This window comes from Rosa rugosa, chromosome 3 (genome assembly GCF_958449725.1).
Source record: "Rosa rugosa chromosome 3, drRosRugo1.1, whole genome shotgun sequence".
Taxonomy (NCBI): Eukaryota; Viridiplantae; Streptophyta; class Magnoliopsida; order Rosales; family Rosaceae; genus Rosa; species Rosa rugosa.
In genome coordinates this window covers 3,899,440-3,968,313 of record NC_084822.1, presented here as the reverse complement: position 1 = coordinate 3,968,313, position 68,874 = coordinate 3,899,440, and the positions used below count along the sequence as shown (strand labels likewise).

The 68,874-nt window shown below is 38.6% G+C and overlaps 7 protein-coding genes and 2 pseudogenes across 19 annotated transcripts; 3 read left to right on the top strand and 6 right to left on the bottom strand.

Moving 5' to 3' along the window:
* Positions 1-1,640: 1,640 nt before the first annotated feature.
* LOC133737230 (ABC transporter I family member 1-like) lies at positions 1,641-2,872 on the bottom strand (annotated as a pseudogene).
* Positions 2,873-3,244: 372 nt separating this feature from the next.
* On the top strand, positions 3,245-7,243 carry LOC133737229 (LL-diaminopimelate aminotransferase, chloroplastic-like). The gene is made up of 10 exons (XM_062164835.1): positions 3,245-3,370; positions 3,447-3,520; positions 3,619-3,686; positions 3,866-3,982; positions 4,773-4,835; positions 5,288-5,392; positions 5,513-5,563; positions 5,784-6,104; positions 6,336-6,542; positions 6,646-7,243. The coding sequence occupies exons 1-10, from the start codon at positions 3,294-3,296 to the stop codon at positions 6,937-6,939; spliced, it is 1,377 nt and encodes a 458-aa protein (XP_062020819.1). The 5' UTR covers positions 3,245-3,293; the 3' UTR covers positions 6,940-7,243.
* A 548-nt stretch (positions 7,244-7,791) lies between these two features.
* On the bottom strand, positions 7,792-10,289 carry LOC133737228 (uncharacterized). The gene is made up of 2 exons (XM_062164834.1): positions 10,133-10,289; positions 7,792-9,831 (listed from the first exon to the last, which is right to left on the bottom strand). The coding sequence occupies exon 2, from the start codon at positions 9,731-9,733 to the stop codon at positions 7,994-7,996; it is 1,740 nt and encodes a 579-aa protein (XP_062020818.1). The 5' UTR covers positions 9,734-9,831; positions 10,133-10,289; the 3' UTR covers positions 7,792-7,993.
* A 5,492-nt stretch (positions 10,290-15,781) lies between these two features.
* LOC133738499 (adenylosuccinate synthetase, chloroplastic-like) lies at positions 15,782-20,712 on the top strand (annotated as a pseudogene).
* A 12,249-nt stretch (positions 20,713-32,961) lies between these two features.
* Positions 32,962-41,562, bottom strand: LOC133740148 (uncharacterized). Its single transcript, XM_062168066.1, has 23 exons — positions 41,165-41,562; positions 40,862-41,072; positions 40,688-40,769; positions 40,251-40,539; positions 39,857-39,959; positions 39,632-39,768; positions 39,233-39,391; positions 38,354-38,553; positions 38,093-38,236; positions 37,914-38,002; positions 37,500-37,647; positions 37,108-37,139; positions 36,562-36,617; positions 36,302-36,465; positions 35,621-35,811; positions 35,068-35,125; positions 34,911-34,983; positions 34,582-34,683; positions 34,338-34,434; positions 34,131-34,235; positions 33,816-34,057; positions 33,565-33,705; positions 32,962-33,416 (listed from the first exon to the last, which is right to left on the bottom strand). Exons 1-23 carry the CDS (start codon positions 41,462-41,464, stop codon positions 33,237-33,239), a joined length of 3,303 nt encoding a protein of 1,100 aa, XP_062024050.1. The 5' UTR covers positions 41,465-41,562; the 3' UTR covers positions 32,962-33,236.
* Positions 41,563-45,775: 4,213 nt separating this feature from the next.
* LOC133740959 (uncharacterized) lies at positions 45,776-48,011 on the top strand. 4 transcript variants are annotated; one of them, XM_062168897.1, is made up of 4 exons: positions 45,776-46,645; positions 46,874-47,541; positions 47,638-47,722; positions 47,803-48,009. In XM_062168897.1, the coding sequence occupies exons 2-3, from the start codon at positions 46,906-46,908 to the stop codon at positions 47,719-47,721; spliced, it is 720 nt and encodes a 239-aa protein (XP_062024881.1). In that variant the 5' UTR covers positions 45,776-46,645; positions 46,874-46,905; the 3' UTR covers position 47,722; positions 47,803-48,009. The 4 variants fall into 4 exon arrangements, with proteins under 4 accessions (XP_062024881.1, XP_062024882.1, XP_062024879.1 ...); XM_062168898.1 differs by having other exon boundaries at positions 45,777-46,577; positions 47,803-48,010; XM_062168895.1 differs by having other exon boundaries at positions 45,787-46,211; positions 47,870-48,011.
* A 1,172-nt stretch (positions 48,012-49,183) lies between these two features.
* Positions 49,184-57,961, bottom strand: LOC133736632 (uncharacterized). Of its 10 annotated transcripts, XM_062164185.1 has the most exons (18): positions 57,683-57,956; positions 57,544-57,610; positions 57,427-57,455; positions 57,134-57,342; positions 56,914-57,032; positions 56,653-56,748; positions 56,498-56,573; positions 56,215-56,368; positions 55,884-56,057; positions 55,693-55,751; positions 55,086-55,141; positions 54,880-54,989; positions 54,427-54,578; positions 54,199-54,345; positions 54,063-54,111; positions 53,650-53,714; positions 50,053-50,119; positions 49,184-49,372 (listed from the first exon to the last, which is right to left on the bottom strand). In XM_062164185.1, exons 1-9 carry the CDS (start codon positions 57,854-57,856, stop codon positions 55,884-55,886), a joined length of 1,098 nt encoding a protein of 365 aa, XP_062020169.1. In that variant the 5' UTR covers positions 57,857-57,956; the 3' UTR covers positions 49,184-49,372; positions 50,053-50,119; positions 53,650-53,714; positions 54,063-54,111; positions 54,199-54,345; positions 54,427-54,578; positions 54,880-54,989; positions 55,086-55,141; positions 55,693-55,751. The 10 variants fall into 10 exon arrangements, with proteins under 10 accessions (XP_062020169.1, XP_062020170.1, XP_062020171.1 ...); XM_062164186.1 differs by lacking the exons at positions 49,184-49,372; positions 50,053-50,119 and adding an exon at positions 50,178-51,343; XM_062164187.1 differs by lacking the exons at positions 49,184-49,372; positions 50,053-50,119 and adding an exon at positions 55,299-55,493 and having other exon boundaries at positions 53,437-53,714; positions 57,683-57,957.
* A 1,405-nt stretch (positions 57,962-59,366) lies between these two features.
* LOC133736631 (squalene monooxygenase SE1-like) lies at positions 59,367-63,143 on the bottom strand. The gene is made up of 8 exons (XM_062164182.1): positions 62,823-63,143; positions 62,365-62,476; positions 62,026-62,200; positions 61,584-61,755; positions 61,242-61,460; positions 60,881-61,156; positions 60,469-60,747; positions 59,367-60,372 (listed from the first exon to the last, which is right to left on the bottom strand). Exons 1-8 carry the CDS (start codon positions 63,057-63,059, stop codon positions 60,238-60,240), a joined length of 1,605 nt encoding a protein of 534 aa, XP_062020166.1. The 5' UTR covers positions 63,060-63,143; the 3' UTR covers positions 59,367-60,237.
* Positions 63,144-65,307: 2,164 nt separating this feature from the next.
* Positions 65,308-68,515, bottom strand: LOC133735924 (squalene monooxygenase SE1-like). The gene is made up of 8 exons (XM_062163371.1): positions 68,140-68,515; positions 67,490-67,601; positions 67,200-67,377; positions 66,915-67,083; positions 66,578-66,796; positions 66,198-66,473; positions 65,799-66,077; positions 65,308-65,692 (listed from the first exon to the last, which is right to left on the bottom strand). Exons 1-8 carry the CDS (start codon positions 68,386-68,388, stop codon positions 65,588-65,590), a joined length of 1,587 nt encoding a protein of 528 aa, XP_062019355.1. The 5' UTR covers positions 68,389-68,515; the 3' UTR covers positions 65,308-65,587.
* Between the last annotated feature and the right edge of the window lie 359 nt (positions 68,516-68,874).

Sequence of the window (68,874 nt, the reverse complement as noted above, 5' to 3'; positions counted from 1 at the left end):
CAGAGGAAACAAGAGCCAGTCAACACTCTTCACATTCCAACCATGGCCGGTCAATGTCTGCTCTTGTTGGCACCGTTCAAAATCCCCGATTTTAACAGTAGTATCATCCAAACATGAACAAAACTTCAAATTACTCCTATAGAAGCTTAAGTCCCGAACCAATTCCTGGTGAGCAGATTCCTTGACTAGCACATTATTCATGTTACTCTTCCAGTACTTGATTGAGCCTCCATCATCACCAAAGATCCAATTGGAGACGAGGCTTGAATCGAAATCGACTCCGGCCGGTTACCGAAACAAATCCAAAATCTCCGTGATAGGTCGCCGGAGCCCGAGGCTGAAATAACGGCTGCTGGTGGTTCTGTAAAACGGAGTTGAGGTCCTCGCCGGATCGGGTCCTCGGGTCGAGCGGTGGAAATCGATCTCATTGAAGCAGGTGATGACCTCCTCGACGAAGTCGCTAGTCGGACTGAAGCGACCTCTCAGCAGCAGCAACGACGACGAGGCTGGGAGCGACTTCGACAGATCCCTGTCGCCGTTCTGCAAATCGTCCTGTCCAAATCGGACGGCGTCGAACAGTGTAGAGCCATGGGTCTTCTGCTTCGCCTCCAAGGTTGAATAAGTCGCCGTCCGGGAAGAATAGTTTTCCATGCCATCGTGAAACTTTCTCCGGCGAAGGTGGCCAGTGATCTATACTGGATATGGAGAGAGAGAGAGAGAGAGAGAGAGAGAGAGAGAGAGAGAGAGAGAGAGAGAGAGAGAGAGAGAGAGAGAGAATCGTGCTGGAGAGAGAAATATGAGAGAATGGCATGAAATGTGGTTGTTTAATTAGACTGAGGATATATTAGTTATTGTACTCTGAATTGGGTTGGTGGGAATAAAAAACTGTTGCTGGGGTAAGTGAGAAAAGTTTGGCTCATTTTGGTGCTTTTGGTCAAGGACCCTAAATTAATATAGGCTCGGGACTTTTGTTAATAAAAATGCTGAAAAGGTAAGAGATAAATTAAAAGTTCGGAAATTATTTGATCTCTAGTTGTTGAAAAATCATTTGATTTTTAGTTGGAGTAGGAGAAATATGACAAAATAGGATCTGACTATGAATCATTTATAAAATCCTATGTTCACTTTTGACTTAAGAGGTAACTTCCTAAGCTAGTTCCTAAAATTTAAGGCTCTCACATTACAGTGGTTTGAACTTTATTTTATTAAAATTTTAAGATTACACTGTTACACTCAAGAATTCTAATATCACGCTAAGTGAACCTTGCATTGATTGATTTGGAATTACGATTTGTTAAGTAGGTAAATGAAAGAACTCTTATTGTAAGGTCCCATTCCACTCACAAATTTAAGATTTACAAGAACAACCGGGTCGCGCGCCCCGCCAAGAAAACCGGTTCCACCTCTTCCCACTGTCTTGAGTTATACAAACTGTGAAAAAATCATCACCGCCTCTGTGACATTCGGTTTTATGATGAAGATGAAGATGAAGAAGAAGAAGAAGATGATGATGATGATGAGAGAGAGAGAGAGAGAGAGTAAAGCCTCACTCTGAGCAAAGCCTCATTCTTAAACTAATGAGCGTCTTGAAACCCTAGAATTCCATCTCCAGGGCTCTTATATACTGCTCTGAAGGGGTATTTTGGTCAATGCGGATGCTCGGAAGGGCTAAGGACATTTTGGTCTTATAATAAAAATCAATCACAATGACTACAAATTTTGCTTCTTGCTCAGGTTTTGTGTGTAAACAAGAATAGGGAGAGAATCAAAAGTCTGAGCGATCAAGCATATCTACCAAGGTCATTCTCCTTGGGAACCTAGCTGGCAGCCTCAGGTATGTCGCGTCTTCGATCTCGATAGGTAGATGTGTTGCCACAATGACAATGCCGCCTTTCTTTCTATGCTCTGCAATGACGTACTCGAGCAGCTTCACTCCGTCGGTATCCAATGCAACAGAGGGCTCGTCGAGCAACCAAATAGGTCTGTCGATTGCCAGCAACCTAGCGAGCTGTAGTCTTTTCCGCTGCCCCATTGACAGCATTCTCGCCTTCTCTTTGGCCAATCTGCCGAGGCCCATCAACTCTAAAGCAGGCAGGGAATTCCCCATCTTCCCTTCAAGGACTTCAAACCACTGGACATTGTCGAGGACTGTGAACTTCTCTTTGACGGCGTCTTTGAGGGAGAGCCAGTTGAGTTGGAGCTTGTACTGGTGGAAAACTCCTGAATCTGTGATATCGTGACCATTCCAGAGGACCTGGAATGGCCAGCAGAAGGTTTAGAAAAGCCGGCTAACATGCGCAGGAAGGTAGTCTTGCCCGAGCCATTGGTACCCATCAGCACAAGTGCTCCACCGTCGTGAACTGAGGCATTTACATGTCGCAAGATCTGCTGGGCATTCCTCATGCAAGAGACATTGTTAAGGAGGAGACGAGGGAGTGGGGGCTTTCTTAGAGACATTGCAATCAATCGAACTCAAAAATTACATCCAACTCCGGGACTCAGAAGAGGACTGTTGAAATGTTTATGATCTACCATTGATGTTTAAGTCCAGCCAACAGAACTGTATCCCAACAAAGACTTTGTGCAGGAGGAAGTAACAGATAACTATGACAAGGAAATCCTGTTACAAATTTACGAATTGAGAGTTATACTTGAAATCAACTGATGCGAAGCAAAAACAACACGATAAATAGAACGCAAAATCATCATAGGATAAATGCAGTATGATCGATGTATCAAAATCTACCACGGTAGACTAGTCATATTTCGAAAAGTAATCTCTATGATCCAAACTTAGGACATAGACAAAAGAAATTACCTTTATATATATAATCCCAGTAGTTACTATACTATACTCGCTTCGCAAGCTTGCTTGCTTGCTTTCCTAGTCCTCAACCTGATTCGAAAAGTCTCCCATTAGTGCAACAGAGCAATATAACACTACCAATCAATTAAATTAAATTAAAAACTACAGAGCAGCATCTTAATCCAAAGCTTAATATATGCAAGCACATATGAATGAACTCATCAAAACACATCATGCCGAACCACGCCACCAATTCTCTCAGAAATGTTTCAAAAATTACAAAATTTCACACAGAACCAAACAACAACCAATCAGAATCTCATAAATCAAACAAAACCAAATTGTGTTCTGACCAAAATACCCCCACAGAAACCCCTAACGAAACGCAGCGTTTTGAGTACTACAGTCCTACTGTGACACGGAGTGAGAGGCGTGCTTCATATAGTGGGTGTTCAGTTGGGGATTGTTTTGTAGAACCAAAAACAAAATGGCTGTGAATCAAGCTTCAATCTCGTCTTCTTCCTCCGGCTTGTTCGGCTTCAATTTCAAGTCGCGGACGTCCAGGTTCGAATCTGCCCCACTGTCTCTTTCTCACTTTTTCTTTCTCTGTTTTCTAAACATTCACCACTCTGTTTTGCAGAGCGCAGAGCGTCGCCGTTCCCGCCAAAACCATCGGCGGCTTCTTTAAATGCGTCGCCACTCCTGAGAATTCAAGTCGGTGCTGCTTTTTTCAGTCTTTATATCAATTTCGGTCATTTTTATATTAGTTTTTTAGGAACAAAGTTTTGATTATGTGTGTTTGTAATGTGAAGAGTATAAGACTCAGGTGAGTCGCAATGCCAACATGGAGAAGCTTCAAGCTGGTTATCTTTTTCCAGAGGTCTGTAATTTTGTTTCACTATAGCTAAATATCACTCGTTTGATTTATTAGAGGATTAAGGGGCACTGATTTTTGAAGTTTTTATGTGTGTTAATCTGTAATCGGTTGCGGTACTGTTGATTGTGGTTGATTGATTGATGTGAGATTTTGTTTTTGTTGTGTTTTGGTGGGGGGTTTAGATTGCTAGGAGGAGGAATGCGCACTTGGAGAAGTACCCTGATGCGAAAATAATACCCCTTGGAATTGGTGACACTACCGAGCCCATTCCAGAATATATAACCTCTGTAATTGCAAAGGTATTTCTCGGCTCTCATGGTTAATGTGCTCTGTTACTGCCCAGCATGAGTGTTTGTTTGTTTCGATTTTGAATGTGTGTGGTATGGCAGCCTTGAATTAACGTAAGCAACTGCTTATATTCACAAGCAAAAACCGGTTGTTTTGTGTTAATTGCATGTACAAGAGTGAAAGCTTGTCTGAAATTTGTGACATTGTAAAATATGATTTGGCTGTTCAAGGAATGAAGCAACCAATATAACTCCAAATTAGAAAGTTTCTCTTTAGTGGTCAACGATGCTTCCCACACTTCTATTCCTATTTTAGTTTTTTTTTTCTGCAACACTTGCATGCTTATTGATGTGTTTCTAACATGAACCCCAAGTTGAACAGTAATGTGGAAATCACGAAATCAGAAAAAAAACATGGGTTGCCTATACAATAGTTGGCACTTGGCACCCTTTTTCTTGGCAGATTCTTCGCCTCTTAGTATTTCATTTTCCTTAATTTTGGTTCTGCTAGCCAACTTCAGTTTTTATATATGATTCTAGGAATGTCTTTTCTCTTTTGGTTGAGTTGGAATTATTGAGGCAGACAAGAAAAGTCGGCACCGTTTTTCCAAAGGAGAAACCAATTACTCTAATCTTGAGATTGACAGCTTTTCTATCCTGAAAAATGTTTTGTTATATCAATTTACGTTCTCCTTGAATTGTAGGTTCTCTATTCCATCTGATCATGAATGTTACCTTAAAAGAATATGTATCACATTTTTGTTGGTCTAGCTGTTTAACATTTATATTATTGATTTGGCAGAGAGCACTTGCCATGTCCACCCTAGAGGGTTACAGTGGTTATGGACCTGAACAAGGTGAAAAGGTACTTGGCCTTCTTATATTTAATTGCCATTTACAATGTTTCAATTGATGCTTTCTAAGTCATCTGTGCAAAATATGTCCTCCTATCTGTACCACCATTTGTCTTGTTTGAAAATCGGGATTTAAGGTTTCATTAGGGTAGAATGAATGCGAGATTTGGATTTAAATTTTTAGAGTAATTGTTTATGGAGACTTTAGAAATTTACTTTATATGTAATTGTATCTATTTTGAGTTAAGTTAGATTTCAAATTACCAGTCATTCCCAATTCATCCTTTAACCCACTCAGATAGATCTTGTTTTCTCAATCCAAACTAAACTGTCAGATTTCTTGTTCTTTTATATTTCTTTTTTAACATCTGTCACTTATTTCCTTGAGCAGAGATTCTACAATCATCATGATTAAGTAACTTCTGTGATAATCAAGACTTGCCCGTGTCATTAATATGTGCAGCCACTGAGATCTGCACTTGCTAAAACATTTTATGATAACCTTGGCATAGAGGAAGATGATATATTTGTTTCTGATGGTGCAAAATGTGACATATCCCGCCTTCAGGTTTGCTTACTTTTATAAAATTTGTGTTTGTTGTTTCGTTTTTTTTGTTAATTGGATTGATAGAGTGATAAAGAACAAATAAAAATTTGTGGGGTTTGCTGTTTCTTCATTTTGTGGCAGATTCTTTTTGGGGAGGATAAAACAATAGCAGTGCAAGATCCATCATATCCGGTAACTTTTGTTTTGGTGCTTTATTATCTGTATATCTTCACAGACACTAATATTCTTTTTGCTAAAAGAAAATATTTGGAAAGGCTCGGGACTACTTTCTGATTGAAAGTTTGTGAAGAAATTGATAATAAACAAAGACTGAGTATCTATCTTGATGAGTTAAAGTGTGCCAACTCTTTAAGTACGTTAAAATTTTGAGAGAAATTTTCTGTGTATGCAGGCTTATGTAGACTCAAGTGTTATTATGGGCCAGACAGGAGAGTATCAGAAATCTGTTGAGAAGTTTGCAAACATTGAGTACATGAGGTGTACTCCTGATAATGGTTTTTTTCCTGATCTGTCCTCTACTAATCGAACAGATATCATATTTTTCTGTTCACCAAACAATCCTACTGGCTCTGCTGCAACAAGAGAGCAACTGACACAACTTGTAAAGTTTGCCAAGGATAATGGTTCAATCATAGTCTATGATTCTGCATATGCCTTGTATATGTCAGATGATAGTCCACGCTCCATCTTTGAAATCCCTGGAGCTAAAGATGTAAGTCTGCAATCAATAACTTGTTACTGCAAGGCTCTTTGATCATCTTTTCTACAAACTTCATCTTTACCCTTCTTGATAATAAATTAGTTAAAGAACGGTATTTTATTGAGAGTTGTACATTTGGATGTGCTTTAGCCTGTCGTATGTCCTTTTTTGAAATTTCCTTTCCAATGTTATATTTTTGACTATCCAAGATCTAACATGTTTGCTTCTGTATGGACATTCAAGGTTGCACTTGAGATATCATCATTTAGCAAGTATGCTGGATTCACTGGAGCTCGTTTGGGGTGGACTGTGATTCCAAAGCAGTTGTGCTATTCGGATGGTTTTCCAGTCGCCAAGGACTTCAACCGCATTGTTTGTACTTGCTTCAATGGTGCATCCACTATTATCCAAGCTGGTGGTCTGGTTTGCCTTGAACCAGAGGGTCTTAAGGTCTGTTACTGTCTCTTGATTGTTTTCCAACAGTTTTGAATCTAAAATCCACGGTTATGTGTCACAAGCTTTGCTTACATTATTTGTTTTCAACTCCTTGTAGGCTATGCACGGGGTGATAAATTTCTACAAAGAAAATACTAATATCATAATGGAGACATTTAACTCCCTTGGCCTTAGTGTGTATGGAGGGACGAATGCTCCATATGTGTGGGTCCACTTCCCCGGACAAAGCTCATGGGATGTGTTTGCTGAGATTCTTGAGAAGACTCATGTGGTTACCACACCTGGAAGTGGCTTTGGACCTGGTGGTGAAGGTTTCATCAGGGTTAGTGCCTTTGGTCACAGGGACAATATATTAGAAGCATGTAAGAGATTCAAGCAATTATACAAGTGAGGACAGCGGATCTGACTTTGTAGACTGGTATCTGCTGCCTACTAGTTGAACCAGCGGTGTTAACATTTGCCTCCATTTGTGTTCTATGCTAAAAACTTCAGCAAGTTCCAATTTCCGTAATTAGTTTGTCGACTTCAGTTTTTGAATTGTAGAGATTATAGCTATTGTAAAATTGATTTGATCAGCCTTGTTTTATGATGTTACGCTTTATTGCTGTAACGTTTGTAAGGATTAGAAGCTTGATTTTGTTGGCTAGAATAGTAGAATTTTCCTAAATAAAGTGGTTGATTTTACTTGGCCTGCACATCAGTTGTGAATTTGATTCCTGTTCAATAATGTTGGTCTTTTCACAAAATATTGTGCTATATCAGAATTTCCACCGAGGCCAATGCTATATCAGAATTTCAATCAGTTTTAAACATATTGCAGACCCATCTACCATGGTAATGCACGCACACTCGACACTCCACAGGGCCATCAGGGCGCATAGACCAATCTAAAGGTTAAAAATAGGTCAATATGCCATACTGCTATCCGTGAAATCTTTCTTGCTGCGGAATGGTGGGTTTAAAAGTTTGACAAAGCAATTGTGCCGTCTTCAGTAAATTTGGCAACCAGAAAGGCAAAAGCTTGTTCCATCAGTTCCACTTTACTAGTTTCATTTGAATTTCTCCTCGGCACAAAGAATGAACTTTGTAAGATTGCTAATGGAAATGTTGCAGACGTGAATCGCACACCCCTGGATCAAGTGATCAAGTAGTGAACCCATTCAGTTCCATGAGAGAAGATACTATCAGGAGAGTAGCTTCTAATGCCTCTCGATAAATACAAAAGAGAAGTTTCAGAATCACAGTAACCAAATGAGAATATGATGCTTCTAAACAGCTTACTGTTAGCAATCAACAAAGTACCTAATGGTGCAATTCCTATTTTACATGACCTGAATAACTAGTTTGGCATAATCACAGGAACAATATCTACACTAAAGTAACAGTGCCTGCTGAGATGATCTGTAGAATTTAAAGTTAAGACACCTAGAACTGTTCTATTCTCTTCAGAATCTCTCTTTGCAGGTTGTCTTATAATGTCCGGTCTGATTACAGAGACTGCAACGTACAGTATGTTTGCCAGGATTAATGTCTTCTACACAAACCCGTTTCTTTTCGGGGCGCCCTGGCAGTCTACGAATCTTAGGAGGTCGCACAAAAACTTGATTATCATCATCATCAGTCATTGCAGCCTCTTCTGTCTTTACCCATCGGGGTTTTGCTTCAATGGGATATATCTCTCCAGCATACGTCTCACGGTAACTTGCTGCAGTAAAACATTTCTCTGTAAAGGCATATACATCTTTCTGACATGAGATGAGGGCAGCAACAGCATGGGAACATGGTAAACCATATAGCTGCCATTCGCGGCAGGAACAACAATGGGTTCCAATATTCACTATGTCTGATCGATCAGCTGAGAGGACCTCAAATTCAACTTGATCAGATCTAAGGACCTGATATGTGGATGCACGGCTGATGGCTTCTAAAATATAGTTCTCAGCAGATGGAGCAAGTAAGGAAAACCAAGAATTACTTTGCTTACGCCGTTCTTCAAACTCCGTCATCAATTTACCATGAATCCTCTCAATCACCTGGATTATGGGCAATTCACGAGCTTCCAGAATCCATTTATTGAACTCCTCAATATTTGATGAGAAATGACCATAATGTGTTCCTTCAAAATACACAAATGCCCAGCGGGAAGGATGAAATTGTTGCAGCCATTTTGCAGCATCTAAAGAAACCTCCTCTATTTCAGCCATTTTATCTTTGAAACCAATCGTAGTAGTGGCTTGTGCAGCTTTCCATAACAGATGAACAAGCCTTGGGTTCTTGAATTCTTTTCCAATGCTTTCACTCAAGTGGCGAATGCAAATATCATGTACAGAAGTTGGGAATTTCCTTCTCACTGCGTCTGCAATGCCCTTCTGTGTATCAGATATAAATGTGAGCTGTGGCATATTCTGGGTGTTCATCTCTAGTGCCTTGTGCAACTCTGACAAGAACCACATCCAGCTCTCATCATTTTCTTCATCAACAACACCAAATGCAAGTGGAAATAAACCCCCCTCAGCATCAAAAGAAGTTGCAGAGAGTAAGGTGCCGAGATATTTGCTCTTAAGATGGATTCCACCAAGCCCAATAACAGGCAAGCAACCATTCAGAAAACCATAAATGGATGAATAAAAGGAAACAAATAACCGCTGGAACCGGTGATCTGGACCAGTAGTAAACACCTCAGCGATGCTTCCAGGGTTGGTCTTCTTTATTTCTTCACAGTATGAAGGAAGAAGGCAATACCCTTCCTCGGAAGATCCATATATCGCAGCAAGTCCCCGTTCCTTTGCACGCCAAGCCTGCTTATAAGGTATGGTAATCCCATACTGCTGATGGATATCATGCAATATATCCTTCGGCTTGTAATTAATGTTATCCCGCAGGCGTTGTTCTATAAAACTAACAATCCAATCAATAGACGCCTGATGGTGCCCGTTGTGCGCATTTCTACCGCAAGTGTGCTTCCCTTCAAGGCTTCTTATCGCAAATGTCGGCGCATTCGGAAGCTTCACGGCACGAATGCGCCACGGACAAGCCTCCGCTGCACACTTTGCAAAGTACCGGATAAGGTCACTTTTTATTATACGAAGCTCAAAGTGTTGGGCAATTGCAGCTTCTTTAATCGCATTCCTGAACGCCTTTACATCAGGGAACTCTTGACCAACAAAAAATGTCTCCTCCTCCATGTGACAAACCCGAAAACCAAACCAAAACAATCACAACTACCCTTCTTCTTCTTCGTGTTCAATCTCGAAAGTAATGATCAACATTCTCATGACAAAGACTGTAAAAATCAAAGTAATGCCATTTAAAGCTCATACAAATGTGACCTGATATGATTCAATCTTCATATTGCACTCTAACACAATTTAAAGCTGACAGCTTTTACCACTCTGTGATAAATAAGTGAAAATTTCATTTTAGAGCTGGTAATTAACCTAAAATTGAGATAATAACAACAATTTATACATAAAGAAGCAAACTTTGGGTGTGAATCTAAGGATCTACAGCTTGAGATTTGAATCAAGAAGAGAGCAATACACAGTAAGGTCTTATATAAATCTTGAGAAGTAGGTATAACTGACCTGTAGAAGAAGAAGAAGCAGGCGATGATGGCGATCAGAGCAAGAGAGAGAGAAATCGAGGCAGCGAGAGAGAACAGTTTGGGTATTCTGACAAAAGATTAGGGTTGATTGGGTCACTGGGATTGTCAGTCACCTGAGGAGGGCATTTTCGTCATTAGGAATTTTTTCCTGCTCTAATAACGAAAAAAAAAGCTTTTGATGACAAATGGGAAATCAGAAAACCACAACTTTGAAAAGTACTGATGGATGACAACTTTCTGAAAAATGCCTACGAATTTTATAGGAATTTCTAACTTCCCTATTTTGCCCTTACATATTTCGGATTAAACGAATAAAGTTTTAATAAAAAAAAGTAATATTTCATGAGTTATTTATTTTTTGACTTGTAAAATCGAAAGAAGAAATTCTACCAAATTTAGCATTAGTTTATGAGAGTAGCAACACATTTGGCTTGCACCAAATTGGTTTTTTTTTTTTTTTTTTTTTTTTTTGTGTTACTATCAAACTTTTTTACTATTATATGGTGTGCTTATAATAAAGTGGGAGTATGTTGGGTGTTTATCCTTTTTTAGAGTAGGTTTTTTGGTTGTACTCTGTAAATCAGCTATTTCTAACCGCCCCTAAAGGTGTGTCGATTTTGTATTGCTTACTCAAATTTCGATATAATGGCTGACATTTTCAATTCAAAAAATTAGGGGTGGGCATATGTCGGATCGGGTCGGGTTATGGCCCAAACCGTTTTCGACCCGGATTCTTCGGTTGGGCCAAAATCCAAACCGCAACCGATATTTTTTTTTGTGGGCCGGTTTTTCGGTTGAACCGGATTTCCGGTTCGGGCCGGTTCGGTTATGGGCTTTTTAAATACTAGCCCAATTTTCAAAAAAAAAAAGGAGCTACAAATTTTCTAAGGCCCAATATTGAAGATTTCCATATTTTTCAACCTATTTCAATGACTACAAGTCTACAACTTTTAGTCACGTACTGAGCAAACGATCAACATATGATATATCAAGTTATCAACCTAATGACTCATTGACACACAAAGAACAAAGCATAATTAGTTAATCACCATACCAACATGCATATTACTAATCCAGAATCAGAAGCATGCAACCAAGCAATACAAATCCAAAACAGTTCTGAACCACTTAAGTTTACAGACCAACAAACCAACTAATCCAAAGTTCAAGACCATAAGCTTTAAGTTGAAAAGAAATTCAAAAAAAAAAAAAAGCTAATAACATAAGCAACACTTCAGCTTGGCTTTCTCCTCTTCATTCTTCATTCTTCATCTTGGCTACTTCCCTTCCATCGACCATAATCTGTAAACAAAGCATATTAGCAACTGTAAGAGACAGGCAGAGCTGCAGCAAGATAATCCAGCAATAAACTAATCTAATTAACTTTGTATTTTGTACGGTTGTACCAAGCGGATCTGTAGAATCACTCCTCAATATCTGAAAGATTGGTAATTCCAACATCTAGCAGCACAAACATGAAAACAATGTTAGAACAAAAACTAACATATTTGAGCAAATGTGAAAAGTTTACAGATTTGAACAAAAGTTACACTTAAAAGAAGAAAACTTAAAACAAAATTTTACCTTGCTCAAGTTTCTCCAATTCACCGTAGACCTCAAGTTCAGTTTTGGTTGGCTCTTTGAATAAAGACTTCCCGACAGCCCTTAACCAATCCGAGCAACACACAAGGCACTCAACCATTCTAGGAGTCAAGCTGGCCCTAAAAGGATCCACCACTCGGCTGCCAAGGCTAAAAGCACTCTCTGAAGCCACTGTGGATGCAGGGACAGCAAACACATCTCGTGCAATTTGAGACAATATTGGATATCGAGGTGCATTTTCTTTCCACCACTCTAAGATCTGGAACTTAGGATTAGAAGGGTCTTCAGCAGCCTCCAAAAGGTACTTATCAACCTCATTTTTAATCTCCACCACATCTTTCTCTTGCCTCAGCATCATAAATTCATGGATATTGGCTGCATGGCTATCGTCCTCACCTTGAGCAGAACTGCTGGAATCAACTTTAGGTAGTGTGATATCCATACTTGCTTGTGCAGCCTCGGGATCAGAATTTGCATACTCATTAAAGAGTTGCAGAAACATGGATTTCACTTCATCAACCATCTCAGCCACCAAAGTTCTATCTTGCTGCAGCTTCGGAAAAAAGTACTCTAGATACAACATCTTGTAACTAGGATCCAACATAACAGCAATCAATAAGATCTTGTTCATGTCTTCTAACTTTCTCCAGTATTTGTCGAATTTTCGCTTCATTGACGCTCCTATGCTCACCATTAGAGGATCGTCACTTTTCGCACACTTGTCTAACTCTTGCACAATTGTACACATCCATAACAGTGGCTGATTTGCAGTCACACACTTGGTACCACTGAATTGGAGAGTGGCATCATAGAAGATTTTCAGAAACTTCACTAATCTAGCTGCTTTCTCCCAGTCAGCACTATTCAGAGGCCCCTCCTTTTTTTTCCCACCAACCCTTTCTTGGAAGTAACTCTCAAACTGAGAATCTTCATCTTCCATTCTCATAAATGCTTTCTTAAACTTCACAGCAATGTCTAGCATGAAATACGTAGAATTCCACCTAGTGCAGACATCCAACGGCACTATCCCACCCTTGCTCTCTACCTTTTCTTGAGCAGCACACTTCCGAAACCTTTCTAACCTAGCAGGTGAAGACCTTATATACTTAACACAGTTCCTAATCCCATCAATACTTGAATCCAACTCCTCCATGCCATCCTTAACAATTAAATTAAGGATGTGGCAGCAACATCTCATGTGCAAAAACGCACCATCTAACACCAACTCCCTCCAATTCCCTATTTTCTCCCTCATGTAATCAAGTGCCACTTGATTTGGAGAAGCATTGTCAACAACTATTGTAAACACTTTCTCTATTCCCCAACCTATAAGACATGACTCAACAAGTTTCCCGATGGTTTTACCCCTATGATTAGGAATTACAACAAAGCTTAGGATTCGCTTATGGAGAGTCCATTGGTCATCAATGAAATGAGCAGTTAAGACCATGTAATTGACATTTTGGATCGAAGTCCAAGTGTCGGTAGTGAGGGAAACTCGTTGTCCATAAGTGGCCAAGATATTTTTAAGAGCTGTTTTTTCATTTTGATACAAATCCCATATATCCCTAGCAATGGTTCTACGAGAAGGCAGACCAAACTTAGGCACTGTCACCCGCATGAATTCCTTAAAACCCTCCCCCTCAACATGACTAAACGGCAATTCATCTCTAATAATCATCTTAGCAAGCAAAATCCTAGACCTATCCGGATCATACTGAACAGCCACAACATTACCACCATTTTCAATGCTATCAAAAGTCAAGTACCTCTGTTTCTTGGCAGGTATGTACAGCGGACACTTCTTGCACTGATAAAGCAGATGGGTTTTCATGCTTGACATCCCATTAGACTTGGAGTGGCAGGCATAAGTCTGTGGGCAATAGTTGCACTTCACTCGGGGTTTGGCCATCGGAGTCCCATCTGGATTCTTCATCTTCGTGAAGTGCTCCCAAGCCACAGACTTGTTCTTCCTCTTCGATGTTGATTCCAGTCCAGGAGCATCGGTACCAGCAGTAGATACCAGCAGTAGAGTCAGTCGGTTGACCTGAGACAAGGGCAGCAGGACCAGGTGGAACTGAAACAATCGCACCAGCAGCAGTAGGGTTTACTTCCGAAGCAGGGAATGAGGGTATTGAAGTCCCTATGCTTGATGCAGCCCCTACGCTTGTGGGAATAGGAGTCACAGTGTTTGAATTCCCTTCCATCATCTGAAGTTCTGAACAAAGCATATTGGAAGTTTAGAACTATGTTTATCAGCAACAACACAACCAATTTTGATATATGTATGCACTGTGAAATGAATCGAACAATCAACAACATTTCTTAACAGAATGCAAGCTATAAATCAAAACTATAAAGCAACATAGTCAACAGTTCGGATAGTCAAAACCCAGTCTCAAAACCTATAAATCTAAACCAGTAAAACACTAAAACCACATCAACACACTGAATCGAATGAATCGAGTATAAATGTGCGAATGAATCGAATGAATCGAAGAGATTTTGGTTTCAAAAACTCACCAGAGAGCCGAGAGCGAATGAATCGAATGGGTTTTGGTTTGTCGAGAGCCGAGAGCCGCGATCGCCAAGAGCAGAGAGCTGTGATCGCCGATCTGACTGGGTTCTGGTTTAGGGCTAGGGTTTTCGACTGGAGAGTAGAGACTAGAGAGACTGAGAGAGGCCGAGAGCGGCTGTGTGTGGAGAGATCCAGATGCAAATGAGAGCTAGGGCTCCCTCTTTTCAGTTTTATATGGCCATAGGGATTCTCTGAGGTAAGGTATATCATAAGCATATATGGACGAATAGGAAATAAACAACTAATAAAAATAAATAAAAATATATATTAATTAAATTCGGTCGGGTCAGTTTTTGTTCGGTCGGTCTGAGACCCGACACCGAACCCGCACCGCATCAATTCGGATCGGCTCGGTCCTTTGAATTTTCCTGCTCTTTTTGATCGGGTCGGTTAACCAGACCGTTCTTCCGGTTCGGGTCGGGCGGTTTTTTGCCCAGTTTCGGTTTTGTGCCCACCCCTACAAAAAATAAAGTGGTAGATGTTTTATATAGTCAACAACTCGACATTGAGGAGGATAGTCATATTTAGTTCTTTTGATATTTGTGAGTTTTGGAATTGAATTCGTTTTATATGTTATTACGGGTCTTACTAAAAGTTAGAAACTCGCTTGTTCTCTAATTAAAATATTATTTTCTAAATTTTAGAAACTATTTTTGGTTTGTAAAACAATCCTTTTCCTCACTGAAGACAAATTTCCCAAGGGACAATAAGGAATGATGTTTATGTATTTTCTAAAAGTAAATCGTCTTTAAAAAGGAAAACCAGATTTTGTGAATTAAAATATGTTAGGGCGTTTTGGGGAAAGACAAGAGTGAGTGGCTCTGTCACAGTCGTCTCAGTCTCCATAACCCACTCTGCAGCCTTCCGCCTCCTTTTTTTTCTTTGCTTCTTCTTCTTCTCCTCTCTTTGGTTCTGGGTTTTGTCATTGCTGCCCAAAAGGTACTGTCTTTACTCTTTTAGGGTTTTAATCGCTTTGCATGTTTAGGGTTTCATCTCTGTTTTGTTGTGAATTGATAATGGTTTTTTATTTTATTTATTTATTTTTGAATATAAATTTGGTTATTGACTATTGGTTGCTTATTGTTTGTGTAGTTTTTGTAATCTTTGGCATGAGTTTTTGCTTCTGCTTTTTTGGGTTTCTGATTTATGTTAGTATTGAGCAGTCTGGCTGCCATGGCTGATCAGATTTCTTGTTTCGTTTACCCTGTTTTTTATGTGTAGATGGTTTTGTGGATTATCAAACTTCTTGTGCTTCGTAACCTCCCGAAAGGGAGGAATATTTTGATTTGAGTTTTGCTAGTTTGTTAGTGTTCGTCGGGGGCGGATCCAGGTAGGGCTCAAGCCCCACCGGATTTTTGGGGCCCAAAAAAAAAATTAGGTATATAGGTTTTTTTTTTGGACTAGTCCTCTCCAGCTCTCCTTTCAAGACCCCCCCCCCCCACCGCTGAACTCGCCAACTCGATTGGAGACTTGGAGCTCTCTCGACTCGGCAAACCTGCAAGAGTGCAAGGCTAGAACCAGCAACCCTTCTCCGGTCTCCGCGCCTCCGCCTTCAGGTATCTCACCATCTCTCTCTCCCTCTCCGTCTTCTTCTCCTCCTCTGCGACAGCAGACGGCTCCTCCAGTCCCTCCTCTAGATCTGTAAATATTCGATTTCTAATCTTGTATTCTTGTAAATAATCAATTTCCAATCAGTAAATAATCGATTTCCATTTGATCTTGTATTCTTGTTGGTTTTTAACTAAGGTAATGCCGTAATGGTATAGTTGAAAACTTGAAATGGGTAATGGGTTCGATTTCAGATTTGCATTTGATGTTGATGGTATAATTGCAGACAGTCAAAAGACTCAAAATGATATATAATTGCAATTAGGAGGATTTAATGTTGTTTGCAATTAGGATAGGATGCTTGTGTTTTGCTGTGAATCTGATAGCATTATTAGGATTGCATAATTGATACCAATCTGATAGCATGTTTGTGTTTTAGGCATCCAAATGACCAAATTATAAACTCTAGTTGTTTAAATCTTTAATAAAGTAGTAGTGCTTCTATATGTAGGCATATTATTTTAGGGTGTACTCGAACTACAGTCATGCATTACTTTTCTGAACTCGATTGTAATTGAAATATCAGTGATAATAGAAATTTTTGATGTAGTCTTCATGAAAAATTGTGGTTATGCTCAATTTCTCAAAAACCCTGTCTTTTTGGGTCGTAAAATTTTGACTTGACACTGTTTTTCTCACTCAGTGCTTCACCATGAACAACCTCTCAGCCTTTGCAGCCCTTGATGCCAACCCACTCTCCAAAACATGCTATTTGGGCACCCACCACAACAGGTTCAATCTCCTCCAGCGCCCCAGAAATATCGTTGTATGCTCAGTGAAGCCCTCAGTTGCCTCCCCCTCATCGCTAAGTGTGGCTGGGTCCCCCAACAGTGGGCCTAATCGAATTGAGTCTCTAACCCAGGTCTCAGAAGTTTTGGGGTGCCAGTGGGGTGATGAAGGTAAAGGCAAACTCGTTGACATCTTGGCCGAGCACTTTGACATTGTTGCTCGTTGTCAGGTAAGACAAAGAAACACTCTGATAGCATTGCCAGATTATTTTGGTTTCTTGATTTTCTTTTGTTTCCTTTCAGGGAGGAGCTAATGCTGGACACACCATTTACAATGCAGAAGGAAAGAAGTTTGCACTTCACCTTGTTCCCTCAGGTATTCTCAATGAGGATACTCTCTGTGTTATAGGGAATGGTGTTGTGGTGCATCTTTCGGGCCTCTTTAAAGAGATTGATGGCCTCGAATCTAATGGAGTGTCTTGCAAGGGAAGGATATTGGTCTCTGATCGTGCTCACCTCTTATTTGATTTCCACCAAGCAGTGGATGGGCTTCGAGAATCCGAGCTTGCTAAATCTTTCATTGGTACTACCAAGAGAGGCATTGGACCTTGTTACTCTAGCAAGGTTATCCGGAATGGCATTCGAGTTGGTGACTTGAGGCACATGGATACTTTACCTCAGAAGCTAGATCTTCTGTTGTCAGATGCTGCATCAAGATTCAAAGGTTTTGAGTATGGCCCCCAGATGCTTAGAGAAGAAGTAGAAAAGTATAAGAGATTGGGAAAAAATCATGAATAGTACCCGAAGTAAGGCCCACTACGAATTTCAGTACATAAATTTCCAAAACATAAACTTTGGTACATCAAATATGAAACCCGACCCAATATACGTACACGACGTCAATGACTCCGTCAGACGTCGTGCCATTACGCACATAATAAAGGGCAGAATTGGTTTTTTAGTTTGAAAACCCTTATCCCTTCGACTTGGTCAGCTGTCGTATATAAGGACATGTAGTCCACCACAGTCAACTCGTTTTTCTCTCTCTTTTATCCCTTTGACAGCCACACGAACAAGAAGGTCCTGGAGGATCTGCAAAAATCCCGTCGAAGCGCCTCTGCAACAAGATCGCCGGATTCTCGACCCATCTCATGAAGCGCATCCAGAAGGGCCCCGTCCGCGGCATCTCCCTCAAGCTCCAAGAGGAGGAGCGCGAGCGCCGCATGGACTTTGTCCCCGACGAGTCCGCCATGAAGACCGACGAGATCGCCGTCGACAAGGAGACCGTCGATCAAGAAGGTGGATCCCTCTGATCTCCAGACTGCGCCGATCGGGTACGGCCCCAGGAGGTACTAGGAAATGGTGGCCGGTTGCCGGTTTTTCGCCGCCGCAACGGTTTTGATGTTATAGTACATTGGGTTTTTTTTTGGATTAGGAACCATGTCTAATTTGCTATGCTTTTTTTTGAGTTTGTTGTGAACTAGTGCTTTGTCCTTTATTGGAATTTCTGTTCTGGATTAAGAATTTAAAGCATGTCTCTTTATTTAGATTTGCTGCATAAGTTGTTTTGATATCGTGGTTAATTGGTTCAAATGTTGTTTCTGTGTTAATTTGGTTGATATTTTGGTTGATTGATGTTAGGGGTTTGTTTAAGAATGATTACAGTAGGGTTTAGATTTGAGTTTATTTGGAAGGATCTGGTTTGGTCATGTTGTTGGATATGATTACTTTGGTTCCACAAATGACATTGTGGCTCTAGGTCCCGGGAACTGAAGTGATGTTGATTTCAATTATGTTAGTTTGTTTAGTTGTTAGAGAATGCAAGCTTTTTAGTGAGGCCGTGGATAAATCCCCAGGCTCTTACTGACCTGCTTTTTTCTGCTTTTGTTCACATTTTCTTGATGCAAGTTCTAGGTACTTGAGGGTGCATTTTGTTTGGAAATGTATATACTAGAGTTGAACTGCGACATAAGGGTGCTTCATCATTTCCTAGGCTGAACCAGTGAATGAGACATCATCAGCAAGTGCTGGAGGGTCAAGGAAGAGGTACAAGTTGCCTGCAAGGAGAATTAAGCCAAGAAAGTCACCCAGACTTGCTGCTGCATCTGTTCAACCTCAAAAACCGAAACTGCAGAGGGCTTTGTGGAAACCCTGAATTCTGTGTTTTAGGAACCAAGCTTGGTAGTTATGGCAAGAAACACCACCTGTTAATGTGGCATTTGTTTTCTTTTGTAATAGGACAAATGCCATAAGCTTTTGTGTAACTGGTGGTTTTTGGAAAATCTGTAGTAGGGGGCAGTATGAACAATTGCTTTCCATTATTTGGAATTTCTATGTCATGCACAATTGAACCATTAACTAAGTAATTTCATTCCTATCATTGCCATTTTTTTTTTTCATTTTCACCACTACTAATGGTCCATTTTTAAACAAGAGTATGGTTAGTTGCAGACTTTATCAGAATTATGGCGGGAAAAATATGTGTAAGGAGTGTAGGTTGTAGGTTGGAGGGAAAAGGCCGTACAGACCATTTTACCCCTTCAAATACGGCCAAACTAACGGCGTCATTGACGTCGTGTATGCTAACTGGTCAGTTTTTAAACCTCATGTACCAAAGTTTATGTTTTGGAAATTTATGTACTGAAATTCGTAGTGGTCCATAGTTCAGGTCCACTTACCAAATTTTTCCCTAAGAGATTTGCTGAGAGATTGGAACCCTTCATTGCTGATACTGTACTTGTTGTGAATGAAGCCATCTCTGAGAAGAAAAAGATTTTAGTTGAAGGGGGTCAGGCAACAATGTTGGATATTGACTTTGGAACATACCCCTTTGTCACTTCCTCAAGTCCTTCAGCTGGTGGGATTTGTACCGGTCTTGGCATTGCTCCCAGAGTTTTAGGTGATCTCGTTGGAGTGGTAAGTAGGTGGTTTTTTTTTTTTTTTTTTAATTTTGGATTTGGTTTTTCAATTGTTTGATATCATCATTGCATCCTTGCCTTGCTCCAATTCTTCATTGTTGTTACAGTTTTAGACTTATACGAGCAACAACTTAAGAAAATTGCATCTTTTATAATTCTGTTTTTAGGTGTTGGTATAGAGGTCCTGTTGCTAACTTGATCTTTGTCTTTGCAGGTGAAAGCATACACTACAAGAGTTGGTTCTGGTCCTTTCCCCACAGAAAACTTAGGTAAAGAGGGTGACCTTCTTAGGTTGCAAGGTCAGGAGTTTGGCACAACTACTGGTCGCCCTCGTCGCTGTGGTTGGCTTGATATATTAGCACTTAAATACTGCTGCCAGATTAATGGCTTTTCTTCTCTCAATCTCACCAAACTAGATGTTTTGTCTGATTTTCCCTCAATTCAGTTGGGTGTAGCCTACAAAACTAGTGACGGCTCACCAATCAAATCATTCCCTGGAGATCTTCGCCTTCTTGAGCAAGTGAAGGCAAGTTTTCTTCTCTCCCTTATTTATTTATTGGGATGTGTTGTTTCTCTTGTTTTTCAACTGCAGTTAGATAATTACTAGTACTAGTTTTTTCTCTTGAGCAATATGGTCACTGGTTTTATATGTTAAACAATGAAATTTTATTGTTAGCTATTGGTGATGTTGTTTTTCTGTGCTTAGGTGGAATATGAAGTATTGCCCGGATGGAATACTGACATCTCTAATGTAAGAAGCTACTCTGAACTTCCAAAGGCTGCACGTCAGTACCTGGAAAGAATAGAAGAACTTGTTGGTGTACCTATCCATTACATTGGTGTCCGGCCTGGACGTGATGCCCTCATTTACAAATAGTCATCACATTATTTACATTGTCAGAAGTAAAATGAAGCTTCTAGTGCTGGAGGAATTTATTCCCTTAAATGTTGGGAGATGTTTCACATGGCTATGACTTTGATGTACCACACCCAAGCATTGACTCTGTTCTTTTTAGGTCTTGGGTAAATTTTGTTTCAGTACCATTGCTTGTTGTAATGCATGAATTGCTAGGTAGGAAGATCTGGCAACAATTGGAGCTTGAGGGAATTTCTCTATTTTGAAAAACTTCTGATTGCTTTGAGTGATATTATCAGCTAAACAAAATTAGTGGGTGCTAAAGCAAACAACAAATTACATTTAGCAGAAACCCCATGAATTACAATTACATCTCATAGTGTTATATTATGTAACACTGTCAGATCAAAGGCAAAAAACATGAGGAATACAGTTTCTAGTCTCTCCAAGGTCATTAGAGCGGATGGGAAGAAAATTGTAGGTCTGCTTGAAAAGCCCATTCAATGGCCGGATTCTAACTAATTTGCTGAATGCGATGATTTTGAGGATAAGTGGAAAAGGCTTGAAAATCTTTGTGAATGGCTTTCTCTACCCTTAATCTTGATTTTGTCCCTGAAAAATTATCACCTAGGCGAGCAATGTTGAGAATCGGTAAATATGTGAAGTCGAAAATACAAATAAACATAGCACACCAAGAGAAACAACCACAAAGATACAAGCACAAGAACACAGATTTAAGGTGGTTCAGCAAAACTTTTGCCTACGTCCACCGGGTAGAAAAACGATCTTCCACTATATTTATAATGGGTACAACCAGAAAGAATAAGAAAACAATGACTCTCTGTTCTCTGCCTATCTCTCCCTTCTTTGCCCTCTCTCATTCTCTAACTCCGAGAATGGAATACACTTTGCTCTTTGTCTTTGTGATGCAAAACTAAGAGCAGAACCCCTCCTTATATAGCCATAAGGATATCAGCTTTCTTTACCTATTAGGAAACCTATTCCTATTGGTGGTAGGCAATTATGCCTTCTCCTTCTCTGTAATCAACAAGGATGACATGTAATCCTACATCAATAAGGATTTTCCTTCCTTATTGGAACTCCATTCATCAGTAGGAATCCAAAACCTACTGTGTAAACAATTCTCATACTCTAAGACAATTGTCTTAGGAAAGACTCATGGGCTGGAAACCCAACAATCTCCCCCTCCAGACCATGAGGGAGGAATACTGGCGTGACTCCATTACTGGGACTCTGCCCAAGCTGACTTGATGCAGAACTTCATGTTTGGAGCATGTAGGTCCCCCGATCGAATAACCCATCACCATGTCCCTCCTGGTGGAACAACTCTTGACCATTTTCTTCCTAGTCAGTAAACTCATCATTGGAAAAGGAAATTAGGGACTTCTTTTCCAGATCACCTTTCTTCCTTATATGGCCTTTGCTGTGGCGCCATATGTGTGAACAAGTATCACCCATTGCACTCAAGTCATCTCTGCATACCAAGCTATGTGTCTTGTACAGGGAATGACAAAGCTCTCCTTTAGCAACATCCAACGACCCGTTTGTAAGCGTCCACTTTCCATCACCAATACATTGGTGGAAACCTTGTCTATCAAGAGCACTTGAAGACAATATGTTGACACGCAAATCAGAAACGTGCCTCACCTCCTTCAATGTCATTTGGTAACCAAGATTAGTCTCGATGCAAATATCTCCCATTCCTGAAATCTTGGAGCTTGTATTGCCCATCTTTAACATCCCAAAGTCGCGTGCTTCGTATGTAGAAAAAAGCTCCAAGTTGGAAGTAACATGACAACTTGCACCGGTATCCACGAACCAATCGCGACCCTTGTCACCAACATATAGACATTCTTGAACAGTAAGAAGCTCCCGTGAGATAGTAGCCATAATGTCATCATCTCCATCGTTTTGGTAGTTGCTTTCTTTTTGTCCTGTTTCCACTTTCGACACATCCGCTTCATGTGGCCCGTATTGCCACAATAGTGACACTTGCCACTAAACCCTCGACCTGAATTCTTGTCTTTACCCATTGTGACAAGGAGCCTTCCTTGTCCATTGTCTATGCCCACAGCTTTCCTTCTTGTTTCTTCGTTAAGCATGTTATCCTTAACGGTATCCATAGACAGTACTCCATCAGACGCATAATTACTTATGGTCACCACGAAAGTTTCCCAACTTTCCTTCATTCTTGGCATCCACGTCACCCAATTTGAGTGGGTGAGTTTGATCATTGTGCTATTTGTTCCTTCCATTCTGACAACACTAAACCTGCCGATTCAAACCTTGAATTTCCCAGACGAACCTGGCTTTGATACCACTTGTTGACAATCGGTCAATATGTGAAGTCGAAAATACAAATAAACACAGCACACCAAGAGAAACAACCACAAAGATACAAGCACAAGAACACAGATTTAAGGTGGTTCAGCAAAACTTTTGCCTACGTCCACCGGGTAGAAAAACGATCTTCCACTATATTTATAATGGATACAACCAGAAAGAATAAGAAAACAATGACTCTCTCTTCTCTTCCTATCTCTCCCCTCTTTGCCCTCTCTCACTCTCTAACTCCGAGAATGGAATACACTTTGCTCTCTGTCTTTGTGATGCAAAACTAAGAGCAGAACCCCTCCTTATATAGCCATAAGGATATCAGCTTTCTTCACCGATTAGGAAACCTATTCCTATTGGTGGTAGGCAATTATGCCTTCTCCTTCTCTGCAATCAACAAGGATTACAGGTAGTCCTACATCAATAAGGATTTTCCTTCCTTATTGGAACTCCATTCATCAGTAGGAATCCAAAACCTACTGGGTAAACAATTCTCATACTCTAAGACAATTGTCTTAGGAAAAACTCATGGGCTGGAAACCCAACAAGCAGCTCATGTTAGTGTTAACCTTGTATTTTACGTACAAGGCTGAATTGTGGACAAATTGCAAAGTTATCTAATCCATCGTGACGTTTAGGTCTAGATGATGATGTGGCTTAATGCAGGTAGAGTGGCTGCGAGAACTGGATATGGCATTTGGTCGAGGTTCTCATAGTCTGTTATGGCTGAGATGGTGGCGGTGGTCTGTTGGTGAGGTGGTCACCAGGTTTCTACTCCGGCGGCGACTTCGATGGCTTTCAGTGGCGCGGCAATGGCTTTGATGTTTGCTCGTTGTCAGGGTTTTGAGTCGGTCCCTTGTGGTTGGGCTTTAAGCGAGCTAAACGTCTAAACCTGTTTTATAGTGACCTAGTGAGCGTACTTGTCAGTTCGTTGCTTGGATCAATGTATGTTCCTTCTGGTCACGGATAAGTAATGAGATTATCTATTTTCTCAAAAAAAAAAAAAAAAAAAAAAAAAAAAAAAAAAATTCTAACATCTTGGAAATTTAATGAATTTCAGTGCTCTTTTTTTTTTCTTTTTTTTCTATAAGAAACCTCTCTCGGCCATAGGTTTAAATTTCTCTGAAACCACTGAAGTTTCCATCAAAAGTTTTGTATTTTGAGCGATATCCAACATATCTTCAAAACTAGTTTTTCCAACACCAATATTGATAGAAAAAAAAATAGAAATTTTCATCAGCCCCCGCAATTTCCAGCAAACTTTCCACTAATCTAAAGTGCCGAAAATTTAGTCAAAAATGAAATTTCAAACCTTGCTGCTTGCTAGCTGATCAAACTTAAATGCTGGATAGACAATTTGACCAAATAGCAAATAGTGTTCACACAATGTCCTAACTTAGCTATAATATTGACTACAAAATTAGCCACTTTTAGGATGTCTCTAAATGAATTAGTTCAAAAGAAGAAGCTAACAACTTGATATGCCAAGGTGTTGAGCATGTACCATTTATACTATCAATAAGGAATTTTGAATCCCCTTCTACATATATACGGTTGTAATGATAATGCTTGACCACAACAAAACCTTATCGGAGAGCCATAACTTCAATTACCAGCACTTTTTATTTACCAATGTTCAATGAGTTTTTCTCTCAAGTACTTTAACACTTAATCTCGTCCCGAATATTATTAACTAAGGAATCTATAGCTTCCATCGTTAATAGACATAAAATTTTCATACCCTAGTCAAGACTTGGGAAGCCTTAGTAGACACATAATTCTCGAGAGAAACAGTAAGTTGGTAGTCAATAATTTTTCAAAATTCTAGAGTTTTCTCAATAGCTAGAAGACAAGGGTTTACCATAATATTAATTTTCTCATTATATAGTCAATTATGCTCCTAGAGATATTAATAAGATAGAGCATAGAATAACTAGTCATTTTTTGGCTCCGTTTGGGATTGCTTCGCTTTTAAAAAAAAAATTTTGTTCATTTACCCCATTTTTAGGGATTTTTTTCCCACTTACCCCGTTAAGTTTTTTAAATTCCCCCTTACCCAAAACACTCTAAGGAAGTCTTCCCCAATACCCCATTAAGTTTTTTTGTTTTGTTTTTTTGTTTATTTTTGAGACTATTTTACCCTCACCCCTTTGTTAGAGAGAGAGAGAGAAACCATAGGAGACTTTACCGGAGCCTAGTCACCGGTCGTCAAATTCCAACCAACTTTCGCCGGATTCCGGTCATCGGGCACCACCCACCGAACTTCTCTGAAAACCGCGCCGGAGGTCCTCAAAGAGGTCGTCAGAGATTTCATAGGTCACCGGAAAGATTTATTGGCCCCCAATAGACGTCTATTACCCTCCATTGCCCCCTAATAGACGTCTATTACCCCCCAATAGACGTCTATTGCCCCCAACAGAACTTTCGGTAGCTGGAATGAGAACTAGTCTTCTTAAAATTAGACAAATAAACTTTGATTAAAGAAAAAAATGAATAGATCATATCAATTTAAAAACATCTATTGCCCTACAATAGAAGTCTATTGGGGGCGTTTATTACCCCCCCCCCCCCCAATAGACACTCAAATTTTTTTTTTCTTTCCTTATGTCCCATTACTTAAAAAAAAAAAAATTTGATTAGGGCACCAAGAAAATGATCTGGGCACCCACCGCTGCACCTTTCTTCGCCGATGTCTTCAATTTTCTTGGCTGCTGGTTCTTATTGAAATCCAGAACAATAACAATGGCGGTTTCCGGTGATCTGAAGATGAAGATCGTCAAAGGCGATGCTGGTTACGTCCTCGAAGATGTGCCTCATCTCTCCGATTACTTGTCCGATCTTCCTGTAATTTTCTCGCTCACACTCTTTTAGTCGTCGCATTCAAGTTGTTGTATTTGAACACTATGATTGAATCGATTTTGCGGTGTGTGGCTGCAGACTTATCCCTCGAAGATGAACCATCTGCTGGATGTGCTTGGAGACATCGGCATCGTTCATGGTGGCTGAGATAGGAAGTTGAATCGGAGAAGATCGATGGAGGAAGTCGACGAGCTCGTCAGCTAATGAACCTCGATCAACATTTGCTGGATCTGCTTAATGATTGGGAGTCGAATAGTAGAAGATCGATGGAGGAAGTTGGCGAGGTCGCCCCGGTCAGTCGGCGCCGGAAGTCGAGAGAGAGAGAGAGAGTGGCAGTGCTTGCATGTAATTCATTAATTGAGTTGAGGGCACAATGGTCATTTGTTGTTAAATTGTGTATGTGGGAATAAAAATCTGTTGCTGGGGTAAGTGGGATCATTTTTGTTCATTTTGGCGCTTTGGGTCAAGAACCCTTTAAAAAAATAAGCTTTTGTTCAAAATTTTAGATTTTAGTGTGTTTGGTAAATAAATAAAAAATAGCTTTAATTGAAAATTATAGGTCAATGGCAGCAGATTTTAGAAGCAGCCCAGAGATTGCTTTTAGAAGTTGTTGTGGATCAAAACACGCTCTTCAGTTGTTTTATGTACAGACAACACTTTTAAGTTTTAAAAAATATTATTTTACCAAACACGAAACTGTTTTAATTTACAGCTGATTATTCTCACAACACAGCAGCAGCAGTTCTTTTTAAAAGTCACAGCAATCCTAAACTATCCCATTGTGCGAGAGTGACCAGTTATTGTTTGTAATTGCTCCCGAATTTATAAGGGATGTCATTCTAAACAAGTGTTCTTGTTAAGTTTCAATAAAAAAAATTCAAAAAATAAAAAGGGGTTATAATAGTATTAGATTTATTGGTCAATACTTGTCATATTGCACCACCTCTGAATTTACAGTGACATGGTTGACACTGGGGATCACAAAATACCATTGGGGGTTCAATGACGGTCCAGATTGAGTCAACATTATTTTAATCACAAGTCCTTTTGGTCCCGATTAATGGAGTTCTCATATGCCTTATGCACCGTAAAGCAGTTGAATGGTTCTCGCTCAGACATACTTACAGTGTGCTCCCCTCCCTCACTCACTCACATACATATACAGCTAGCAATATACCCCCCCCCTCCCGGTTAAGAACTTGGAATTTCCTTTTCACTCGGATCAGATATACTTACCACAACTCTAGTATTTGTAATTTTACTTTATTTTTTCACAAAAGTTAAATTTCTTCCAGTGATGTCTTATGTTTGTTTACAAGTTAAGAACTTGGTATTTCCTTTTCACTTAGATCTATACAGACTGCATAGAGATTGTTGTTGAAAAAATTGTGGTTGGTGCTGTTTAAATTAACAAAATGAACTTAGTGATTCAAGACTAGCTGCTGCTACTCTATCATTTAATTACCTCTATTTTTAGCATATAGCATTAAAGGGCTTTCTATTCCTACAATTTAGTTAGCTCATTGATACGTTTTGTTTACAACTCTAATTGTCACCTATGCTTTATATACGCATATCATCAGTTGCAGCTCCAAGCAGTCATCATGTCCACATTTGTAGATGCAGAGAAAGAATTTAATACGTTCCTCAATCTTACAAACGTGAGAGAGGGAAAAAAAAAGGTCTTGTTTACTGAAGCAAACAAGGATTGTGTCGACAACCTGCTCAATTTCATGACGTTCCCCACATCTGCATTCATTACCTTTTGCCTTGAAGTTTCTGGCAGTCTCAACAAAGTCAAAAAGATCGAGCATTGAAGAAATGCCTGAATATTTCAATCCATTGAAAGAATCACTCCTAAATGCTAAGCGAGCAACTCACCGTTTTGCTTCAGAACTTCAGCCTATTGAAAGCCAGCCTTTTGCGCACATCTCATCATTAATGAACCCAACATTCTATGTTTGTGAAGAGTGTGTTGAGAAGCGAGGTAAGCCCTTATTTGTGGCCGAAGATTCTATAGCTCTATGCCTGTTTTGTAAGAAACCTATGATGCAGATTACTGTAGGACACCAAGTGAAAGAGTCAACAATGAAGGAGGCTTCATCCTGTACCATACTAAGTATGTTATTATGGATGATCTCAAGATTCACCCCCAATCACTTTTTCTCTCACTACTAAAATGGTTCTTGAAGCTAAGTCTCAGAATATTGAAGAGGTTATTATGGACGGCTAATAAGAAGCTTGTGGTAAGAACACTATTCTGACATAATAGTTTAATAAAAATTCACTTGAGAACTACTTTTGAGTCATTGATGGTAATCAATTAGATACTGAAACTCTTGAAAAGATCTATGCATAGCTCCACTGTGTTGTCGGATGTCTTCGTTTCAGACGGATTGCTTGTAGTAGTTACATTTGTGGCAGGCTCTCAACAAGTTATTAGTATTTTTGTACACCAATTGAGCTCTCTAGGCGAACTTACTTTTTCAACTGTTTTGAGTCATCTATTGGAGGGCAATAGACGTCTATTGGGGGCGATAGAGATTTTCAGAAAATTTCGGTGGGCAACGGTCGATGATCGGATTCTGGCGAAAGTTGGCCAGAATCCGACGACCGGTGATCGGATTCCGGCGGCCAGTGACCAGAATACAGTGAAAGTTGGCCGGAATCCACGGCCGGTGACTGGAATCCGACGACCGATTACCGGATTCCTGCGGCCTGTGACGGGGCTCCGGCGAAGTCTCCTATGGTTGGCCGGTGACAGGGCTCCGGCGAAAACAGCTGCTCTCGCTGTGGTTGGCTTGATATAGTAGCACTGAAATACTGTTGCCAGATTAATGGCTTTTCTTCTCTCAATCTCACCAAACTAGATGTTTTGTCTGATTTTCCTACAATTCAGTTGGGTGTAGCCTACAAAACTAGTGACGGCACACCAATCAAATCATTCCCTGGAGATCTTCGCCTTCTTGAGCAAGTGAAGGCAAGTTTTCTTCTCTCCCTTATTTATTGGGATGTGTTGTTTCTCTTGTTTCTCAACTGCAGTTAGATAATTACTAGTACTAGTTTTTTCTCTTGAGCAATATGGTCACTGGTTTTATATGTTAAACAATGAAATCTTATTGTTAGCTATTGGTGATGTTGTTTTTCTGTGCTTAGGTGGAATATGAAGTATTGCCCGGATGGAGTTCTGATATCTCTAATGTAAGAAGCTACTCTAAACTTACTGTATCGCCGTCATCGGTTACTGATAGATTGGTATACCTAGATATCAGCACAATTCGGCTTGGATTTCGGTAATAATGATGTTGGTGAGACCAAACAATGAAAATTGCAATTAATGGAATTTTAATTGATGGAACTTTATTAGTTTCCGAAACAAGATCTTTTTCGTTTTTAACGTTTTAATTTGTTTTAAATTTTCTTAATTTATTGCATAGTTCATAATCTAAATAGATACAACCAAACAATGGAAATTGTAGTTAATGAAATTTTAATTGATGGAGTTGTAGATTCCAACATTTTAAAATTTCTCAAAAATGTATTATTTTCTCATCCGAACGCAATTCCAGTGGGGTCTTGTATTTGTTTACAAGTTAAGAACTTGGAATTTCCTTTTCACTCGGATCAGATATACTTACCACAACTCTAGTATTTGTAATTTTACTTTATTTTTTCACAAAAGTTAAATTTCTTCCAGTGATGTCTTATGTTTGTTTACAAGTTAAGAACTTGGTATTTCCTTTTCACTTAGATCTATACAGACTGCATAGAGATTGTTGTTGAAAATATTGTGGCTGGTGCTGTTTAAATTAACAAAATGAACTTAGTGATTCAAGACTAGCTGCTGCTACTCTATCATTTACCTCTATTTTAGGATATAGCATTAAAGGGCTTTCTGTTCCTACAATTTAGTTAGCTGATTGATACGTTTTGTTTACAACTCTAATTGTCACCTATGCTTTATATACGCATATCATCAGTTGCAGCTCCAAGCAGTCAGATGCAGATTACTAGAGGACACCAAGTGAAATAGTCAACAATATTGAAGGAGAGGCTTCATCCTGTACCATACTAAGTATGTTATTATGGATGATCTCAAGATTCACCCCCAATCGATCACTTTTTCTCTCACTACTAAAATGTTTCTTGAAGCTAAGTCCCAGAATATTGAAGAGGTTATTATGGACGGCTCATAAGAAGCTTGTGGTAAGAACACTATTCTGACATAATAATTTAATAAAAAATCACTTGAGAACTACTTTTGAGTCATTGATGGTAATTAATTAGATACTGAAACTCTTGAAAAGATCTATGCATAGCTCCACTGTGTTGTCGGATGTCTTCTTTTCAGACGGATTGCTTGTAGTAATTACATTTGTGGCAGGCTCTCAACAAGTTATTAGTATTTTTGTACACCAGTTGAGCTCTCTAGGCGAACTTACTTTTTCAACTGTTTTGAGTCATGTATCAACCACTAGGATACGATCTTCTCTTGCTCCTCACTTGTTTAGAAAACGAGCTAAACCCGTTGGCAATGAGCGATACCCTCAATTGGTTCAGTAGCTTGTGTCATATATGATTTTGGTCCAAGACAAAAATTCATGTAAGTGTCGTTCTGGTTATGGATAAGTAATAAAATTATATATTTTCCTAAAAAAAAAAAAAACATTTTTCTCGTAATGTTTTTCTTCAAAAACTTTCATGGAAATAGAAATTCAGAAGTGTGAAATGAGAATTGAACATGGAAATAAAAAATTATAATATTGTGTTTGTTTAAGGAAAACCAAAATTGGGAGAGAATTAAGTCGTGCTTTCATTGATAATAGGGGTCTCTTTATATAGAGGATTACATGACATAGAATCAGAGTTGTACAAGGAAAGATAATCGTACAATTAATCGGATATCTTCCAATATCTCCGAGAATATCTCTAATTCGTAACCCTATTACAACTAGGTCAAGTAACCTAGAGTTTAGGCCAGACACATTTTGGATTTACTTGAACAGTGTTCTATTGAGAGAATTATTTTTCTAGATAATTTGTTGTCTATAAAAATCATTTTATAGGTCATTTCAATTAAAATATGAGGAAGATCCAGTCAATAAATTAGGAGGTCTCAATAGAAACTTTAATATAAAAAAAAAATAAAGACCTGTAAATTCACAAGGTTGAGATGTGGATGCATAACACAAGGACCTGTAAATTCTTTCCTTAATTTACATGTTATACAATCCGTACAATTTGAATGGACCATACTTATATGATGTGTTCATCGATTGATTTCAAATTAACTCGATAAAAAAATCATTGATTTAACCTAGATATATGTGTTGTTGATGAGAGATCGAGTGAAAGGTAATTTTATTCATAACAAAAAAAAAATTACAAACGAAGACCGGAGATTGATCTACTCATTATAATAGTTGAGAAAACGTACAAGTGATTAAGCACCAAGATGCATGTGAATCCGACCTGAGGTCCAACTTCAGGTTGCAACCATTTCTCAAGCAATTGGTTTCTTCCCAAGGAAGAGGTCGGTAAGAACTGAGTTTGACTCCATTAATGCCTTCAACCATTTCTCTACCTAAAAATTAACATATGATTAGGCAAAAACGTGCACAAGTGAGGTAAAGAGATATAAGATTGAAGATTTACACTTGATCCATTTCAACATGAACCACCTTCTCTTCCAGGTTATTAAAACCTACTGCCATTGATGCAATTCTTAAGCAAATTCAAATTTGAAAAGACAGACAAAGGTTTGACTCTCAGATCGTCCATGATCATGTATGAAGCAACACCTCTCACATACTCTTCGTCCCTGGTCATCAAACTAGGTTCTCCCGGAGGGGCAACATAGCCGACACCGGTCGACATAGTTTTACTGCACATTGGACAAATGGCTTTAGAGTCATCTGTCACCCATGAGCCGTGTTGCTTCAACTTGAAATTCTCACACATAAAACTTCTTCACATTCGACGGCATAAGTGGTTTAAGTTCCGGTTCGTTGCTCAACACAAGCTGAAGTTTGTTAAATACGGCAACATGTTCCTTAGATCTCAGCATAGTGTTCTTGTTGACATTGGGGAGCATGTACTTGTCACCGAGGGCGTCAATGCTCCCATAGATATTGCTTAAACTTCCAACCTTACAAACTCTGGCCGCGTTGAAAAGAGGCAAAGACAGAAGAGTGAAGAGGAAATCCACGAACTCTTTGCCAGCTTCAGCAAACACAACCTTCTGATACTCTTTGTCGATTAGGAGCTTCAAACTAACCTTCGGGGGTGGAGTTTTTTGGGACATGGTAAGGGGGATTTACGTACTAAGCCTTACGATCGAGGATCCATATCATCCTTCCTAGGATTTTGATCATATGTGAGATCGTTAGAAAAAACCCTTGGATCTTAGTCTCGGGTCATATGATTTTAAGCCGGGTCAGACGTGACACCACTGCTTGTCTAATGTATTTTGCTAGCTCTAGTTGATTCCTAATTCCATGTAGAATTGATGGTTCCCACCAAATTCTGAGTGATATTACTTTGGTTTTCAATTATGACGCGTTAGTATGATTTTCTTTTAATAACATAGTTTTATGCCAATGTGATGACGGTTTGAAGAGAGACATCTCCTTGTTTTTGTCCTCATGACGGGATTCTGTTTCCTCTACTAGGATTACTCTCCTATCCTCTCCCAGTCTCCACGGTCACGCCTTTTTTACTCCCCCAAATGGTCCTGTTTGCAATTCACGCCTCCTTGCAGATATGTTCCACACTAGGATTTTAAAGCTTTTGCCTTTCCCTTTCTCAAACCGTTTTTTCATTTTCTAGCTTCTCGCCGCACTAGTAGTGTTCACCTGGTCAGTTGCTGACTAAAGAATTTATACTCAATAACCCTTAGATTTACATCCAAGGGTGGAAAACAAAACAACTCAACTCAATAATAATTCTCTCTGTCATTGGATTTACATTCAAATGTGGTTGAGCATTATTTTCTTGATCAATAACTGACCAGATGAACATTTTCGCTCACTCCAAATTTGTCATGGTGACTTCTTCTTCCAACCCTAAAACCTCGGCCCATGAAATTATCCAGTTCCGGGTCACTATCGAAGAGCGGTTGGAGGAACTGCTATCAACCTACCACTACAGAGATCGCTATACTCGAACAATTAGCTACAATCTTATTTGGAACAGCGTGAGCAAATATCGGCAACGACGACTCCCGATGCTCATTTTAGATTACTGAGAACCACCAACACATATTACATTTTTTTTTAATACATACATTTGAAAGCAAGGGGCATAACAATACACAACTGGTTTGGACAAATACATTCCATTTTGAGAAAATCAAAACACTATGCTTAAAATGATTTGATATGAATTCTTAAATTACGAAAATATTAAAATTATTAACAAAAACATCTACTTTTCCATTGTAACATATTTTGCATTTATGTTTCTAACGGCAACTACTATCAGCAAATTTGTCAATTCAAATGACCAAAAAGCGGCTGTACATCATATATACACCTACTGAAATGAAAAATAAAGCACAGATTATGATCCTAGTCACCATCTCAAGAAGTTAGGCATGCTAGCAACTTTTTGCTGACTTGACGTAATTCAGGTGAAGGATCTGTCAAAGATATACTCAACAGTACGGATCTTGCTTCTACTAATCCCCCAGATATACTTTGTATGATTGCATCATCACTAGCCATAAGAGACCCCATTAGCTTTGCACCTGCCATCCTTTCCTACAGAACAAATATAGGCCATCAGTTCATGAAGCAGGGGGTCTCTCAAGATGAAATGAAAAGAAAAAAAACAGTTCGGTATAACAATGCTAAGGCATAAAGAGAGTAACAGATATATTAAAAATTGTCTGGAATTGGATTCGAATACCTTCTCTGATCCCTTTTGAAGAGCTTTTAATGAGACTTTAAGAAGATCCATGGAGTAAGGAAGAATTGTAGATTTCAGATGGTACACAGCTGAAAAGAGAACTTGAGTACATGCAGCTCTGATCTCTGACTTTGTAATCACCTGCAGTATTTGACGCCATGCGAGAATAAAGTGACATGAAGCATGATCTAATGAGACACAACCTCACAGATCGTGAAGCAATGACAATCTACTACTACTGTAATAAATACCTCAATGGCGCGAATGAGACGTGGAAGAGATCTTCGAGCAAAAGGTTTCTTGCCAGAGTCTGATATCTTTTGGCAAGCACTGATGAGAACATTAGCCATGCACAGGTAAAATGAGAGTGGAACTGGCACCTCATTCATGCATTTGACATCATCCAAGTTGGACTCTGAAACAGGCAGGTCTTTATCTTGTGTAAGTTGGTTGATCACGTGCACGAGGACAGAGTTTCTCAATGCAGCATCACCTGAATTATTTTATAATAAAGTCAGATATGTGCAACTCAGAAAAAAATTGCAGATCGAGGACAATATACTAACCAAGATTCTTTTTTGTCCCAACAATGTTAGATGATTCTGGATCTTGCAGCTCAGCACATACCATTAGTGCCATGCAATCAATGCATCCATGCTGTGCTCTGGAAACTGAAAGGAAAGAAACCTTACAGAGTTACAGCCATCAAACTTAAATGATACTAAAATTCTGCTTAGTATTTGAGAAACAGTATTTGTGCAGTTGTTTCATACCTTCATCCCCATCCAGAGAAGGCCATAATAGCATTGTCTCTAATGTTTTTCTAATTTTCAGCATACCAGGATGAGAAAGTGATTCCCGGCCTCTAACCTGTCCAACCATGAGAACCCTATCATTAGCTCACTGCAAATAGAAATGTGATGCCTAGAAACGATGGCAGAAAGATAAAGCCAAAGCAATGAAAGAGAAAGGCAAGAGATCATTTCAACAGAGATATTGACTATGAAGGATAATTACCACAAGGGACGTGCAAACTGAAAACAAACAAGCTTTAATCTTTATTATATCCTGAGAACCAGCAGCATATTCTAACTGGGAGCAAATGATTGGAATTAGCACCTACAAAATCAAAAGGCAGGTAGCTATAATCAGCCACCTAAAGTAGCATTTCTCAAGGTCTGTGAGAATCTATCAATTCTTCTATGAATAAAAGCATGCGTATCATCACATAACCAAGTTGGAATCTTGATTGAGAAATAAAATGCCCTAAAGGCGAATCAGTGTTTTTGGAAGCTAAATGAAAAATATAGTGATGAAAAAGACTTTCGAAAGTAAGTGTTATATACTTGAGGATGAATACGCCCACAGAGCTCAGCAGAAAGTTTCCGAACATCGTTGAATTCAAACTCACAAAATGTCCTGAAAATAAATATTACCAAACTAAAAAAAATCAGATTCCATTTGGTTTACTGAATCTTTCTTATGGCAAGGTTATGGATTAACCTTTTCAAAAGAAGAGCGGTAACTGTATCCTGATTGATGGCATTGATATCTTGACAGTCTGAAATCAAACAGAAACCAACATTATATTATAAACTTACAAAAAGAAGTGCCCCCAAAAGAACTAAGTAAAAGATGAAGAAGAAAAAACAACCCTGGAGATTAAACTCAAGAGAAAATCCTTCCACGGTTTAGACAAAGAAGTCTAAAGTAAAATTATGCAAAGTTCATGAATTCAAATAGAGTATTGTTCAGTAATGTACAAAAGCAACCCAACTAAATACACAGAAGTGAAGAGTGGGAGCAAAACTACTTTTAGCTGAATCTATTGAAAGCCACACAAAAACGTATGAAATTGATATTTTAAAAAATTTCCTCATTTCAGATCATGCAAGTCCTAACATGCGTTACAAGAGAAACACTCTCAGAACATCTATGCAGGCAGATACAAGGTTAAAACTTCACAAAAGAAGCTAATAGAAACATTAGGAATTATAACAACTCCATCAGTGCTTTAATATCATCGGGCAGAAGAAAAGGAGAGAGGAATGTATACCATGAACCATGCCTTGATTGGAAAGTTGACCATACATGATAGTTGAATCCAGATTATTAAATACTCTCAGCGGAAGCATCTTAATTACAAGCAATGGGCAAAGGTGTTCAAAAAGGGTCTGTTGCATTTTCTCGGAGTCCTCACTTTTATCAGTCTGACACTCCAATCTAGAGAAGCTGCTGTCATCCATCCTGCAAGGACAAGGAAAAAATACATTAAACAAGAAAAACATAAGAGTAGAAAGAAGATCAGAATTCTTAGAAAAGCTGCAAAACAAAAAGAAGGTACACAAGCAGATTATTCTATACTCTGTCAACCACATTACTTTAGGGTGAAAGCTCCTCCATGTGCAAAAGCTAAACAGAAAACACTGAACACCAAGAGTAATTTTATGTGGATAAGAATTGTATTGGGAAGCAAGACTATAGTAATTTTATAGGAATCGTAGCAATTTTCCAATCGCCGCCATAGTTAGAGAACACCAACACATAAGGCACGTAGTTTTCACAAGCTCAAGTTTTTCATTTTGAATTTTTTTATTTTCCCATCTTTGCAGAACATCAGCACAACAAGTACATGGACCCAAAATGGCCATACAGGCATAGGATGTGCCAACTTCTAGACCTCTATTGACACATTCAATTTCAGAAACTAGCACGTTATGTAGCATTATGTACTTACACTTTACGTCGTTTAGCATGCATTAGAACACAAGAGAGCACCACATCAGCAGCTTCTGCCAAGTGCTCACTTATATGACTCAAAAACCTCACAATGTTTGCATTGGATGGCTCTGCAAACATCTTGTCAATCAACGGTTCAATCAAGAAGTTCCAGCTTTGGACCTGTGATAAATCATTAGGAAACAAAGATCATCAAGCTGTAACATGTTCTTAAAAGTAAAAAGGAATTGCGCAAAATTTGAGTTTCCATCATCTTACACTTTTAGACCACTCTGGGATTAGCCTAAGCACTCGATCGCTCTCCAATTTTGATCCTGCAAGTTTCAAACAGGAGCCCATATCGGAATAGTACTTAACACTATAGAAGCAATAATCAGAGTATTGGAAGTGAAAAAAAAAAAGTAAAAAAAAAAAAAGGGAACCAACATTTGCCTGGAGACTGATACCTACTACTATATTCTCCCAAACTTCCGATCCATTTAAAGACAAAATAATATAAAAAAGAAAAAAGGTAATCTGTTGACGGAAGAATATACAACACTAGAAACAGACAAAAGACTTTCCATATAAAAAATATATATATAAAAAGAAAACACACACGGACAGTGCTTGATGTAGAAACTAGAAACATAGCATATTCTAAAGCTGCAGAATTTAGACACCTCAAGTTACATACAAATTTCAGTACTTAAATGTTCAGTTTGGTTGTTCTCCAAAGAAATGGATAAGAATATTAAAAACAAGTTTACATATTTCTCCCTTTAAAACACAATGGCATGTGGTAACATTAAAACAGTTACATACCTGTGTCTTGATTTACATTTTGGCTGAGGTTGCTGCAAGGAAGAACAAATAAAAATGGGTAAGTTGATCACTGTCTGATACATCCTTTTTTATTTTTATATCCAGAAATCCCCCAAGCCCATTTTGCAAACTCAATCTTGAAACTATGGCCTCCCCCTGAACCCTACAATCTTTAGAAGGCAGGAAACTCATAAGGGGGTTTGACCCCAAACCTGAGACCATAGCGGGACAAACCAAGATTCTCTAATATTAACTTTAGCAGCTATGACTCTACAGACATTTTTCTAACATAAACCCAATATATATAGTCTCAAAAGATTTTCATAAACAAGACGGAGATATTAAGCTTTGAGAAATGCAGAAAACAACTATGAAATGAAATGGCAAAATACCTAAGACAGTCAAGCAGCATACATATAACTTCAGCATTCTCGCTATGATATTTGAGCACCACAACACAGGCATCACTGGCAGTTGATTGCAATCTTTCATCCCCAGAGTAAATCAGATTAACTAAAGCAGGTAAAACTAATGAAGGGTCTGCAAGAAAAGAGGTATGATTAATTATCCACTACAAGTTCTGAAACTAAATGTGTATCTTTACTGATAATGGTACTGCTAAAAGAAGTTTCAAACAACATCACTTTTACCCCCAAAATAGAACATGGTTCAAGTATAAAAGATATTTATACTATTTTTAATTTTATATTTTATTGTGAAACAAACCAAACTATACACAGAAAGCAAGTACATTTAAAATGTAAAATAACACTTGGTATGAATCATAGTTTAAATATTAAACTAACCAATTAATGGAAGCAAACTGGATGCTTGTTCCCGAATTGCAGTTTCTTCATCTTCAAGTAGCACAATCAAGTGCTTTGCTATATCGTGCCTGCAATTATCAGAGAGAAAAAAGTAAAGAAAGACAGAATGATGAAAAGCATCATGCTATTACAAAACAATAACAGAACATTCTTTGTACCATGATAGCTGGGTATGTACGTATTTTGAATCTGACGACATATGTATGACTTCTGATATAACATCAACTGCATTCCTCCTCTGTTGGACATTTTCAGAAGCAAGGCGCTCAATAACTTCTTTAAGGCACTGACTGTCTCTGCTCCTGGTGGACCATTTATGCCAAATTGCCAATCAATTACAAGGAAATGAAGGAGAGATCACAACTTGATTTATAATTCCAAGTACAACAAGTATAGAAAGAATAGAAAAAGAAAACTACATCAAGCAGTATTCTGCTATAAGCAGAACCACAGCTCTAGCTGTGCCATCCCGTTCATCTAGAAGGTGAATCAGCAATGGAAGCACAGCATCCACCTCTCCGGTGTCGGTGAGACTGCTTCCAGGTGATTTTTGCTTAAATATTAATGCTTTGAATATGCACACAACCCCGTCTATAACATCATCAGCAGCAGAATGAAGCTTCAAGATGAAATTAAATGTCAGCAGGAAGACCAGAAAACAATAGCCTTTAAGAGGTAACTCTAATACTAAGTGCTAGAAATAGTTAATTTGAACAGTATGAAAAGATAACTGATCACGTAATGATAAAGGATGCAAAGATTGGATTCATTCATAGAATCTATGTCAACTATCCATTAAACTATTACGGTACACTATTTTATCACAACAGATGACCAACCCAATGTAATTAAAGGTCCCAACTAGACCAAGGCAACCTCCCAGGACCAATTACATAACCTAGATCTCAATTATAAGGCAGATGTTGTTAGTAAGAAAGTAGAATCATGATCAAACTCGGAAATACTAGCTTCATATATTTCCTTGCCCTAATACATCAGTCATGGGAAACAGAGCTCAAATTACTGTCCACAATCCAATAACTTTTGAAATTTGATGTGCACCGAGTGATCTATAGTTGACAAGCATACTAACAAGCTCACATGCAATCAAAGTTCCAGGTAAGTTGCTCCCAATCACAAAAATTTGCTAAGACTCTGGGAATTCACGTCTAAAAGCATATCAAGGGAGCGTATATAACAACATGCAAACCACCTAGCAGAATGCAGCAAGGCAAAAGAACATGCAAACCAATTAGACTATAAACCATAGCAATTTTCTTCAAAACCTCAAATATTACCTGTGGTACAAGAACCTGAGATATCCTCATCCCGTATTCTGAGACTACACTCTCAAATTTCTTGCTATCAAATCGCCCCAGTAGAAGGCATAAACAATTCAGGAAAAACTTTATGGTCTCAGAACTCCCATCCTTATTCTCAGTGTGACCTGCATAAAACTGCATATATATATAATCAGAAAGCTGGTGATTCCATCAAGTGAAACTAAATCGAAGTCATGCAAATAAACTGTTGATACACCCAGAAAGTGGAAGAAATCAAGACCAGATGAGAAACTTAGAGATATAACTTAAGAACAGGGAATTCTAAAGACCTTGCAATCTTAACTAACCAAAATACAATCATAAAATCCTAGATTACATAACATAATAAAACTTATAGTATATAGTATATCTAACCTGTATGCCTGCTAAGTATTGATCCAACAATTCTTTGTAATGCTGGGAAAATTTCTGATCTTCCAAATGCATTAGCATGCCATAATGCTTCCAACAAGAAGACAGTAGCAATATTCCAGTTTTGATAACCTTCGAGCCTGTCTTTCATGTTACAAACAAGTCATCATAACCCACACAAATTAGACACCATATGATATGTAATATATATAAAGATGGGTAAAGGACCTGCCTCAGCTTTCACGTTACGATAATGTCCTTTAATCTCGTGCAACCACTTAAGCACTTGCTCCAATCCTTTGGCATGTAAGGGTCGGCTTTTTCTGCTCCACTGCAGTGATTTAGAAACATTAACATGCTATAAATTTCAAGTAGGTCACACAAGAAGTACTAAGTTTCTGGTTTGAAGATCTTGCACCAAAGAATTAGTGAAAACGAGATGAACCGTTACTATGGAAGTATTCTTTCCAAAATTTAAAATTATATAGTTAAACATAATAGCATCATCATCAAATCAAAAATTTGAGAGCTGAGATATATGAATGTAACTAAACCAAAACGGCTACTAAACTCAAAATGCAGAAGATAGGTGAAAAAAAAAATGTAAAAGTATAAAACTTACAGCAAGGAGTTTCTGTACTAGACCAAGAACTTCCTCTAAATGATCCCAAAGTATATAGTCCAATTCCATGTTTGAAACGTCTAAAGATTCAGGAGCTGGTTTTGCTTTTTTATCACCATCATCAAGGGCCACCAAAGTAACCGGCCGCTTTTGTGCCTTTGAATCTGATAACTTTGCCTTGTTACTTGGAACTTTAGCTTTTCTGATCAACGCTTCCGAGAGAGCCAGAAAACAATCAGCAGCACACACAGCAAGGCGAGAGGGCAGTTCATATCCATCCTGCAAAGTGCTACCAAAACGAAAGGGCCGAATATAAGACCAACTAAAACCAACACATAAGCACTCAATGCATCAAGTATAGCAAAAAAAAAAAAACACTTGTGTGCCTCATTTTGTTTGCAGGACAGTCAAATATTGCAACGAGTGAGATCAATTACCTTCCTTTGTGCAGAACAACAGAGAGATGCGGAATGCACGAAGCGAGTATCTTCAACAAAGCAGGATACCTCTCCTTTATCCCTGTCATTTCAAGCAGCTAAAAATCAAACTCCATCACTAAAAACACACTAATATCAACTTCTTTTTGCTTCAAAAACTTAAAATTTCGTTACCATTCATCGGAAATTGAGTAACAGAGCTCTCATACTCCAATACAGCACGTACAAAAGTACACCAGCCAAGCACAACAAACCGATCATCTTTCGTCGAAATCACTCTTACCAGAGCCATGGCAATAGCTTCGAAAACAAAACCGTCCTGAAATAGCCAGTTCAAAACCACCATAGCCTGGCCGCCGTGCTTCGAGTCCTTGTTCTTCAATGACTGAGCTTCGAAAACAATAACAACAATCTAAGAAAACGAATTTCGCAGCAATCTGGATTGTGAACAATGCGAAGGGAAATGGAATCGCTTACGTTATCGAGCATAGGGATGAGAATTTCATCGAGAGGCTCGTTGCGCCGAGCGGCGTCGTTTAGGTAGTGGTGGAGGAAGCGGAGGGAGTCGTCGAGGGAGCCTGAGACGGAGGCGAGGCCGGTGGAGGTGAGAGGGAGAGGAGAGAGCCGCGAAACGGCGTCGTGTAGCTTTTTGGGGCGGGCGGAGAGAAGAGAGGAGATTGCTCGGCCGAGAGTGACTGACGTCATGGACTCCGGTGATGAGTCTGATAACTCCGACGAGGCGGAGTGGGGGAGTAGGAAGTGGCTTTGTGGTTCCATTGGATTGAGAATTTGAGATTGCGGGAGGAATTGAAGAGTAGAATTTTAAAAAGCAACCGAACTGAGAGCGGAGCGCAACCGCCTTCTGGAATTGTTAAAGCTTTGGCCTTTTGTTGGTACTGTTTGTTGGTAAAGCTTTTACACTGGAAACGGGTCGGATCGAGTCGGTTCGGTTTTGAAAATATAATCCGATCCATTGTCTTTGGATCTTAGAGAAAATGAGTAAATATTTAAATATTCAGTCTTATGGTTTAGGGTTTAGGGTTTAAGGTTTTGAGTATTTGCATGTGTGTGGGCTTTATGAGATTTGTCATTTGTGAGTCTTAGGCATGGTTCTTCATGAAAGTTGTAGAGAACTTTAAACCGAGCGTGTGTATATGTGGTATGTAAAAATCGGAGTTCGTATGCGAAAGTTATGAGTGAAATACGAAAGTTACTGTTCATGGTAAATTTATTATAAATTTGAGATTTTTTTTAATGTGGTAGGTTTCCAAAACCGGAAACCCACCTTTCTCTCTCCTCTCCCCCGAGTTCTCCCTCTTTCCCCTTTCGGCTTTCTTCTTCTTCCTCTTGATTCACCGCCGTCCGGCCATCAACCGGTGGGCAACCGACCACCACGTGATCGCCTCTTCCTCCTCTCCACGCTAGTGCCCTTGGGTTTCGGCGATTTGGCCGGAAAACCCCGAATCGAAGCAAGGAACCTCACGGGGGCAGTTTGAGCTTTTCCGGCGATTCCGCCATTTCCGGCCTTTTCCGACCACCAAATTGGGTCAGCAGAGGCTCCCCAAGCCGGTGTCATTTCCCCTAAGGCCATTGACTCCGATTTGCAGCGTAGAAGGAGAATCAAGGAAAACCCGATTCTAGGGTTTGGAGTTTTCTGGGATTTTTTCACCGGCTGAATTCGTGCACTTAAAGGTAAAATTGGAACTTGTTGTAGTTGAGAAAAATGTTAGGCTTGTTGAGTTGTTGTTGTATATGAAATTTGGTGGCCATCGGAGGTGGTGACCGGCGGCGCGTGGGGCCCACGTGCCGCCACTGTAGTTGGCGCGTGGAGGCGCGTATGGCTACTTTCGAAGTATTTTCCGAGGTGATTTCCGGAGTTATTTATATTTTCATTCGTCGATTCTGAGATTTCTGAAAGGTTTTCGAAAATGGGACTTTCGAGAGAATTTTACTCATCTATTATTCCTCGCCTATTTATTTGTGAATTCGAGAATATTTTGGCGTGCGGGGCCACGTCGTTGGAATATGTATTTTTCTCGTGAGATATTGGGGAAGCCTTACTGATTTTCGATTTTCATATGATTTTAACCCACCATACCTGGGTCGTCATATTTATTGCTAGCTAGCCTATTAGTACTCCTCCCCGCTTACTCTGTGTTTGTGGGTGAGTTTAGCAGAGCATGGGATGCTCAAGAGTGTGGGGCACTCCGACCCGAGCCTGGGAGGCTCCCTTATTCGTATGGTGATGACTTCTTCCTCATACTTTGTTGTTACTTGACTAGCGGGGTTAGTCCGATGTTTGTTTAACCAGCTGGGCTGGTATGTTCTCATGAGTTTTCGAGCTTAAAGAATTGTGTTTTATAATTGTTGCATGCATCGGTTTTTAATGAAATAAACGTGGGAAAATATAAACTCCTTTTATCTTTTTAAGTACTTATTTTTGTCCACTCACGCTAACGTTTTTATCTACTTTCCCCTGTGCCCTTCGGTTTCTTTTGCCCAGTCTGCAGAGTAGCTGTTTCGGCATAGTAGGATTCGGGGCATAGCATCTGCTGCTGTCGTTTTCATATTGTAGGTTAACTGTTAAACCTACTTGTAATATGAACTCTTTATCTCTTTTAGATTGCTCTAATAACATGTGGGTTAAGTATCTTAAAGTTTGGAAGTTACTTTGGTGTAATCAAGAATATGTTATTTTCGGATTTCAGTTACTTTTTGTGGAGTTGTTGTGTTTCGGGGAGCAGGGTGGCTCCAGAAGAAAAAGGATGGTTTAGTAGAAGTGTGAATGTAATTCTACAGGTTTTTGGTAGTCCATTTTTAGGGGTGACTCTGCTGAATTTTCGGTATTTCTAAGGTGGGCCCCACAGGGCCACCTCGGATTTTAGGGTAAAATTCGGGGTGGGTTCTATCAACCCGTGTCCAATTTTTCAAATTTCATCCAAAACTTCTGTCAAATAATGATGTGGCAGGAGACAGAATACATAATTTTTTGCCCATGGGCCCACAAGAAGAGCTATTTGCCCTCTAAAATATAAAATCATCTAAATATCCAACTAAAACCACCCAACTGAAATTAATCCAAAAAATTAATAAAAATTGAAGTACAACAATGTGAAATTCATCAAATAATGTAAAGACTGTTTTACAAATCAACCACCTATTTTGTTCCTTCTAGAACACCAGGGTATAGAATATGTTGTAATCAAACAAACTCAATCATCAATCAAACATTCAAATGCAAAGACAAAACCCAAATCCAAAAGCCGGAGAAGGAAGCATGACTGTTGCTCATCCATCAAACATTCAAATGCCCAGTAAAAAAACCAATCATTAATCAAACATTCAAATGCCCAGTAATCAAACATTCCAATACCCAATTATCAATCAACCAATAAAATTAATTTAAAAGACCCAATCCATAAACAGGTAGAAAGCACTCTTTCAGTTTACTTCGACATTTATGCCAGTGACTCCTGCTCTGGTCCTTTTCTTTGCTCTTCTTCTGCCTGTCATTCTTCTTATGCCTCTTTGACTAACTAGATGTTTCAGGCTCACTGTCTGAAGAGCTATTACTTATGGAATTATCTGAATCAGACGACGATGGAATTATCTGAATCAGACGACGATGACTAGGAATCAGAAGATGATCGAGGAGTGGTAGTGGCGGGGAATCAGAAGATGATCGACGATGTAGCTGCAAGAACAAGGAACAAAACGAGGTTGAAGTCTTCTTCTATTAACCAACTGTAGTTTCTGAATGGGCAGAACACAATGCTTGTAGAACGGTGGTGATAACAGGGACCCTAGCCTCTTATTTATACTAGTTCAAGTCCTAGGAATCCTCCCATAAAGGTTTTCCTTAAGAATCAAGAGCTATATAATGTAATCCTAATGCATCACAGTTTAGGACTTTCTTGTAGTCCAAATAATGGATTCCTAATCCAATGCTAAATACACTGTCACATTAGATATCTAGGTTGATTCTTTTCCAGATCCATGTTGTATTCAACTTGATGCTTTAATGGTTTCCTAGTTACTCTAGGATAACTCGTGATAAGTCCATTTCAGTCTAACAACATATGCAACAGATCTTGCTGATCTTTTGGTCTACTTGTTCCTTCTGCTTTAATTTAGTTACCTTCTTCTCCTTTCTTGCGGTAAATATTTGTCATAGCTTCTGATCTCATATTGTTAGAGATCGGGGCGTGACATCGTGGTAGAGTGGTCAAGAAAAGTTTATGCGAGAAAAATACTATTTCCTCGCCAAACTCTTTTCGCGATGAATATATTTTTTTCTCACCATTATTCTTTAGCAAAAAAAGTTTTCCTTGCCTAAACTCATACTTTTTTCTTACTGAAAATTTTTAGAAGCTAGAAAATAGTAAAATATATTTCCCAATAAAATAAATTTCATCACTAAATTATTATTTCCTCGCTAATGATAATATGATATGTAATAATTTAGAAATTAAAATTAATAAAAATTTTAAAAAAACATTTTCGTCGTTACAAGTATCTTTCGGCGAGGAAATTTATTTTCATTCTTACATTGTATCTTGTTCATGAGAAAACAATCCATCGCCAAAGGTACTCAATGATGAGGAAATTTACATTTGTCAATGTAGGCTATATGGTGTATTCCTCGCCAAAGGTACTTAATGACGAGGAACTTTACATTTGTCGATATAGGTTAATTATATGATTTATAGAGAGGAAATTTACTTTTGTCGTTGTAGGTTGTATTCGCTATAGTGAGAAAATTTACTTTTGTTGTCGTATGTTGTATAGTCTAGAGAGGAAATTTACTTTATGTCGTTGTAAGTTGTATAGCCTATAGCGATGAATTTTACTTTCATTGTCGTACATATTATAGTGTATAACGAAGAAATTTATTTTTCTCATCATAAGTTATGTAATGTATAGCTATGAAACTTACTTTTGTCGCTGTACATTCTATAGTCTATAGCGAGGAAATTCTCTTTCATTACGGTCAGTCCACGCTGACGTACATATCAATCATGCACGCCGGACAGATGGCACTAGCGTCCGCTGCCACGTAGCACGTGTGGCGGTTATCACAGATATAGTACTTTTGAGGTACTGGTGCTAGTTTGACTTCGTCGGTCGACAAATGGAGGATGTACTGTTAGCTCCGGTGACGGGTTTGTTGGATTTAGGAGGCTGTCCTTGTTAAAATCCGGTTTCGTGTAATCCTCGCTGAGGTTTTCGACGCTGTCGGTGATTTTGCCATACACTTCCGAGGCTGCCGTGGCCGTTCTTGGAAACGACCCTGGCCACGGTGGCAAGAGGCCGAGAGATGAGAGTGAAGAGGAAATCCACAAAGTCCTAACCAGACTCTGCATACACAAATTTATGGCTCTTTTTATTAATTAGGAGCCTTAAAGACTTAAAGTTACCTTGCTGGGGGAGGTGGTCGCCATCGAAGCTAAGCTAGCGCAGTAAAAATGGGGATTGATGCACTGCGTTTTGAAGTGTTTGAAAAGTTTTGTAGATAAATATATATGTATAGCCCATTTTTGAATAACCGTTGGAAGATTAGTTCTTTTCTGTCATCATTATCTTATATTGTTGTTGCTTCCTCAAATTACTCGCTAATAAGTTGTTGATAATTGTCGTTTGGTTTGTTGCTTATGTTCCACAACATTGAGTTATCTTCATTAGTTAGTTCAGTCAATTAAAGAACTTGTGGCCAAGTCCTTAAGATAAGCCAAGTGATAAGGGAAGGTGGAAAATTTGGAAAATTATATTTGATAAGAATTCGGCTAGGGTTCGATCTCCTCCCACAAAAAAAAATAAAAAAAATAAAAATAAATAATTGGCTAATATAACGAGTCAGAAACCACACTTTCAATTTGAGTGAAGAATACAGGTACGTAGTTGGAGAGGATCGATGAGGCTGCTTCCATTCAATTTAACCTCAGCTTAGCTAGTGTACACGTACTGTTTTCCCAAATTTCTAGTGTACAAATTAGCTAGTAGTGTTCTCATGGTCATTTATGACAAAGAAATTGATAGTCATTCATCATTTTTTGCGTATACAATCGTTTTCTATCGCTTCTCTATCCTTTTTAGGATATAGCATTAGAGTTCTCGGTTCATGCCTGTTTAGCTAGAGGATTGATACGTTTTGATTATAACTTTAATTGTCATCTGTGCTTTATGTAGGCATATACTTGCAGCGAAAAGCAGTATTCATCATGTCCACATTCATAAATGTACAAAGAGAAACCGAGATCTTCCTGAAGCTTACAATTGACCGAGAGAACAGAAAGGTATTGTTTGCAGAAGCAAACAAGGATTTTGTTGACAATCTGGTGGGATTCATGATTTTCCCTACCTCTGCCATGATCACGCTTAACCCTGAACCTTTTGGAAAGCTAAACAATGTCAAGAAGAGCATTGAGAACATGACCGAGTATTACAATCCAATGAAGGCTTCTCTCCTGAATACAAAGCCACCAGCTCACTGCAATCGGCACGAGCATGCCCTGCATCCCCTTGATCCCTCATCACTTAAGAAGATGCCCTTTTATGTATGTGAAGAGTGTATTACTACCCGAGGTAAGCCATACTATGTGGCCGTCGACGATCCCGCAGTCTTGTGTCCTACTTGTAACCATGCCATGACTCAGGGTGCAAGTTATTGTGGTACACCTATTGAAATCGCCAATGAAGGGGGAGGTTTTGTTCGACAGCTAGCGAAATACATCATTACTGATGATTTGAATATTCACCCTCTTCTCACGGCTTCTCTCACCACAAACATAATTCGTGGAGCTAAACCTCAGCATGTTGAAGAGGTTACCGTGAACGTTTCTCATAAGAAGTTGGTGGTAAGATATATAACACTATTATGACATGATTTAATATTACATTTCACCTGAGAATTACTTTTGATTCATTGATGGTAATTCTAAATAAAATTTTAGATGCTGGAGTTGTTAAAAAAGGCTATGCAAAACTGCGACACGGTGTTGTCGGATGTATTTTTCGCTGATGGATGGATTGCTTGAGGTAGTGACTACTATGAATCAGTGGTGATCAGGCATATATATACTTGTTATTGGAAATTAATATAGATTTTATATGTGCAGGAGAATCAAGCATTGTTTTGATATTCGTGACTATGGTCATTTGATCCAACCCTCTTCTGTTGTGTAGGATGTTGATGATAATTAATCAGGACTGATGGTAATAGGACAGGGCAGGAAGATTGTGATAACCTTTTCATTTATATAGTTACTTTGGATCTTGCTTTTATAATTTTATTATGCTTTATTTGGTTTGTAATGATGACTATTGAAGTCATGCTTAACAAAGAAACATTTATTTTATTCTCAACTTTTTCTGACCTAGCGCTCTGCTAGGGTTTAGGAGCGTCTCTCCTTCGCGACTTGCCATCTTTGATACCTTCTCTGTTGCTTGTCAATGGAGACCATATTAGGCCTCGGTCTGCTCTCTCTCTCTCTCTCTAGTTGTTGTCCTCAGTGATGGTTCTGGGGTGTTTGTTTTGGGTTTGGATCTGCTTAACAGATTCTTACCCTCTGGTGATGATGGATGCAGTTGATGGGGGTGGTGGTGGATGTGTTTTAGGGTTTAGGGTTGTCCCGATCGGTCTTTGAAGGGGGTGCTGGTGGATTTGGCATGCTTGGCGTCGACGCTCGTGACAGCATTGGCAGTTCGGTCGGCTGCTTTCGAGGCTGAGGCCTGGGATAAGGATCGGACCATTAGGGTTTGCAAGGGGTTTTGCTGGAGCCAAGTGATGGTGGTGGCGGTGCTGCAGTGGAAGACGACCAATCTCAGGTCGGGTTTTGTAGTGGCGATACTATTGCTGGTTGTCATGTCGGATTTGCGGCTGGAATGGACGATGGAGGTGAGGTCGGTGGTGGCGACTTTGCAAGGTCTGCGGTCGTCAGGCGTGCTAGGGTTTCCCTAGGTTCTGGTTTTTGGGCGCTTGGTTAGGGCTTGGGCCTTTTTGGGGGTTGGAAGTTGCCTAAAGATGGTGGCAATGTTGGGGATGCAGGTGCAGCATCCTCAACTAGCAATTTTTTAATTTCATTTGGGTCGCAAAATCTAGTTTGCTCGGTTGTTACATTTATTTAACTTGACTATGAGTTTCTAGGTTTTGTTATAATAAAGGTGCGTAAACTTCCTTAAAAAGTGGGTGTACCTGGGAGTGTGAGGTTCTGTTTTTTTAGAATAGGTCCTCTGTATGTCTTAAAGGACGACTCTTTCTGTCGGCCCCTCAGAGGTGTGTCGTTTCTGATACTGCTTGCTAAATTATAAAATTAGCTAACCTCCTTTAATTCAAACAAAAAAATGCTTAATTAACAAAGAACCATTATAAACGAAGACCCAAAATTGGGTTACTCATTATAATAGCTGAAAAACAAATAATGAAATGCCATAATTTAATCTTGATGACATTTGGAATAACGTACAATTTTAGTAAGAGAAGAGGAATCAATCCAAAACAAAAGTCTCATGCATGTATAGAAGCGCCAAAATGTGAATCTGGGTCCCAACTTTAGGTTGCTTTCTTCCCAAGGAAAAGATCGGTAAGAACTGAGTTTGACTTCAGTGATACCTTCAGCCATTTCTGAAAATACTTGAATGAAACGTGTTTCTGGGTTTCGGGGATTGATAGATACGTTGCAATCCTCACTGGGCAAAAATCAAAAAATTTACCCAGAACACCGAACTTTGGTTACGTAGTGAAAACCTTAAATCTGAGATTAAAAACACTGTGGGGTTCTTACTCTTAAGAACCCAAAATAAAATCAATTCACTAATGAGAAGGATACGTTTCTTTACAAACACAATTAGCACTAACTCGGCTACAATCACTAGACTTAACTAATGAGGTGTTTGTCTTGAATCTTGATCACCTTCTTGACTTGAACGATCTGCAACTATCGTTCACCTTGCATCAACACCTTCACTAATGTTCTCGAGAGAAACAATGCATGTGTATGAATGAACAATGAACCACTTTTACAAGGAACAAGTGTTTCAAGGTTTTGTATGCGTCTCTTGCTAAGCAAAACGAGATACCTATTTGCTGCATCTAAGTCCTCGATCTTATATTGAACGCTGCTTTACTGAATATATTGAGGAGAAAAAAATCCTCAACAATTAAGACTTAACCCTAATTGAACTCCTAATAGGAAAGGTCTTTTAACAAAAGATATCCAATTAAAATAAACAAATCCTAAATCAACTAGAACTTCAATTGTATGATTTTAACAGCTAAAAAATATCTTTGTAGAATAATAATTTGAAACCCTAAAGATACTTTCCGAAAACAAGCGGCCTAAAAATGCTTATGCATGAGATGTTTTTACCTGAAATTCTCCGAGATCAGTTTGTAGGCTTCTTCAATGCTTTGTATGAGAATGCCAACACCATTACCTACAATTTCTCCACCATAAAATCAAAACAATTATGAAGAGTTAACATCCAGTATGATTAGGCAAAGGCATACCAAAATAACATTGCGCAACAGGATGAAGAACGACTTTTTGGCCAATACCATGATTGTTCCACATTGAAAAAGAGTGGGTCGAGACTAAATATTTTTTTTAGCCCACCTCATTCTAAGATCCCAGCTCCTTCAGAAATACCATGATTCTATCTTTTATCTCTTTAAATTTACTAAGAAGCCATCTATTGGCCTAAATTATGTTGAGAATATATACATCCCACATGGGAAAAATAGGACCTTGCCTATGTGTTTATAAGAGTTTGGGTCACTCCATCCATTACCAATTGGTTTTTGATGTGAACCCCAGATTACTTTATCATGGTTTCAGAGAGGATTATCCCACGTGTGCATGCCTCGCGGCCACACGGGCTCCATGTCATCCAAAGTTGTCCACGTGTATGACTTGAAAATTCACCACACGTGCAGAGGCGTGTTGAGAATATATACATCCCATATGAGAAAGAAGCTGGTGGTAAGATATATAACACTACTCTGACATAATTTAATTATATTTCAACTGAGAATTACTTTTGATTCATTGATGGTAGTTCTAAATCAACTGTTAGATGCTGGAGTTGTTAAAAAAGGCTATGCAAAACTCCGACACGGTGTTGTCAGATGTATTTTTCTCAGATGGATGGATTGCTTGAGATAGTGACTATTACGATTCAGTAGTGACCAGGTGTCTATATATATGTTATTGTCAATTAATATAGTGTTTATTTGTGCAGGAGAATCAGGCATTGTTTTGATATTCATAACTATGATCATTTGATCAAACCCTCTTCTGTTGTGTAGGATGGTGATAATTAATGAGAGTAAGCAGAGTGATGCTAAATTGCTAATGGGACAGAACATGAAGCTTTTGATGATACTAGATGAACCCCCCGCGCTTTGCCGTGGGATTAAAGCAGGTTACTTGAAATTCTTCACCAGAATCAATAAGATCACATCAAACTTGGTTTCGGAATTTCAGCAAAAGGAATTGGTCTTTGGTTTTGTGTGCTTGGTATGCATTGTGGATTTTTGATATTACAGATTAACACAACCCATAGAAAGAATGAAAGAAAGAAAATAATGAGCCGACCACTTCACTTATTTAGTACTTGCAGTCACAACAGTGAAATTAGTCTGTTGCTCTAAATAATCACCTTCAAACACACATAATTTCACGTATTAATATGGCTGACATTATGAACAACATATCAATGAGAACATGAACAAATTTTCCCAAGATCCTCAAACAATATTTACTACATCCATATTTATAGCTTATAGAAACTGAACCTGCTGATCACATTTTCCTAGAAAATGATTACTAAGAAAGTAGATCAGCAAACTAAGCCATCAAGGCATTGGAACAATCACAATTTCAAATCAGAAAAAGACGAATTCTAAGACAACAATCACAATTTGCTGGTTTAAAACAAAGTGCAATGACATAGGAAGAAAAAAAAAACTGACTGAAAATAAGAAAACAAACAAACCAAAACGAAGCACAGGAGCCGACTCAATAACCTCTCATCTTAAATTGGATTGGGTTTTTATATGTTTGTTATGATATGAGAGACTGCTTTAGGTTAATGTAGATAATAGAAACGGTTTTATCAACTCAATATGGATATCAAAACCTGGAATTTAAAGAATTACATGTATATGCATTTACGTGTTAAATTCTATTATAAAGTCTTCAATTCCAGAACAACCAACAATCTATGAGATTCCAATAAACCCGTCGATATAACATACAGTTAAATTGAGAAGTAATGGATCATCAGATTTCTAACCTTTCACCATTTCGCACAAAAACTAAAATCCATATTGCAACAAAGGTAAAAGAAGATGTATATTAGTCATGTGTGAAGAGATAAACAAAAATTAATGAACGAACTTAACTTTAGAAAAAAATTCATGATACCGACATTAATTGTTTATTATTTTCTTACAGGGTTTTTACTCATTAGTTAAGAATTGTAAAGGGACTTTGGAAGCTAAATATACCAAATAACACAGAGAGATGTGAAAGGTAAATAAGAATCTAACATACCTAACTGAAAATAAGAAACTGAGATACTTAAAAGCTCAAAACAAAGCAACAGCAGAAAAAAACAGAAGCCTTTTTCTTTTTAAGAGAAGATCTGAAAAAGCGAAAGAAAACAACAATGTAATTCACAACATATTTATTCAGACTCAAAGGGAGAAATGGTATTATTTTTCGATGAGGTATATTTTTGATAGTATCTTTAAGCATAGGAACTTGCTGGCATTTGAACAAAGTAACAGCAGCAAAAAACATATCATTCTCCAAGCAATGAGTGAGCATAAAAAGCTCGAAGTTCTTAAAAATGAGATGGTCAGGTAATTGCCTAAAAAGTAGCGCATCAATTACCTAGGTCTCTATACATACTATGAAATTGCATGCATTCTTTGGCCGTTTGTTGTTAGCTGAATTCATATTTTGAACTTTGGTTCTCTTGATCTTTCATAATATTTACAGTGACTGAACTGTTGTTTGAGATAAGTAGTAACTCTTAAGATCTGAAGTGTTGAATCCTCCCTTCTCATTTATAAAAGATGAACAGCCAAATCATACTGAAGAAGAAAAAAATAGAAATAATTCGTATATGTACCATGTTTATATTCTTCTACTGGTATAAGAGAAAGTAAATTAGTATTTTGGTAACCATTAATTTTAATACTTTCAGCTGAGCATAAGAAGATTTTAGCCTGCATTAAAAAAAGAGAAGAAAATCTCTCTGAACTTTGTAGTATAGACTGGCATGAGGTTAGAGAAGAACAAAAAATCAAACAGCATACAATGCCAAAACAACATCCACTCAAGTGCCATTTTTAACCATGACAATTTAGAAGGAATACTTGTTTTCTCAAAAATGCATTATTGTGCTTATTTGCTTTTGCATGTTTCACTGGACTTGCAACATATAGTGAATTTTTCAGAGTATGCAAACTAAAGAAGGGAGAAAAAGTAATTGTCCCTGAAACTTCTGATCTGTTAGGAATTTGGTGGGATAATATGCTAAGGTTTTCGGTTCCTATGTTGGTAGATGAGCAGGAAGGAAAGCACTACCTCAATTGAATTTAAACCCGTTACAGGTACTCAGGTAGCAATGCATTCAAGGACAAAGAAGAGCCTGATTTAAAGTCAGCTCTCCAAAGGTAAATCCTAACTTTCATACTCATCAAGGGCATTTATGCTATGAATCTCAACAAAATTGGGCCATAATTCAAACAAAAAAATGAGACTACATTTTTAAATAAGCTGCTTCAGAATCACCAGATTACAATTAGGATGCTCAGGCTCATTCAGAAAAGAGCATACAACCCCAGCTTGTTCACACTTTTAACTTTCTTAAAAAGTTTGTGTTCACTTCTGGTTTTGTCCAAATAAATAAGCAATATAATGCAAGTAAATATCATATGATCATGTCATACATACCACACATATCTGCAGGACGCTGTTTCATATCTTATTTCTGAAGGCAACTTCCCTGAAAGCTTGACCTGCATGGAATAAGTAAAGTAAAGAAAGATGGAATCCAGAATGACAAAGGGTCAGGATTTGTGTTGGTATTTTTCAAGACAACAGGACTCTAGCATATTAGACTAACTTGATTAACTAATTAACATTACAGGAACAATCTTCGGACCTTTTTCTTCTTTTTATGAGCTGGTATTGTTGAATCCTTGTAGAATTAGAACATTTGTTCTTGGTTTTGGTAGCAACAGACCATCCTACTGTTACATTTTGATTCTCATAATTCGTTTACATGATTCAGTAATACATGCCCTTTAAGAACTAACATGCTAAATTCTCAACCTTTAAGTTAAATCAGTAGTGAAAGTTTTGACCTTGATTTCTTGTTCCATGACTGATTCCTCTTCTGCTTCTTATAGCTTCCTGAAAACAAAACAACATGTACAGATTGAGTCATCAAACAGGTCCGAAAACAAAAATGTAGATGGATATTGCAGCTTTGGCTCTGACTTTGAGGTGGGCATGGGTGACATAGCCTTTAAGCCTATGAAGTAGAGGCAGAGTAGTCAAATACTTCACCACTGCTCTTAGCGCCTTGTCTGCTTCTTCACAAACAAACGTCTTGTATTGTAAGGCCTCCAGCAGCAATTGCAACAGCTGCAAAAACCCATCATGCAATCCAAGCTGTTAATATGATTATCAAAATTGAGAAGTAGTACAACACGATTGGATACACACCAATTGGTCAAATGCATCAGGGGTGGTGGAGTCGAGCGAACTGTCACCAAATGCATTGAAGATATCAGCTGAAGCCGGCCATGATTGAGGTCTTGATCAGAGCAGTCCTTGGATTCTTCATTGACTTAACCAATACCACTATCACTTTCTCCCTACATATGATCAGAATATACATGTCAACAAAACCATCAATCTCAAATAAAAAATAGAATAGGAGCCAAAGAAAGAAACATTTACAGAGTTGGAACCAAAAGAGCAGAGTGAAACAGAGCAAAAACGCCTAGCATTGTTTAGAGACTCGCACAGTAATACTCAGATTTAGGATGTCAAAATTGAAATATGCAAAAGCTGAAAACTTGTTTAAAGAACCTTAATTAGTAACGAATTTTAACTGAAATAAACTGGGCAATAATTCAACCGACAAATGAGACTACTTGGAATTTGAAAACTGACTTGGATTGATCATGCAGCAGCAAGAAGCCAAGATGATGATGTAAGCTTTGTCTGATCTAGCCTTTTTATGCACATAAACTAAATCCCACAAAGTTTAGAGGCTTAAGAAACTGAGAAAGAATAGACAGAGGAAATTAGAATCCATTATCAAGTAGCATGACATAGTAACCGCCGAAAAGGCACTGCTTGCATAGTGTAGACAATACCTGGAATGATCACTTTGCTAAATTCTTGTACAAATGGGCCACGATGCACTATCTATCTGCAAAAATTTTCCACCAGAAGGATTCAGAAAACAATTAACCTACTCTCAACTTCTTTTCTAAATTTGAATCATCAGCACCGTACATTGTGCAAAACATGCATAGTATTGAGTGAGTGAGAATTCAGAAAACAACAGAGATTATGGAGTTAACAACCTCCAATGATTCTTTAACCCAGAACTTAGCACAACTGAAACCAACTGTTTTGGTAAACCAACTGGGGCTTCTCTGATCTCTATCTCTCCCCTCCTATCTCTATACGCTCTCACTTGCTTTCAACCACCAAAACAGATGGATGGATGTGATAGAGACGCTCTCCCTCTCTTTGCCTCTATCGACCAACAACCACAACTGATCAAAGCGGTGGCAAGCAACCGAAAGAACATGTGTCCGATACAAACAGCACAGCGCCAGGGGAAGAAACGGAGGTAAAATAGTAAGGGCACTATTCCTAAGGATTCTACTGTTCATAATGATATAGGGATTTAGAGTAGAGAACAAGAGCACAAAATAGATTTTACTGAGCAAGTTTTTTAAGGGCAACACTTACAAAGACTGATCACAGCTAGGAAAAGCATTACTGCTGCTACGGCAATTAAAACGGAACACCTGCAACAGTAACCTCAATATTAGCCATTAAAAACTTGGTTTCAGTATAACATTTGACAGATAGATTGTATAAGGCACCCACTCAAACATCTTTTAATTGACACATCCATTATATGTAAACTGTTTTCTTACCTATGATACAAAGTTTGATACAGAAGTGGAGGTTTCCTTGAAAGCAAGCTGTGACTCTAAAAACAGATCAGACGATGCACTCCAAAGTTCCTGTGCAAGTTTGGCATCATATGAAAGCATAGAAGAGCTGACAGTGTTGCCCTTTCCACCAAAAAAGTAAACTCCAGATGTTTCCTAAAATTAACAGAGTGGATCAGAAGAGGAATCTTTGGAGATCTATAAAATATTAAGGGGATAGTTAATGAGATCCCTTGGCATAGAACTTCTTACTAAGTTAAACCATCATGGAGAATAAACAAGCTGCATAAGTATAGAATTAGAATAAGCTTACTGGTGGAGCAAATGCTGCATCGAGAATGGAACTGATTCCAACTTCAGGTGACTGCAAGAACCAAAGACTTCTCAAAACTTTATTGGCCAAACTGGATAGGCATGGAGGAACTTCTCGCAAGATGTTGGTTTCAACAACACCAGGATCCACAGCACTTCATAACCAAACAAAACCGTATTTAACATGAGATTCTGAAAATAGCATCTAATGCATGATCCTAGAAAAGAATTCTGCACAACTCTTCCCAGGAGAAAAAAAAAACTTGTGACCACTAAACACATACATGACGGAGACGTGACGAGATATGTCCATCAAGCCAAGTTGGCGATGAAGCTCATAGGAGAAGAGCAGTAGGAACACTGTCAACAAAATGGGGCAGCTCAAAATTAGAATAGGAAAACTAGGAGCTTTTCTATAATAATGACATCTAGAACTTACATTTGGAATACTCATATACGTGAGCATATGGGTATCTTTTTAATCCGCTGAAGCACTTCCCAGATACAGTATCCTTGGCAACCTGTATATTCGATACTGAAGGGGGGAGAACATCAGTGGAGAAAAAGGATTCAGAAAAAAGCATCTAAATTCGTAAAACAATTCAGTGAAATAGAAAATGAAGCGACTTTTTAAAACCAAATTCTACTGAAATTGAGTCATATCCAGAAATTCTAACATATTATAAAGATTCCCCCTCACCACTTCGATGTGTGAAAGATGTGACATTCACTATACGGGAAGGAATCAAGCTGTTTCTGAGAAGAGGTAATAATAGTTTACTAAGAAAAAATGCACTCAAGTAATTTGTAGCCATCATCCTAGAAAACAAAATAAGAAGAAACAAGGTGAGCTAATAATCACCAAACAAGGCCACACTCCTTAAATCAGAACACAGATAAAAGATAAAAGAACTCATTACTGATCATAGCCTTCAGAGGTGAATCTAGACGAGGTAGCAAGTATTCCAGCATTGTTAATTAGGAGTTGGATGGAAGAGTGCATTTGCGAGTCGGAAAGCCACTGCTGTAGGGAGGCTTTAAACTGAAGAATCGACTGGAATGATGAGAGATCAACCTCGAAAGCTTTCAGCTGTGCACTCTCATTCTTCCTCTTAATTTCCATCATCGTCTGCATACAAAATAGCATCACTAAACCAAATTTTCACCTCTTCGAAAACCAATACAAAATTTGAAAGTCAAGAAGATTAGCTACCTTTTCTAACAAGCGAGATGAGCGTCCAACTGCATACAGAATCGGATTATGAGCTGTACACATTGCCTATAAATTACGAACGAAAAAAGAAGTGATTAAATCGAATAATATGATTACCGAGAACCACAAAGAAGCCACGAGCGGAGAGAGCATGGGCCGCGGCGGCGCCCAATCCAGAAGTCGCCTGCAAATTTCTTCAGAGTCAAATTGAAGAGCAAGGAAGAGAAAAAGAGACGATTGTATAGGGTTTACTTACGCCGGTGATGATGCAGACGGGCCTCGACGGAGGTGAGGGAGGCGGTGATCTGGAAGGAGGAGTAGTAGTCGAGGCGAAGAGGAGGTGCCAGTAAGAGATGAGAAGACTGAGAGTCCATCGCAGGCCCATTCTCCAGAATTCCATGGACAGTACAAAATCCAATGCCTCCTTCATCGTCTTGTAAATTTCTTGAACTTCAGAGCGTCGAAGAGAGCCTGCTGACGGCTTTCTATGGCGATTTGTGGGACTGGGGGTTTAGAGCTCCCTCCACCTTGGGAGATTTATACGTTACCCTATTTGTGGAATCACTGTGCTGCCACGTCATCAACATACCTTACATTTTGTACATATATATGAACAAAATGTAAGGTATACTCCCACAGATTCTTCATGTGAGATAAATTGATGTATTCAATATTAAAAACCAATTAAGACTTTATTATCAAAGAGCAATACTCTGCATTCATGCAGGGTGAATAATAATTAAAGCTTGCACAGATTGGAGATACACAGAAGCAAGGGTACACACAATGATAATCAACACACGTTCACGCTCTTGACAAACGCACGTCCACAGCTTATCAGCAACCTAAGACAAAAGCAGCAAATTAGAGGCTCTAAATTCAGCATAGCAATTTCTCAATTGCAATAAGTCAATCACAAATATAGTTTAGTATCTCAATGTTTGCCGTTTATCAATTTCTCAAACACACAGCACCGACAAAAGTTGCTTTCAGAAAACAATCCTAAGTAGATAAATTCACCATTAAGCCTATGTATGTTATTGAAATTTGAAAGTCAAAAACATAATTTCGTTTGGTACCAACTGTAACACCACCAAAACTTCATTAGCATAGTAACACCAAAAGATTAAGATTTTGTAATCCGAATACTTCAATGTTAGAATCAGAGAGTGAAATCAAATACCTAATAGCAACAAAAACAACCTCTAAACATCATTTCAAGCCAAAAGTAAATCATACTAGAGCCAACCTAGTAATCAAGCCAAAAACAGTCCAGCTAACTTTAATATTGGTATGTGAATGTAAAGTAATGAAATATTTAGAGGCAAAAAAAAAAAAAAAAAAAAAGACTATTACTCAACAAAAGTCTAAATAGCACAACCAAACTATAATAATTTGACAATTCATTGAGTTCTACAAACTCTTGAACTGATTCTACATGTCGTTCTCTAATTCTTTTGATTTTAAAAGCAATATTTGGCTTCAATATGTGTTCTTGTTAAAAAGACCAAGCCAACGATTGAGACAGATTCCTTAAGTTGCTATAAATCAATTGGAATTTACATAACTTGCAAGACAAATGATCCCCAAAACAATATGGGTTATGATAATGACCATCCAAAAAGGGGGTATATACGTGCACTAAGAGCAATGGCAAAAAGAGGAGATTTTACCACAGATATACCCAAATCAAACACACACCTCTTCGACCAAAATCTTCAATCTCTCCTCTTCTTTCTCGTACCCCAACTATCTACCATCAAAATCAAAAACCTTATATCAAATCCAAAGGAGAAGAAACTACCATATTACAAAACTTCACTTCAGTTTTGTAGAAGAATGGCAGACTTGAAATTGACGGAGACAGCAAGGGCAAAAGCGGTACTTCATTTTTCACAGTGATGAACGGTTAACCAGGCTTTAGATATATGTATAATTTCCATCGTCGTGACGGTCAATTTCATTAACGGTGATTTATATAAAGTTACTCGGTATCTTGTTTTTTTATGCTTTATTTACAGGTTCTTTTGTAAGGTTGCCACATTATTAATTCTCTAGTTTATGTTAGACGATCTGCCAATCAGGTGGCTCATCTACTTGCACATTTAGCTAGAAATATAGATAGTCGATCTTTATTTTTAGCAGAAGCTCCTCCAGGTGTGGTAAACGCTATTCAATTTGATTGTATTGATGGTTAAGTGTCTATAAATTTCATTCATTTCTCTCAAAAAATAAAAATAAAATAATAAATAATGCTATTGTTTCTCTTCTCTACTTAAAAAAAATGACAGTTAAATCTAACCACAGCAAGTGTGTAGTAGATACATGTTGCGGACCTACTTTCTGAGCCATATGATACGAGGGGTGAACTCTCTCATTTCACTACCTAATTAACAGCTTGTGGAATGGAATGATTGCTCTTTTGTTAGAGGCATCCAACAGTTTTGGATGGAAAAACGTTGTGCCTTAAGGCTCCAATCGTAAATGAAGTATAACATCTGTGCAAGCCCTTTAATGTCACAATGTGAGTAATACATTAAATTTCAGCTTCTTCAGTACAATGATTTTCTTTTCAAACTCAAGCATGGATTAAGACCAGAAATTTTTACATCGAAGAATCTATATTCATACAAACTAGCTTATCTTAGAATCTATGTTATCTTTATGTTTATTGTAATCTGGGGTTCAGGGTTTACGTCCCCCCTTGTATTCTGCAATTTCATTAATCAAGGTTTGAGGGCAGCCGCACTAGCCCTTTTCAAAAAAAAAAATGTTGAAAGCCGCTCCATGCCCTAAATTATTTCTTCTTGTTTATCTGATTGCCTTGTTATCAAAGTCATGTAAATTAACAGGAGGAGCTCTGTGATAGGATGGAACCATTACAGGGAAGAACATTTGTCTTACTCCTTCAGCGCTGATTATCGGGAAAATGATCCCTGATGCACCCTGCAAAATGAAGAAAAATCAATACATGTATAAGGTCTTGCTATAGAATGTCTAAATACAGCCCCAAAAAGTCATAGAGAAGGGAGAGATGCATACCAAAATCAATCTAGCTCCAATCCACATGCGTTTGGGTGAAGGGAATGGAAGTAACAGCCGCCCAACAGCGTAGATAGCCACAGCAAAGAAGTGGAGAATCAAGCTCAATGGATGAGGGTTTAGACCAGAGAGAAGAGCCAGAGGTCCATTGGAAAACATGCCACCAAGACTCAAGTAGTCAAAGCATGCTTCCCTCATTTCTTTCCTTGCTGGATCAGGAGATGCACAGAACACCTTGTATAGAGCACCTGCCAATGTGTTTATGGTAGAAGACACAGGCTGCAGAAAAACAAGCAGTCTCTTAATACTAAGTTTGAGCTGAAATCAATACCATTTGGCCTCATTAACAAGTTTTCAAAACGATATATCACTATAATGTGTGCTAAAATTATTAGATATGGAGCCTGCTTACCTTACGAAGAGTATAGAACGACTCGAGGTATTTGCAAAGAGCTGATGCATCATTGAGATTGTCCAGAGGTCTTAGAAGATCCCTAACAACCACAATGTCCGATAGAGCCACAGTCATGCCTCCTCCAGTTAAAGGATGGCGCATATTGACTGCATCCCCCATTAGAAAGGCACCAGGGGTGGGATGAGGAGCAGCAGGCATGCTTCTGTTTGGCATTGATTTTATGTTTCCATTATCAATGGCAGCCAAGAAAGCAGCATGCAGCTCAAGTGGAACCTGCAATTGTACAACTCATTAGTCCAAAGAGTTAGATAAGAGAAGTAGAAATCAAAACAAAGCATGTGAAGCAAACTGCACATACTTGGGGTGCCACTTTTGTTTTCAAGTAGTGAGCCATTTCACCACTGGAAATTGAAGGCACTTTCTGGCCTGGTACATCAACCAGGCAGCGAATCTCGGTGCTGCTGATAGGATAAAACAATATCGGTGAAGGATCTGCTAATATCACATGCCCATGATTTGCGTATGGAAGCTGGCAATTCTCAAGAACTAAACCAACGAAACATGAAGGAATATCAACCTGCAGAAATAATAATAATAATAATGACCATGAATATTTTCTATTCAAAACTTCCAAGTATCAAGTCGATCAGTCATATCTTCAGGTTCTTGTTATTTCAAAAGATTAACATGTTAGCTTCACCTTCGCATCGCACAGAGAGCGTCGCAAGTTTGAATAGCAACCATCGCAGACTATTGTCAGGGGAGCATGTAGAGTGAGCTCCTGATCACTGCCTTTGGGTTTGTATTGGACCCCTTTGACAGTACCCTTTTTCTCAAGCAGCGATGTCACTGTGCCTTGCTCCAACCTTACACTGATATCAAAACTTTTAATTAGGACTGTAATAAGTTTTCCAATAGAACATGCAAATCCTCCATAATAGACATATAATTTTGATGGAAATCAGTATCTCAAAAAATTTTATTTTTCAAATAGTAGTGTGTCATATAACTCAAATTCCCTGAACCATTGTTAATACTTGAAGAAAAGACTGAAGCAGATTTCTACAACTTTCAATTGAACAACAGAAGGCCATCCTAGTGAAAGCAGAATAGTTCGGAAACATTTAAAGCAAGGAGCATACTTGGGAAGAGATGCAGCTTTTTCACGCATCCTTTGAATGAAACGGCCATGGTGAAAGCTTCTGCCAGCCACATCTGGATGGAAGTTTTCCAAGGGATATGGCAGCTTGGAACTTTTCCCATCCTTGTAAAGCGCATAGCCAAAAACTCTCTGAGCATCAATCTCATTCACACAATCTAATTCAGCAAAACAATCATTTCAGCAATTAACATATACCCATGTCTAACTAAAAGAGGAAAAAGAGAAGAAAGCTCAACTATTTAAGACCTGCACAAAATTATACAGAATATATAGTGCAAATAATACAACTTGTAAGTACTCAACAAGCGTCCTTGCTCACCTTCAAGGCCCAACTCAATCAATCTCAGATATCCCCCAGGTTGTAGCAGTTCACCAACAATTCTATCTGGTTCAGTCAAGTCTCTTTCAATCACATGCACTTGGCGGCCATCCTGCAAATGCACATATTGTAAGAACACTGCCAAACTCAAAGGAAATGAATTTAAGGAAACCGGACATTATATATAGATTTCAGAGATCGTAACACTATGATATAGTTGCTACTGTGTATAAGCTAATAACCATTTATGCTAAACTGAGTGGCAAAAGAACTAGAAGGGTCTCCAAATTTACCACAATTCAGTAAATCTGTAAAACCCCAAACAGATCCAACACCCTTCAATATTCCTTAATGAACTGTCCATCTTAAACATTATATAATGAAAGTTTTATATCAGATCAGCATAGAAAGAGGCATAGAATTAGAGCCCTCTTAGAGATTGAATTAGAGAGTGTCACCTTCCCAAGTGTATAAGCAAGTGCCGAACCAACAACTCCAGCACCAACAATGACAATGTCAGGACTTGCACCCATCTTTGCCGGCAAACACATTCCATTTCCAGAGCTCTTCAAAAGTTTCCCATTTTGAGTCTTCATTGAAGCCTTGACATTCTTCCTCTTCCCTCTAAAAGTGTATAAGAAAACAACACTCAACAATGAAGCTATGACTGCTCCTGTTGTATACAGGTAATCCATTTTAGTTCTCTGAGGCACTACGGCAAGTGTTTGGGTTTGTGCTCCAACTAAACTTGGCGCCTTTATATAGACTCAGCCAACTTTCAAAAACTGATTTTTGGGCAATTGGGGGGTTTATGTGATCAAAACACGGATAAGTCAAGCGCCCACCATTTGAAAAGGTTTGTATAACTATATACAGTAAGAGAAAGGTTGGCAATATAGGATTCTCCATTAAAATATTTGTACTAAAAAAAAGTCTAGTGTCAATATATCACCACAACGAGATGGATCTAACGGACACGAGTAGTTAAGGACAATATCAATCAAACGTGGGAGTCTGGCAAACTGAAAAACAGGACACCCCCAAAAATTACAATCGGTCTTCTTCACCAATTACCAATTAACTCTCAATAACTCCTCAAAGAAATTTGTCATCACTCATCAATATAATGATTTTAACTGCCTAAAGATGATGTTCATGGTAAGTGATTGAGTGGCACTTGAATGGCTGTCCAAGTATGACTGGATTTTGGTCAGAGATGGGGTTGGTGATATGTGGGAAGTAGTGGACAACATATATTTAATACAGATATTAACAATCCAGAGATGCAAGGTCAAAAACAAATTTTCTTTAGTTTTTGAAACCATGGGTGCTAAACAGGGGGTGATCACAATTAGTAGTGATAAATTAAAACAATAAAAGGTAAGAGAGAAGAAAAATCATTTCTCCAATCATATAAACAAATTACAGGAAATTACAGATTGTGTCTGCAGTCTCCTACAATAGTCTATCACACAGGTGGCTGCTGGGTCAAGTCAGGGTGACAATCGTTTTTAAATTTGAATCTAACTAATGCGTGCACCTGCGTATTATTGGTATATTACTCATATTTATACACTATTTTTCAACTACAGACAACTGGGGGACGGAAATGGCTGAAGTTTTCTCACTGTATTTGTAAAAAAGTATTTCCAGTAATCTTTCTCGTGTCTAAGTAGCTAACTACAATGAGTTTTATTGAGCTATGTGAGCATTCATGTTTCATTCAAACAATCTGCAAATCGACAAGGAAGTAGAGTGGAGATATAGATTGATGGTATCAAACACGAATTTCCTATAATAAAAGCGCTGTTACATATGTGAACTACTGAATTCCAAAAGCTTAAGCTGATATTGAAATAAAGAAGGGTTTACAGTGTGAACTTATATGGCCTGTTAGACATATTAAGCATGAAGAAGAATCTGTTGCTTTTAGATGTAGACTGATTGTTTTGACCTAACTGATCACTGCACTACCTAACCTCTATCTTGTCAGTTTCAAAAAATTTTGTAGACACAAGATTGAAGTAAGCAGGACAGCAACTTTTAGTTTACCACTATTATGAAGTATTATCAGGTACAAGACTTTAGGTTTAGGATATTCCCTGGCCCCAAATGCAATCATCCAACAAAAGGATATTGGTATATATTATGAATATGCTGATACTCATTATAAGAAATCATGTTAATTGCAGTAAATTTTGTTCACTATTTTCTGGGTAAATTGTATTTTGAGAACTAAAGCCTAGACTACTCACTATTTACAGAAGTAAAGGACTGAACAACTTTTGCATCTCTCAGTGAATACAAGTGAGTCGATATGATTATGGGATGTAAAACTCTGGGAAACTTGAAATGTAAATGATTGGATGTTAGGTGTTGAGCTATATTATATATATATATATATATATATATATATATATATATATATATATATATATTATATATTATATATTTTGGGTACACTGGAGCTAGCCTAATACCAACCCAATTCCCCATCCCCCCTCAAATACTTTTAATAGTTCTTTCTCATGACAGTTAATAAATAGTGAATGTCACATATCACCACGTACATTGATATGATATGAATTGAAATAGCACACCATTGTTGATATTCTGCAAAAGTAGTGACCCTCATGCAACACATGAATGAGTATACAATCATGTAGAAGAAGAAAATTACAAAAGGACAAAGAAGAATATGAACCAAGTACAATTATTCCAGCCATTTAATTAACATGGTCCCTTCAAATAATGTGCTTTCACGTCAGAAATAGAGATATGTCATGCATTTAAAACAAGAAAAGAAAAAGGCAATGGAGACAAAAAACCAAGGTAGGTGGAAATTTAGAAAATGGGAAAGCCAGCAATAGCTGACTTTGTTCATATTCTTCATGTGTGAAAAGCAAAGAGAAGACGTAGTTGAAACTTGCAAGAGTAGGATACTGACCCAAAATTTATGTGTTATTATTTACCAACTGCTATAGTTTCATACAATTACATGTTTCATGGGAAACCTAGCTTCTTGTCTCCACTGCAGAAGAACAAATCCTAAAAGAATTAAGAACATAGTTTTCTTTCTCTCCTAATTTGAGCATTGAACCCCATCATGATATTTATTTTGTGGGAGGAACTAATGCTGTTGATTCGATACAGATTGGTTTTACAATAAAAGAAAGACCCGAGTACCAAATTTTTCTCCGAGAATATGCTTGTTTTGATTTCTTCATTGAACAGGAGGAGCTCTGTAATATGCTGGTACTGTTGCAGGAAAGAACATTTGTCTAACTCCTTCACCCTTTATAATGGGAAATATGATCCCTGATGCACTCTGAAAATTGAAACCAGAAAGATTTGAATAAGCAGCCATTTATGTGTAAGGATATTGTATTTGACAAACATGTAGAGAAAGTAGTGGGAATATTCAGTTAACTTACCAAGATCAATCTAACCCCAAGCCATGTGCGTTGAGGAGAAGGGAATGGAAGCATCAAGCGCCCAACACCATAGACAGCAACAGCAAAGAAATGGAGAAATAGGTGAAGTGGACGAGGGTTAAGACCAGAGAGAAGAGATACTGGTCCATATGAACAAATGCCTCCAAGGCTCAAATAACCAAAACATGCTTCACGCATTTCCTGTCTTGCTGGATCAGGTGATGCACAAAACACCTTGTACAGGGCACCTGCCAATGTGTTTATGGTAGATGACACAGGCTGCAATGAACACCAAGCACAATATCAGCAAAGCAGAAACCACAAACAATTCCAAATTGGGTGAAGATTGTTGGAACATAAAATGCTTTTAGTTATAAGTTAACTTAATGATGGCTTTACCTTACGCAATGTGTAGAATGATTCAAGGTAATTGCACAAAGCAGCTGCATCATTGAGATCATGTAGGGGTCTAAGAAGATCCCGAAGAAGAACGATGTCTGAAAGAGCCACAGTCATTCCTCCTCCTGTCAAAGGATGCCTCATGTTGAATGAATCCCCCAATAAAAGTGCACCAGGAGTGGGAAGAGGATTTGCAGCCATGCTTTTGTTTTGCATGGATCTGATGTTTCCCTTGTCAATTGCAGCTATAAAAGAATTGTAGAGCTGAGGAGGAATCTGAAATACAAAGGAGTCCCAAGATTAGTTCAGTTCAGGTGGGTACGTGCATCAAGTGAAAACTAAACAACTAATCAAGTAGAGCAAATTATTGATAGATATACCTGAGGAGCCACCACGGTTTTCAAATACTTAGCCATTTCACCACTAGCTACTGAAGGAACTTTTGTTCCAGGTACATCAACCAAACAACGAATCTCTGTGCTACTGATAGGATAAAACAGGACGGGTGAAGGGTCTCCCAAAATCACATGACCATGATTTGCGTGTGGCAGGTCACAGTTCTCCAACACCAAACCAACAAAACAAGAGGGACTTTCAACCTGCAGTAACAACAAATAACCCTGTTGGTCTCATGCAAGAGCAAGCATTCCAGTGCTAAATTTGAATTCAAATATTTAACAAATGCTTGATATCCCCAAGTTTGGTACACATCATTACCTTTGGAGCACTGAGATTTTTGCGCAGATTTGAAAAGCAGCCATCACACACGATTGTTAGTGGAGCATATGTTCTGAACTCCTCTCCAGCCTTGTTCTTGTAAATCACTCCTTTGATAGTGCCCTTTTCTTCAATTAGTGTTGTCACTGTCCCTTGTTCCAATTTTACACTGTAAAGAAATTCCAGGGACATGAGTGAGAAGTTGATACACATTACATCAAAACTAATCAAATACAAGAGATCACACACGAAAATGTTAATAAACTTGAGGGAAATGAGGATTACTTTGAAAGAGTTGCAGCTTTTTCACGCATTCTTTGGATGAAACGCCCATTGTGGAAACTTCTCCCAGCTATATCTGAACTGTAATTTTCCAAGGGATAAGAAAGTTTTGTATCCTTCCCATCTTTGTAGAGAGCATAACCAAAAACCTTCTGAGCATCAATCGATTCATTTGCACAGTCTGCAGCCATAATAGATATTGTTGATTACTAATCATTCAGTAAGAGCAGAAACTATGGCAAACTAATCCAAGAACAACAAAGAAGCTCTAAATTGGGTAGGAAATTGCTCACCCTCAAGACCCAACTCGATCAACTTGAGATAACCTCCAGGCTGCAACAGCTCACCAACAATTCTGTCCTGCTCACTCAAGTCTCTTTCGATGACATGCACACGGCGTCCTTCCTGTAACAAGGAGCAAACATTTGCTTAACTCAAAACCCAATTTAAAGATGGAGCTTGCTTAAAGCTCAGCCTTTACAGCAAGATCTGAACTCTGAAGGTTTCTCCTTAGTTGTTAATGTTTATGCAATTCACATATTCCCCCAAACCTCATCACAAATCACTCACATCCCAAATTCAGCAAAATCAAAAACACTTCGGATCTGCATTACTCTGATTCTAAACTGGGAATCTTTCCAATAGATTTCGCACTACTCTAGTCAAATCAGTACCAAAAACAAATCCAAATCTGAAAAAAATAACCAAGCCTCATTGACTTATTTACCAAAAAATAAGTTGAAATTTGAAAATAAAAAACTAAAACAATCAGAGTCAGAATAGGACGGCTTCAAGTTTTGACTTGCTTAGCTGGGTGGTTGGTGAACATGAACCCCAAAAAACTAATCAACCCAACAATGACTACGTCTCCTACTAACAACCAATCAAATCAAAACCCAAATTTTCCACTCAAAATCGTAACAAGAAATCATAAAAATCTGACCTTAGCAAGAGTGTAAGCAAGAGCTGCACCGGCAACTCCGGCGCCGACAATGACGACGTCGGTATCTTTCTCCTCCTCCTCCACCACCGCCGGCGTAAACGTACCGTTTTGCGGCAACCTCACAAACCCATTAACACTATTTGCACCCTCAACTACCTCCACCTTTCTACTGCTATTGATTATCATGATGAAAACAGAGGCCAGCAGAGAAGCCAGGACTCCACCCAGAACGTACTCGTAAGAAACCATGATTGAAACAATGGGAGATAGAAGCTCTGGTTGCTTCTTCTCTCTTCTTCTGGGTTGTGATTTGGTTGTGTTTCTTTTACGTATGGGGAAGTGTGAAGTAAGGGGGCTTATGGTTAGAGACAGCTATGAAAGGTGTTTATATAGGAGTTGTCTGGCTTTCGGGGGTAAAATGGGGAGGCGCCCGCCACTGTTATTTAACCGATTTTCTTCTTTTCAGAGGGTTGGGGTAGGGTGTGGGGGAGACTATGGAAGAGTGGGATGGGGTTTACCGGACAAAATAGGCCAATAGGGTTTACATGGGGACGAATTACCAGCGTGATCAAATGCAATACAGAGCCAACCAACTACTCAACCTTGTCACGTTCTGATAGTGTAGTCAAAGTTTTGTTTTCATAGCATTCCCAAAAAAAAAAAAAAAAAATTTTGTTTTCATAGGGTAAGACAGGTTTTCCGTCTTGAAAAACGATATGAATTAGAGATCAGAAA

Bases quoted from the DNA above. Each gene is read 5' to 3' on its own strand.
- LOC133737229 (XM_062164835.1), top strand. From the start codon at position 3,294: ATGGCTGTGAATCAAGCTTCAATCTCGTCTTCTTCCTCCGGCTTGTTC. The intron at 5,393-5,512 runs GTTTGCTTACTT...ATTTTGTGGCAG, and splicing joins GTGACATATCCCGCCTTCAG to ATTCTTTTTGGGGAGGATAA. The intron at 6,543-6,645 runs GTCTGTTACTGT...AACTCCTTGTAG, and splicing joins TTGAACCAGAGGGTCTTAAG to GCTATGCACGGGGTGATAAA.
- LOC133737228 (XM_062164834.1), bottom strand. From the start codon at position 9,733: ATGGAGGAGGAGACATTTTTTGTTGGTCAAGAGTTCCCTGATGTAAAG.
- LOC133740148 (XM_062168066.1), bottom strand. From the start codon at position 41,464: ATGGAACCACAAAGCCACTTCCTACTCCCCCACTCCGCCTCGTCGGAG. The intron at 36,618-37,107 runs GTATGTAACTGT...TGAAACTTGCAG, and splicing joins AAATGTAAATCAAGACACAG to GATCAAAATTGGAGAGCGAT. The intron at 34,435-34,581 runs GTAATTATCCTT...ATGGTTGGACAG, and splicing joins CAGTTTGCACGTCCCTTGTG to GTTAGAGGCCGGGAATCACT.
- LOC133740959 (XM_062168895.1), top strand. From the start codon at position 46,163: ATGCACTGCGTTTTGAAGTGTTTGAAAAGTTTTGTAGATAAATATATA. The intron at 46,212-46,873 runs GTATAGCCCATT...TGCTTTATGTAG, and splicing joins TTTTGTAGATAAATATATAT to GCATATACTTGCAGCGAAAA. The intron at 47,542-47,637 runs GTAAGATATATA...ATAAAATTTTAG, and splicing joins TTTCTCATAAGAAGTTGGTG to ATGCTGGAGTTGTTAAAAAA.
- LOC133736632 (XM_062164184.1), bottom strand. From the start codon at position 57,856: ATGAAGGAGGCATTGGATTTTGTACTGTCCATGGAATTCTGGAGAATG. The intron at 57,456-57,543 runs GTAATCATATTA...TTCTGTATGCAG, and splicing joins TGGCTTCTTTGTGGTTCTCG to TTGGACGCTCATCTCGCTTG. The intron at 56,749-56,913 runs GTGAGGGGGAAT...TCCCCCCTTCAG, and splicing joins ATCTTTCACACATCGAAGTG to TATCGAATATACAGGTTGCC.
- LOC133736631 (XM_062164182.1), bottom strand. From the start codon at position 63,059: ATGGATTACCTGTATACAACAGGAGCAGTCATAGCTTCATTGTTGAGT. The intron at 62,201-62,364 runs GTGAGCAAGGAC...TTGCTGAATTAG, and splicing joins GATTGAGTTGGGCCTTGAAG to ATTGTGTGAATGAGATTGAT. The intron at 60,748-60,880 runs GTAAGCAGGCTC...GTTTTTCTGCAG, and splicing joins CGTTCTATACTCTTCGTAAG to CCTGTGTCTTCTACCATAAA.
- LOC133735924 (XM_062163371.1), bottom strand. From the start codon at position 68,388: ATGGTTTCTTACGAGTACGTTCTGGGTGGAGTCCTGGCTTCTCTGCTG. The intron at 67,602-68,139 runs GTCAGATTTTTA...TCCTTGTTACAG, and splicing joins TTGCTTACACTCTTGCTAAG to GAAGGACGCCGTGTGCATGT. The intron at 65,693-65,798 runs GTAAGTTAACTG...TTCAATTTTCAG, and splicing joins TTGGGGTTAGATTGATCTTG to AGTGCATCAGGGATCATATT.